The sequence below is a fragment of the Leuciscus leuciscus genome (genome assembly GCF_965113295.1).
Source record: "Leuciscus leuciscus genome assembly, chromosome: 10".
Lineage (NCBI taxonomy): Eukaryota > Metazoa > Chordata > Actinopteri > Cypriniformes > Leuciscidae > Leuciscus > Leuciscus leuciscus.
The window spans coordinates 26,692,864-26,764,952 of record NC_138734.1 but is presented as its reverse complement, the minus strand read 5'-3'; the positions used below and the strand labels follow the sequence as shown (position 1 = coordinate 26,764,952).

At 40.9% G+C, this 72,089-nt stretch overlaps 2 protein-coding genes across 2 annotated transcripts; one reads left to right on the top strand and one right to left on the bottom strand.

The window, feature by feature from the left end:
- Positions 1-24,281: 24,281 nt before the first annotated feature.
- Positions 24,282-27,954, top strand: LOC309508224 (uncharacterized protein; the record flags this gene model as incomplete). The annotated part of the gene is made up of 4 exons (XM_082182742.1): positions 24,282-24,417; positions 24,534-24,617; positions 24,651-25,515; positions 27,897-27,954. The coding sequence occupies 4 exons, from the start codon at positions 24,282-24,284 to the stop codon at positions 27,952-27,954; spliced, it is 1,143 nt and encodes a 380-aa protein (XP_082038868.1).
- A 7,828-nt stretch (positions 27,955-35,782) lies between these two features.
- LOC309508223 (uncharacterized protein) lies at positions 35,783-47,724 on the bottom strand (the record flags this gene model as incomplete). The annotated part of the gene is made up of 6 exons (XM_082182741.1): positions 35,783-35,909; positions 35,991-38,491; positions 39,477-39,537; positions 39,673-39,813; positions 39,926-40,119; positions 47,605-47,724. The coding sequence occupies 6 exons, from the start codon at positions 47,722-47,724 to the stop codon at positions 35,906-35,908; spliced, it is 3,021 nt and encodes a 1,006-aa protein (XP_082038867.1). The 3' UTR covers positions 35,783-35,905.
- Between the last annotated feature and the right edge of the window lie 24,365 nt (positions 47,725-72,089).

The window sequence follows — 72,089 nt, the reverse complement described above, 5'->3', positions numbered from 1 at the left end:
ATTCCAAGACGTAAATCTCATCCTTTATGTACTCAGAAAGTCCGTGTAAAAACATGTCCCATTGTGCTTCGGCATTCCAGCCACACTCTGCAGCCAACGTACGAAATTCAATAGAATAGTCTGTTACCGTACGTTCCCCCTGTCACAGCTCTGCAAGAAGACGTGCCGCGTCTCTGCCAGAAGCAGCGCGGTCAAATACCTTTCTGAGCTCATTAGCTTGAAAGGACGCACAACACAGAAGTCTCCGCTCCCAAACAGTCGTTCCCCAGCTGCCCACTCTTACCGCGAGTAAGGTAATCACAAAGGCCACCTTAGATTCCTCCGTGGGAAACGCGGAAGGTTGAAGCGAGATATATAATGAGCATTTGGCCAAAAAAGGACGACACAACTGGGACTCACCGGAGTAGAATGGGGGAGGCGGAAGGCGGGGTTCAGTGGAGCGAATGGACTGGATCACTGGAGCCGGTGGATCTGCCGCGGTCTGTTGTTGAGAAGCAGCAGCCTCAATTCTTAATTGCTGTACCTGTTTCGTCAGTTCAGAGACTTGGGTGACTAGCGCCTGTACAGCACGACCCATGGCCATAGTCTGTTCCTCCTGTTGCTGGAGACGAACATCGCTCCCGGCAAGTACATTCTGCAATTCTGCCGTGCTTTCTGGATCCATTGATGGTCAGTTCGTTCTGTCAGAATTATTATATAATAATATAACGATTATTATAACCGTAATAATCATTACAGTTATTACGTGTATTCTGTTATCTGAATTTCTGTATTCTGAGAACTGAAATTCAGCAAATGAGCAATATAATCCTTCAGACAAAAAACAACAACAACAAAAAAAACATTTTGCTGTTGCAAAATCACAAACAGTTTTCGTTCAAAAATATAGAATTATGTACCAGCAGCTCTCATACAAACATAATGCTTGTGGACTTACGCATATTCTGAATAATTAGTGACATACAAAGCCACTCTTATACACAACTAAATAATAAAGGAGTTATGACTTGAAATGTTTGCTGTATACCACAATCAAAAACAGCTTATACAAAAAAAGTGAATGAACATCTGCAGAGAGCACAGTCAAAATGTAACTTTTTGTGACTGGCATTGCAGTGATACATACTGTGACTGTGGAGGGCAGTACAGTAAACCTACGTATAACGTACGTATAACAGATCGGTTTACAGCATACTGATATGAAAACTAAACGATACAGAAAGCAGCTCTCATACAAAAAAAACAACTAAATAGGTCACAATGAAATTACCAATTTTCCATACGTTAGCTTTTAACGAAGAGGGTGCCGTTCGAATTTGGTGCTCAGCCATCATGCGTCTCTGTTATGTACACGCCACAGACTGTCCGCGCACTGCACGTCCGCTTTTTTAGAAAAAAAAAACGTCCGTATCGCGATTCATCTAAGAATCGATTTTCCCCCCCACCCCTACAGGATTGGTCAAAAGGACACAGATTATCGTTATGGGGAAGGTGCCAGAGAAGCATAAGTTTCCCCATGAAGGAATGACACGTCAACTGAACAAGTCACAAAGGTCCAGATTGACGCTATGAACTTTGCTCACATTCTACATTGAACAACAGGTAGAATTCCTGAACGCATTCATCCACCTGCTGAACTCAAGCTACATACACCTGAGACCAGGTGTTCTGCAGGTGAACACAGCCCTCTGAAAGCTTCTACAGATGCCAACATCCAAAAGACAATTTTTGAGCTACATCTCAAAGACTACAACAAATGTCTAACAGTGACTCCGCAGGGACTCATCTGAATTTGACCCATGGTGTCAAGGAGGGAGCTGTAAGACTCGAAAAACTGGAAGAGAGGACAACTCTCTGAGGTAACAAAGGAAATTAACATTTGAACTCACTCTTGTGCACCTCAGAATCATCCTAATCTACATCTCTTTCCCTCTTCCCCCATTCCTCTCTCATGCTGAGATCACCAAAATTCATCCAAGAATCTATATGGTTTAATGTGAATAATTATCATACAGTATTACACATGTTTGGTATCATTTGAAATGTCTCAGTGCGACTGGTACACAGGTCTCATTCCCAAAGAAGTAAAACAAAAGGTAATAAAGTTAAGAGTTTAGAGATAACTTGCACACAAAGGAGGGTGGGTCTTCCAGGCAAATTCCCTCCTGCTCTCAAAAGGTGTAAACTCTGAATGCAAATTCCCATTGTTAGCAAATGTTTCCATGTGAAAGGAGTTTCTATCTTGGTCTTGGTATATAATGAATTGCAACAAGAGGCTCGGGGCGATTTGTAGCTCAAATTAGCCTGTGATGCTGAGAGTGGCCAAGACTCTCAGCATCATGTATTTTCTAATGTCAGGTTCGCATCTTTTCACTTTATTCCAGAGCATTTGATGTTTTGTATTTATTATCTTTGAACTGATTATGAAATTGGCATGATATATTTACCTGACATAATAAATTGTTACATTAATTTGATTCTATTCTGACTTGCTCTGAAATTGTTTTCCCAAGTAGATTAAACGGATTTGCATGTTACCTCGAATCTGCGTCAGATTAGTGACGACTAATATTTAGCGCTAATTCAAGTGTACTTGGTTTTGCAAAGACAAGAAGTGAATTTCTGTTTAGGGCAGCAAATACTGTTTGACCAACCTTTGGGTGTGTCTTACCTCTGTTTTATTTTAATATTACTTTAGATAAGTGTACGTGAGAAATCCCAGCATGGCCAATCCAAAGCTATTATAAGAAGTAAAGTTGGTCGACATATATCTGTAGTAGTGGCCATACCTCTACTGAAGTAAACGTTAGGCTACTTTAAATTCAAGTGTATGCAAAAACCATGGGGGCTATACAAAAGTATCTTTGATTGTGTAAGCGTGAATGCAAACATCTCAGGAATATAGCCAATTACCTCTGTTTAGTGACCGAAGCTGGCGAGTTTGTGATCGTGAGACCGGCGTAAAACAGAAGGCGTGAGGACCTCAAAAGCGACAGTTTCCTAATCCGAGCGGGTAAAATATAATTAAAGAGTTAAATAGAACAATCAAATGTATTGCTAAACTATTATATAAATGACCAATAACCAATTGGCAATCTAACTTCGAGTTTGTAATAAAATGGAGTCAGATAAAAGCTTAAATGGAATGAAATTACTCTGCCACACAGAAAGACAGTAACACGCAGAGATCTTCACCCGTCTTACCGGAAACCCCCATTTGGACCGATAAACGGGCTTACACTAATACAAGAGGTGTCATGAGCAAATCAGTAAAGAATTAAAAAACCTTTAGAAACTCACACGATAGTTCAGCATCACACACCATGTTAAACAGAGATTTAAAAATACCCAATTTCTCTCCAAAATGGTACCAGTTTTAATGGTTTGATAAAGAAATGAGAATCACTAATATTATCAGTTTACCTGGACTGAAAAAAAGCTAAGACATTGAGCTAACACTAATTACACTGTAATTCAATGCCATTAAATACGTTACAATTTAAATGCACATTGTTCTAGAAGGGTGGCATCATCACTTACATTTTACACAGCTACATTTACTCAAATTGTAATGCTGATAATATAATTGGTAAGGATCAGTATGTTTCGCGCCAGTTGCACATAGCACTTGTGTTGTTATTTTCTCTGTTCTCAAGGTTAAAGCCTCAGATGTCATATGCTCATAGACGGCAACAATCCATTCACTGCCCCTGATGTGTAAAATGTCTAAAAGGCTGCAACAATATGCCTTTGATGAAGAACTGCATTTGTCAGGTTAGCAGCATCAAATCATTAGACAGTCTATAGCATGCCAGTCTTACATAGAAAGCAGGTGTGTTTACACGGAATAGAATGACAAAAATGTAATTCAATAAAAAAGGCATGCTGCTGGGCGAATAACGCCTAGTTAAACTAGATTTCTGGTGGTGTGTGAATAATCCTGAAGAACTGCACACAGGAACAACCCAGTTAATTAGTAAATTCTTCACTCCACAAAGTCACGCGTAAACGTATCCATATTTAGAACAATATTATTACAATATTCAAGTTATTATTTTTGTATGTTTTATTTTTTAGACTAGCCACACTTTCTCACATCAATAATTTATACTTTAAAGATTCTATTGTTCATTGTTATTTACCTTCCAGTCATAATGCTATGATATATTAATTTGTTTAACTTGAAATGTTTCAAACTGTAAAGGCAGAAATTAATATTAAACCAAGATAAAAAAAATGCTGCTAAATTGTTGCTCATTGTCATTTAATACCTAAATGCATTAATTAATGCATTAACTCAAATTGTAATGCTGATAATATAATTTGTAAGGAAAATTGTGCATTAAATTGGGAAGTATATCAGGGGTAACTTTTACAAATTAAACACACACACACATAAACAAATGCATGTCTCTTTGTAGTCTCGCAAAGCTCTTTTATCGGCAGCATCCACAACAACAACAAAAATGTTGAACTTGAAAAATGTTCAGGCGGATTGTGTGAAATGGATCAATCAAAAAACGTTGTTTTAAAAAGCAGTAGTCACGCACTGAGAGAAACGCAGTTCAAGTTAACGCCATGGGTCACTGCATACTGAATCTGGTCCTCCAATTTCAGTACAGAATGTGGGTTTGAAAGTAGAACAGTATTTAAATGACGATATTAAAGTTTTCGTCTGAGAAAGAATGTGAACACAGTGCTAAAGTGCTAAAGAAAGTGAAAAGAACGTGTGAGTAAATTAGGGAGAAAAGAAAGTTAAAGGAAAGTTGATAGATGGAAGTCGTAAGAAGATTGAAGGTTAAAAGAAGGTTGAAAGATTTAAGTCTTAAGGGAATCCTTTGAAAGAAAGATCTATAATAATATTCTTTTTTTATTTTTTAAAAGTACTGTATTTTATTTTATTTTTCTAAACTGTTTTAATTATTCTTATTTCTTTTCATTATTTTAATTTCTTCTATGTAAAGCACTTTGAATTGCCATTGTGTATGAAATGTGCTATATAAATAAACTTGCCTTGCCTTGCCTACAGAAGGTGTTTTCCCACAGTTTTCGACTGTCCCCAACACACCTTCACAGCGCGCATTGCGTGCTCATACTAAACTCTTAAAGACTCAACGAGCTGCTGACTTCTCCAAGTGATGCTGCATGTAGGGCGCGAGGGACAGACGCAGCAGTGCGCAGATCGCGACGCGCGTCTTTAAATGAAGTAAATGGGAGCGCGAATTCACCCCATTTACGCGCATATTATGAAAGTAGCGCTAGAGGGAGTTTACGCTGTACGAAATACCCCCAACCTCACACCAAAGGTCAGGCCCTGTAGATAGGCCAGCCTATATAAATATCATATTAAGCAGAAATGTACCTTAGCATATTTCAAGAAGACGCTGATATCTCGATTGAATTGATGCTTGAAGAATGCACTTCCACAACAGCCACAATGGGCTAGCGTTAAAGTTTTCTATGCAGAATTTGATTTGACAACAGTCACGAGACCGATTACTCGATCCAATCACGTTTATGGATAAAAAATAAAATTTTAAAACAATTATGTAACGATTAATGACCACAAACGGAAGAAAATAGCGGGGTAAAAGTAGGCTACCGATACATCACTTAAAATATACTCAAGTAAAAGTAAAAAGACAAAAAATTTTAATTACTCAAAAAGTATTAAAGTTCGGGAGGCGCACGTTCAGATAATTAAACATGTGGAGCACATTCAGATAATAAAACCTAATTAGACAGAGTGGAGCACACTTGTTAATCAACCCAATCAACTAGTCAAGTGTATAAAGCAAACTTACCTCCGTTCGTTGACAGTTTAACAGCATCCCTCCACTACCCCATCTCCTCCTTTTACAACAACGGGGAGATCTCTAGGTCCCGGCAAAAATTCCGAGCTCGGAGCCCTCCCCCCCAGACAGCACGCCAAATAAGCATAATCCTTACTTTGTTTAATTGATGTAAGTGAACTCGTGAATAACAGTAACGTGAGTATTTGTAATTCGTTACTTCACAACCCTGGTTGCAAGTTAATGTCTTTGGGAGCATGAATAGCAGTGTGATGGTTCTTTTGTATTTTGACTGCCACAGCCCATTCACCGCCAACCTGATGTGTAAAATAAAAACTGAAACAATGAGTGCTTTTGATAAGGAACTGCATTTGTCAGGTTAGCCGCAGGATCCTAGATCCTTGTACAGTCAATATGCCTGCATGTTTTAAATACATAAAGCAGGTTTATATGCAGAAAAAATGACAATTTAATTTAATGAAAAAAAGGCATACTGGCGATACCAGTGAATGACGCCTAGTTAAACTGGATAATTGGTGGTGAGTGACTAATTCAGAGATAATGCAGTCAGAAACGGTTCAGTTAGGCTATTTCGTAAACTCCTCCACGTTTGCCTGAGGCACCAAGTCAAGTGTGTAAACTTTATTGATATGTAGAACAGTTTATTCTGCTTAATTTTCAGTCATTACTACTTACATTATTCGTTAATTTTTGGTTACACTTTATTTTGATAGTCCACTTAAGACATTCAGAGCAGACCCTGTGATGTACTCAGCTAAACGCTCTACTCTGCAGAGCTTTACAGTCCTTATTAGTGCAGTTCTCATACCGCACCGAAATACATTGAGTTAGTTCGCTTTCTATTGTTGTTCTACTAGCACACCCACCAAACTGTTAGCATTTAATTGCTCTGAAGAAATCTGACACGTAGCATGTATCGATAAACATAAGTTGAACTACAGTGGGTGCCAAGAAATGTCTCCGGAAACTTCTAGAGAGACTAAATCATAAAGTGGAGCCACTTTATTTCAATAGACCACTTTATACATTCTACCAACTATAAGTAACTTTGCAACTACATGTCAACTAACACTCAGAGTATTAGTAGGCTAGACTGTCTGTTTAATATAACACTTTAATTTGATGCTCCCCAACAGACATTCTACTGACAATAAGTAACTTTGCAAGTACATGTAAACTTATTGTCCTAATCCGAAGCCTAACCTAACAGTGTACTAATACTCTAATGAGTGTTAATTGACATGTAGTTGCAAAATTACTTACAGTTGGGAGAATGGTTGGTGGGTGTGCTACATAACAGCGACAATACAAAGCGAACTTACTCAATGTATTTCGGTGCGGTATGGGAACTGCACTAATAAGGATTGTAAAGCTCTGCAGAGAGTAGTGCGTTTAGCTGAGTACATCACAGGGTCTGCTCTCCCCTCTCTGCATGACAACCATCTGAGACGATGCAGAAATAGAGCTTTAAAATCATCAAGGACTCCAACAACCCTGATAACTGTCTGTTTAGCCTGATGCCTGGTAAGCACTTCCGTAGTCTGAGGACAAAAACTGAGAGGCTTATTAGGATCAAAAACTGAGAGGCTTCTTTGCTCATTAGACTCCTTAACCTGGACATGCCTGTAACACTTCTCACAAGTCTCTCGATCAGTATTTGGGTATATATTACGCGTCAGTTGCACACAGCACTTGTGGTGTTATTTTCTCTGTTCTCAAGGTTAAAGCCTCAGATGTCATGTGCTCATAGACTGCAAACAATCCATTCACTGCCCCTGATGTGTAAAATGTCTAAAAAGCTGCAACAATGTGCCTTTGATGAAGAACTGCATTTGTCAGGTTAGCAGCATCAAATCATTAGACAGTCTATAGCATGCCAGTTCTCTTACGAGAGGTCTCTCGTACTGCGTAAGATTATCTTACACTAGGGGAAAATCTTTTTTCAGCGAGATATTGAAGCCAAAAAATTATCCTTAATTTTGTAATAATGCAAAACGCGTTGCGGCAGCATACAGACATAGGCGAGGCAGCTCACGCGCCTATTGGCTGTTCTGCGGCAACTGCAGCAGCCTATCGAGCGAGGCCTGGCGTGACGCCAGACCCAATGAGGGTGCTTCGCGCCCACTGCGTCACATCCCGCCGAAGGCCTATAAATACCACTCTGCGCCCCATTCATGCGTCACTCACCGGCGAAAGGAGAAAGGAGTGTTTTTAGTCCCACCGAGGATGGACTGACCTCAATTCCTCATACATTTCTCAGTTCCCTGATCAGGCGACTGGAAATATCAATATTGCAGCAAACGAGCTTGTTTTAATACAAGCGCGCCTGCAAGCAAACGCCAAAGAAAACATGTTGACGCTCTCTTATATGCTCGTGCATCTGAAAGCCTTTGTGTTCCCCCCCTGTGGCTCAGTGGTGGAATCTTAGGTTTTTCCGCACGAGAGACCGGTGTTCGAATCCCGGTCTAGCGGCAGATAAATTATGCCGCCAATACTTCGCTCTGTCAGTTCCCTGAAAGGCGACTGCAGATGTGCATTTTGCAGCCAACGAGCGCGTTGTACAACCCGCTCGCCTGCACCCAAACACCGTTTCTATGGTTTCCGTGCGTCACTGGCGTAAGGAGAAAAGAGAGTGTTTCTGGTCTCGCTGCGGACGGAGCGACCTCCATTTTCTCATACATTTCTCATTCCCCTCTGAAGTTCGGGCGACTGGAAATGTCAGTATTGCAGTGAGCAAGCCTGTTGTAATACACGCATGCCTGCAAACAAACGCCAGCACATTGACGCTCTCTGATAATACTCGCGCTAACTGAGTGACAATGTGTCTCCCCCTGTGGCCCAGTGGCAGACTCTCAGGTTTTCGCGCGCGAGAGACCCGTGTTCGATCCCGGGTCTACCGGCAGATACAATTATGCCGTCAATGCTCGCTCTGTCAGTTCCCTGAAAAGGCGACTGCAGATGTGTATTTTGCAGCCAACGAGCGCGTTGTACAACCCGCTCGCCTGCACCCAAACACCGTTTCTATGGTTTTCCGTGCGTCACTGGCGTAAGGAGAAAAGAGAGTGTTTCTGGTCCCGCTGCGGACGGACCGACCTCCTTTTCTCATACATTTCTCATTCCCCTCTGAAATTCAGGCGACTGGAAATGTCAATATTGCAGTGAACGAGCCTGTTGTAATGCACGCAGGCCTGCAATAAACGCCAGCATGTTGACGCTCTCTGTTTCTATGGCAACTTCTCGCTCGTTCAGTTCCAGTAAATGTGACTGTTCCAGTGTATTCTGCAGTAAACAAGTCGGCGACGCAGCACGCTTGCCTGCACACAAACGGCGCTTTTACGGCTACCCAGATAAATCCCATAAGAGTGAATTTTCTGGTGTCCCGGCCACGGCCGATGGTGTTTTATGTGTAGAAAGAATGCCCAGTGCCCATCTCTACACACAAGCACAGCCCGTCACACAGGGCTCGCGCACATAAATCGACTCAGATCGATTGCGCATTAAAACGTGGTAAATGTGCCCACTACCCAGTGCCCACAAACACTACGTTATGCATGTCTCACGGTTTCTGTAAAAACGAAACCAACGTGCATTCGCTTCACTCAAGCGGACAATGCTTTCGGTGTGGTAAATGTGCCCGCTATCCCGTGCCCACATCCACGCACAGACATGACAGTTCCTACGGGACTCGCCCAGCCCTCCCCCTCTCGGTTGACCGCCGCAGAGGAGTCGAGCGCGGGCAATCTGCCCGCTGTTATCAGCGCGCCCCTGCCTCAAATGTCACGAGCGCGACGCTTGTGTTAAAGCACACCGAAGCCTCTCCATCGCTGAGCGAACGGAGCACGCTTCGTATTCAACCCCTAGCTATTCATGCAGATGCATGGGCAAAGCTGCCTGGGGTTTCGAAGTGGGTGCTAAACATTATAAAAAGAGGCTATTCGCTGCAGTTTCGCCGACGCCCTCGCCGCTATACGGTGCGCGTCGAGACCACGGTAAAACAGAAGTAGCACATTTACTTCGAGCCGAAGTGGCGAAACTATTGAGCAAAGGGGCCATAGAGCCTCTCTCTCAAGTTCAGAGCGAAGGCGGGCTATACAGCAGATACTTCCTGGTACCGAAAAAAGACGGGGGTCTCAGACCCATACTAGATCTAAGGCAACTGAACAGAGTGCTTGTGAAGCGACAGTTCAGGATGCTAACGACCAGAAAAATCCTCGCGCAGATTCGCCGAGGAGATTGGTTCGTGTCAATAGATCTGAAAGACGCGTACTTTCAAATACAGATAGCGTCACGTCACAGGCGATTTTTGAGATTCGCCTTCGAGGGCCAGGCATATCAGTACATAGTCCTGCCGTTCGGTTTATCACTGGCACCCCGTACATTTACGAAGTGCATGGATGCGGCGCTCGCACCCCTCAGAATGAGGGGCGTGCGAGTACTGAACTATTTGGACGATTGGCTGATTCTAGCGCAATCTCGCTCAGTGCTCATAGAGCACACGACCATTTTACTCGATCACCTCGAGAATTTGGGTCTCAGAGTCAATTGGGCGAAGAGCTCTCTGTCCCCCAGTCAGACGATATCTTTCCTGGGCACAGAGCTGGACTCGCTGTCCATGATAGCGCGACTATCACCACAGCGCGCGGTAGACATTCAGCGTGCAGCAAACTCTTTCCGCTGCGGCGCATCTGTCCCGCTCAAGAAATTTCAGAAGATGCTGGGTCTCATGGCCTCAGCATCATCAGTGCTCCAGCTGGGCCTGCTCCGCATGTGCCCACTGCAGTTCTGGCTGAAAGCGCGAGTCCCACGCCGAGCGTGGACATCCGGTCTGCTTCGTCTCAAGGTCAATCAGAAGTGCGTCACAGCTCTGAAACCTTGGAAAGCGGACGACTGGTACCAATCAGGTGTAAGCCTGGGGACTTCCTCGAGGGTGAGGGTAGTGTCTACGGACGCATCCACCTCGGGATGGGGAGCGCTGCTCGAGGGCAGACCGTTCTTCGGCCAGTGGTCAGAACGGGAGAAGCTTCTGCACATAAACTGCCTCGAAATGTTGGCAGTAGACAACGCGCTGACGCGTTTTTTGTCCCCAAATAAAAGGACGCCACGTCCTGGTCCACTCGGACAACATGTCTGTGGTGTCCTACATAAATCGCCAGGGCGGCCTCAGGTCCAGGAACCTGCACAGGCTAGCAGAACGCCTCCTGGTATGGGCTCAGCGCAACCTGCGCTCGCTGAGAGCCAGGGCTCCTAAACATAGGACCAGACAGACTGTCCAGGAACAATGTTCCGGCAGGTGAATGGTCTCTACACCCACAGACAGTCCAACTGCTGTGGAAGAAATTTGGCAGAGCGGAAGTAGACCTGTTCGCGTCTCAAGAAAACGCTCACTGTCCGGAATTTTTCTCCAAGAGCAGCTGGCTCATGTATGGCCCCGCCGGCCGCTCTATGCTTTTCCCCCCGTCTCTCTCCTGCCTCAGGTGATAGAGCGGATCAGGGAAGAAGGATGCTCAGTACTGCTTGTAGCACCGTTCTGGGAAAACCAACCTTGGTTCCCAGTTGTGATGCAGCTGGCGAGCACTGCCCCATGGCCAGTACCAGTGAGGAGAGACCTCCTCTCTCAGGCCCACGGCTCGATCTGGCATCCTCACCCGGAATTGTGGTCCCTTCATGTCTGGGCCATCAAAGGGTACATGTTGAACTCCCTAAAGGAGTGTTAAACACGATCACGCAGGCTAGAGCTCCGTCTACGAGACGTCTCTACTCCTCGAAATGGTCAGTGTTTTCGGGCTGGTGCACAGCCCGTGGCGTGTCACCCACAGACTGTGGAGTGACGGAGTTGCTTTTCCTTCCTACAAGAGCTGTTGGATAAGGGCAGGACCCCTTCCACGCTCAAAGTTTATGTGGCGGCTATAGCAGCGTTCTCGAGAACAACGCTTGGTCAGTCAATAGGAAGGAACGATTTAGTCATCCGCTTCCTTAGAGGGGCTAAGAGACTGAATCCTCCCAGACCTCCCTCAGTCCCCGTATGGGACCTTTCTACGGTGCTGGAAGCCATGAAAGGTGGACCATTCGAGCCTTTACAGACGATTGATCTGAAACATCTGTCTTTCAAGACTGTGTTTCTGCTGGCTCTCGCTTCAGTGAAGCGCATAGGGGACTTACACGCGCTCTCTGTGAGCGCGACGTGCATGGAATTTGGGCCTAACGACTCAAAGGTTATACTCAAACCTAAGCACGGTTATGTTCCAAAATCCCTCAACACACCGTTTAGGGCGCAGGTTATCTCCCTGTCAGCCCTACCGGTCCCTGATGGGGAAAGAGACGCGAGCCTCCTTTGCCCAGTCAGGGCATTACGAGCTTATGTGTCTCGCTCGTCTGTTTTCAGACAGACAGAGCAGCTCTTTGTTTCGTTCAGCGGGCGTTCTAAGGGACTAGCCGCGTCGAAACAGAGCCTATCCAGATGGATAGTTGATGCTATAGTGCTAGCATACGCCTCCAAGGGCATGCAGTGCCCATTGGGTGTCAGAGCGCACTCCACGAGAGGCATGGCCTGGGCAAACTGTGTAAGACCCACATTTCCCCATCAGTTCAGGCCGTACCCCACCGTCTGTATGATGAAATTTGCGTCTAAGCGACGCTGCCATATGTGGAAGAGTGCGGCTTCGCCCCTCCCTCTTCCCGGACTCCCTGTGAGTTCCCTGGGTGATTGTGCACTATATAAACCCCGGGCTTTCGCCCTTGGGTCTTTGGTGTCAGATCCCAGCATGCACGGCGTTTTGCATTGGGTCCCCTAGCGTAAGATATCTTACGCAGTACGAGAGACCTCTCGTAAGAGAACGTACTCGGTTACTAACGTAACCTCGGTTCTCTCTAGAAGAGGGAACGAGTACTGCGTATCTTGCCGTGCATGCACACACTCTGGTTGCTTCGATGATGAAAAACCAGATAATAGCTGCCTGCGAGCGGTATTTATAGGCCTAGACCACGCCCGTTTCGGCGGGATGTGACGCAGTGGGCGCAAAGCACCCTCATTGGGTCTGGCGTCACGCCAGGCCTCGCTCGATAGGCTGCTGCAGTTGCCGCAGAACAGCCAATAGGCGCGCGAGCTGCCTCGCCTATGTCTGTATGCTGCCACAACGCGTTTTGCATTATTACAAAATTAAGGATAATTTTTTGGCTTCAATATCTCGCGGAAAAAGGATTTTCCCCTAGCGTAAGATATCTTACGCAGTACTCGTTCCCTCTTCTAGAGAGAACCGAGGTTACGTTAGTAACCGAGTACGTTTTACATAGAAAGCAGGTGTGTTTACACAGAATAGAATGACAAAAATGTAATCCAATAAAAAAGGCATGCTGCTGGGCGAATAACGCCTACTTAAACTAGATTTGGTGTGTGAATAATCCTGAAGAATCAACAAGGACTCCAACAACCCTGATAACTGTCTGTTTAGCCTGATGCCTGGCAAGCACTTCCGTAGTCTGAGGACAAAAACTGAGAGGCTTATTAGGAGCTTCTTTGCTCATTAGACTCCTTAACCTGGACATGCCTGTAACACTTATCTCACAAGTCTCTCGATCAGTATATTTGGGTATATATTATGAGTCAGTTGCACATAGCACTTGTGTTGTTGTTATTTTCCCTGTTCTCAAGCCTCAGATGTCATGTGCTCATAGACTGCCACAATCCATTCACTGCCCTTGATGTGTAAAATGTCTAAAAAGCTGCAACAATGTGCCTTTGATGAAGAACTGCATTTGTCAGGTTAGCAGCATCAAATCATTAGACAGTCATGCCAGTTTTACATAGAAAGCAGGTGTGTTTACACGGAATAGAATGACAAAAATGTAATTCAATAAAAAAAGGCATGCTGCTGGGCGAATAACGCCTACTTAAACTAGATTTGGTGTGTGAATAATCCTGAAGAACTGCACAAGGAAACAACCCAGTTAATTAGTAAATTCTTCACTCCACAAAGTCATGCGTAAACTTATCCGAACAATATTATTACAATATTAAAGTTATTATTTTTGTATGTTTTATTTTGAGACTAGCCACACTTTTTTTCTCACATAATAATTTATACTTTAAAGATTCTATTGTTCATGGTTATTTACCTTTCAGTCATAATGCTATGATATATTCATTTGATTAACTTGAAATGTTTCAAACTGTAAAGAAGTTAATATGTAACCAAGATAATAAATGCTGCTAAATAGTTTCTCACTGTCATTTAATACCTAAATGCATTAACTAATGCATTTACTCAAATTGTAATGCTGATATTATAATTTGTAAGGAAAATTGTGCATTAAATTGGGAAGTATATCCGGGGAAACTTTTACAAAAGAAACACGCACATAAACAAATGCATGTCTCTTTGTAGTCTCGCAAAGCTGTTTACAACAAAAATGTTGAACTTGAAAAATGTTTTTGCGCAAGTGCACTTGCTAAATGAAGGCGGATTGTATGGAATGGATCAATCAAAAAACGTTGTTTATTAACGAGCAGTAGTCACGCACTTACAGAAACGCAGTTCAAGTTAACGCCATGGGTCACTGCAATTCATGGGTTTCATTAGGTCCCTTTCCACAGGTGTATAAAATCAAGCACCTAGATTATGAATGCAGACTGCATTGTGCTTGATTAATACACCTGTGGAAAGGGACCTGATGAAATCCATGAATACTGAATCTGGTCCTCCAATTTCAGTACAGAAGGGGTTTTTCCACAGTTTTCGAATGTCCCCAACACACCGTCCCCGTGCTCATAATAAACTCTTAAAAACTCAACGAGCTGCTGACTTCTCCAAGTGATGCTGCATGTAGAGCGCGAGGGACAGACGCAGCAGTGTGCAGATCGCGACGCGCGTCTTTAAATTAAGTAAATGGGAGCGCGCACCCCATTTACGCGCACATTATGAACGTAGCGCTAGAGGGAGTTTACGCTGTACGAAATACCCCAACCTCAGACCAAAGGTCAGGCCCTGTAGATAGGCCAGCCTATATCATATTAAGCAGAAATGTACCTTAGCATATTTCAAGAAGAAGCTGATATCTCGATTGAATTGATGCTTGAAGAATGCACTTCCACAACAGCCACGCTATCGGTTAAAGTTTTCTATGCAGAATTTGATTTGACAACAGTCACGAGACCGATTACTCGATCCAATCACGTTGATGGATAAAAAATAAAAATTTAAAACAATTATGCAACGATTAACACTAGAAGTGCCATGGCGGTCATTTTGACCGTTTTGAATTTTATATCTGCAATAACTTTGTTGAAAAAATAAATAAAATCCTGCCAGTACCTGACTTTTCCTAAAAGTGTCTGTATTTTCATTTAAAATGTTTTTCATATAAATTGCACATAAGGCAAAAAAACAAATGAACATATTTACCTATTTCGGCCATAGACGGTCATATTGACCGCACTGAATTTCGCGGTATTATTATAGGCTATACCAATATACACAACAATAAAATGTGGTAAAAATACACAAAACATATTCAACAACAAATAATTTAAATGTAATGATATTCAGAACAGAACAAGAATGAAAAAATAACTATAAACAAGCCAAAATGAAATACTTTATAAGCGAAAGTGAAAGTAAGCAGCGTTAGGCTCACGTAATTCTCTAATAAGAATCAAAATGTTTCAACATTTGCGATGTATTTGGATGGTAAACTATTTTAAACTAAACTACTTTATTATAGGCTTTGTACTTCACTCACGTTCCAATATCGACGGAAAAAATCATCCTCTTCACACGTGCAAAATGGTACGAATTGTACGAGGCTATACTGACTATATAAACAGAGCAGTGGAATTTTTATATGTTAGGTTGACTATTTTATTATGGCTATAATGAACAGGCTGCAATGTCAAGACTGCAATGCTGTAATGTGTGTGTGTGTGTGTGTGTGTGTGTGTCGGCGGGCGCGATCGAACAGTGGAAACATGAAAACATAGGCTACTCCGTTATTTTGTTCAGGACATCTACAGATATTATTTATAAATGTATAATTAAACTTGTTTAAATGTACAGTTTGGTGTTGTTTTGTTTTTAAAATATATCCTAATGCATTAATCTCTCAATTGGGTATCATTAAAGAGATAGAGTTTGGAATCTAGCGGTCAAAATGACCGCTCGCGGCAGTTCTAGTAGTTATGGAATTCTGGCACTTCTAGTGTTAATGACCACAAACGGAAGGAAAATAGCGGCGTAAAAGTACCGAAACATCACTTCAAATATACTCAAGTAAAATTACACAATTTTTAAACTACTCAAAAAAGTAGGCTAGCCTACCATTTCAAAAAAAAAAAAAAAAAAAAAAAAAAAAAAAAAAAAAATATATATATAAAAAAAAAACTAGTCTACTTAAATGATGTTTTATTAACAAAGTTCGGGAGGAGCCACGTTCAGAATTAAACCTAATTAAACATGTGGAGCACATTCAGATAATCAAACCTAATTAGACAGTGGAGCACACTCTGTTAATCAACCCAATCAACGAGTCAAGAGGTGTGGTTTGATGGAAAACTGACATGGAAAGTTCATCTGGATAAAATGAACAGTGTTGTAGTCGAGACCAGCTCACTCGAGTCCGAGTCGAGACCGAGACCAGAGAGGGTCGAGTCCGAGTCGAGACCGAGACCAAAGAGAGTCGAGTCCGAGTCGAGTCGACACCAGGGAGGTTGGATAACCTAAGGTTGGGTCTAAAAACCAGACCTAAAGATATCTATATAAGGCAGACATTTTCAATAGCCTACATAGTTGAGCTAGAGGCTCCACATCACATCTGACCAGGCTCCTGCTGCATTTGCGTGGCGCGAACGTTAGTCTCAAGTCATGCGCAGTTGCGCACAAGAAAGTGAATCAGCAATCATTAGACGTTTCAATCACACAACAATTTAAAGAAATATTAACATACAGTAACAACCATGAAATATTTTGAATGGGACTCGAGTGGACTCGGGAATAAGTCCGAGTCCTAATATGTTCGAGTCGAGTCAATTCCGAGTCAAAATGCACACGAGTCCATGACAAGACCGAGACCATTAAAATATGGTCTCGAGACCGAGTCCGAGTCTCGAGTACACAACACTGAAAATTAACGACAAAAGTAAAAAGGTCATCAACATACTTCGTTGATTATCGGAGGCCCGTTCTTTGTACGTCGCTAACTCAGTTAGCTGGATTTGATTGTTGGCGATTTGGCTTGATCTTGGATTGTTTGGTTCTTCGACGCTCATCCTGGACTTGCTGTCATAGCAACAGGTGCGCAATCAACCTGCTCGCGAGCAGGCTTATTTCATGTTAACAGGATTAGATCCCGGCTTTATAAGCGGAGGTGATATGGGAAGTCTTTCGCAGCCATGTCTTGTCCGTTTTTACGTCAGGAACCTGTTGCTGAAGGTGCCAGAATAATTCGAAGAGCATTTCGAATTAATCGCGTTTTGCGAGATCGACGACAGGATCCTTTAGCGCAGCGCGATAATCTAGATATCGTTTTTCTCGGGAGGGTGTCATCTACATTATCAACTTGTTGGAGCCACACGTTAAATGTTCGACTCGTCGGAGTCGGGCTTTAACAACTGCAAAAACAGATAGCTTTGCGATTCTTTGCGAGTGGCACTTTCCTTTACACTATTGGAGATGCAGAAAACTTGTGTAAAAGTGCTGTATGTCGTGCCATTCGCAAAGTTTATCTGGCACTCAAACAGTTTTGAGGGGGCTTTGTGGTATTTCCAAGCCACTTAAGACCACAGGCTGTGAAGCAGAATTTTTTGGACATTGCAGGTACATTATAATTGTTAATGAAGATCATGTAACCATGATCATGCCAAAAAGTAGCCTAGGACTTACAGTATTTGTTCATCAGGCTTCCCTAACGTGATTGGTGCCATAGACTGCACACACGTCCCCATCAAAGCCCCACCTGGCCCCAATGAAGGGGATTTTGCGAAAGGGATTTCACAGTGTAAATGTGCAGGTAAATTACTATTACAATTCTTAATATTCCAGATTAGAAATGTATAAAAAAAATAATAAAAGTATGCATTTGACTGATTACAAATATTTTAGATGGTGTGTGACTCCATGTTCCACATCACAAATGTGGAAGCCAAATGGCCTGGTTCTGTGCATGACTCCAGGATTTTCAGAGAGTCACATTTATGCACATTATTTGAACTGGTAAGGAAAAAATTAATTTCAAACTCACTGTATTACATAATTTTATTCTGAGCCTAACAAAACTGCATTTTTCCAGGTGCTTAAGATGGGATCCTGCTTGGTGACCGGGGCTATGCCTGCAGGCAGTACTTCATGACGCCATTCCCTGACCCAAACCCGTTTCAATACAGCTCTAGCCAGGACAAGGCGACACATTGAAATGACCTTTGGGCAACTAAAGGGAAGATTTCAGTGTCTGAAGGGTCTGAGGGTTGCACCTGACAGGGCCTGTGACATTATTGTTGCATGTGCCATCCTCCACAATATTGCCACCATCTGAAAGGAGAGGACCCCTGTGGTGGAGGTGCAGCCTGATGACCTCCAGCCAGTGCACTTGGACCAACCTAGTGGCTGAGATGCAATTGTGGAACACCATCTTTTTTTCTTTTTTTTAATTAACACACAAACCTTCATTAAATTAATAATAGAAGACAAGACAACATGCTTAGTTCATTGAGTTTTATTTCAATTATTGTTTCTCAAGAAAAGCCAGTGATGGTAATCTTTTGCCTGCAATAAGATATATTGTTATCCGAGGTCAGCAATAGTACTCTTGTGAAAAATAGTGTATTTAGCACTTACTCTGAAGGTCCTTTTGAAGCAACTCAATCTCTAGTGCCAGTTTTTTCTTCTTTAAGGTGTCAAGTTCTATTTCTCCCCTTAATTTTTGTTTAAGATCAAAATACTAAATTTTCTGTTGAAGATTATTTTTATATAGGGTACGGATATCACCCTGTGCCATAAAAAAAAAAAAAAAAGACTTAAAGGTTTAAAAACACAAGCCTCATGCAACAGAAATAAAAAGGAAAAGTAGACTGCCCACCTCACTTTGTGCTGTAGGCCTGTCTGTAGGCATTTCCTCCTGCAACTCATATTGCAGTCAGAAATAATATGTACACACCTATAAATGAAAGTTATTTATGCACTTACAAGTACTTCCTCCAAAAGACATTAGCAAGTGCACTTGCGCAAAAACAGTTTTCAGGTTCAACATTTTTGTTGTAAACAGCTTTGCGAGACTACAAAGAGACATGCATTTGTTTATGTGCGTGTTTCTTTTGTAAAAGTTTCCCCGGATATACTTCCCAATTTAATGCACAAAGTGTTGCACTTTCTTTCCATTTGATGTAAAGTTAGAAAAAGTCCACTTACTGCACAGCCACCACTTTCTTGGGAACAGGTAAAAGTGTTGGTGTATTATGGAGAACTACACAAAAGAGTAGAACTCAATGGCATTACAATGAACTACACTAGGAAAAAACATGATCAATAACATATTGCAAAATATTTTTACATTAAGTTATGCAGTTTTCACCTTCACAAGTCAAAGCAATTGACTCATTATTTATCTGTTGAAATGACTGTACCAGCCATTTGGATTATAGACATAATTTAATGCAGCAACAAATTATTTATAGTGTAGCAAGATGATTTAAAAATCATTTACCTGTAATTAAGGTGTTCCTGTCGGTGTTTGGTGTTTTATGCCCCCAACGGCGCCTTCCAGGCAGCGAGGGGATGGGTAGGTTTAAGGTTGAGGGTAGGGTTAGCTGCCTCTAAGGAGCCATTGGGGGCTTAAAACACCATCGAGCGTTGCTGTCACTGGCTTTAGGTCTAAGGAAGAGCTGCCCCCAGGGATGCCCTCCACAATGGGTCGGTTCTCATTTAGCCCAAGGGCCAGCTCTTCTGCCGGGGTATAATGTGGGGGTGCAGGACCACCACCTGTTTTTTTCTGCTCCGCCTTTTTCTTGATTGCTGTTATAAACAGACAAACACATCATTTAAAATGTTTTTGGTAAAAGAGACTAAACAGTAGAAGTAGAAAAGATTACCAGTTTGAAGAATATTCGTGTACTTCACTTTTACTTGTTTCCATGTTCTAGTGGGTCCTGAGCTGGCTCTGACATTAAGCAATCATGAAATTATTAAAATACAAGAATATATACTGTAATAAGTGATATAACCATAACATGGAACACTTACACATTTAATTTGTCTGCTACTTTTTGCCAGCCCTCTCTCCTGGCTTTTGCACACTTTGAGGTGTTCCCTGGCGTTTTAATTATTTTTTTCAAACTCATACCCTTCCAGTAATAATTATTGCTCTGCTGTGTTGAAAAACTGAGTGCGCTCTTTGGCCATGGTGAGCAGCCAATAGCAGCGTTGCTGATCAATGTTTCTATTATCGATACATATCCCCTTTTAAACAAGCGCATGAACGCGCAATTATCTCACTAACTCAATCCAGCTATCATAACCGGCAGTTGTGTTCGAAGAACCTAATTAGCCAGATCATGATTAGCACGATGATATCATCTTGGATGTCTCGTTTGATCTCGGATGTTTTAAGCAACGTACGAAGAACGGGCCCCAGGAAGGGAATGGGGAGCAAGTAGATCATCTCTGCAAAATATATACTGGGCACCCATGAGATCTGTTTTTGATTATGGATGTATTGCTTGCATGTCAGCAGCAGAATCAAACCTCAAGAGATTAGATGTTTTGCAAGCTCAGGCTCTGAGAATCTGCAGTGGATCCTTTAAAACATCTCCTGTATCATCGATGCAGGTGGAAATGGGAGAAATGCCTTCAAGAATCAGAAGATTGAAATGAATGGTGGCATACTGGGTTAATCTCCAGGGACATAATGAGTTGCATCCTGTCAAAAGTGTATTAACAGAATGTTGGGAACATAATGAAACAAATTATACTAGTTTTGGATGGATAGGTAATGCAAAGGCAAGAAATATAGGATTACACCAATTACAGTACAGTAATACAGTTTCAATTTCTTCCATTCCTCCTTGGTTATTCCCTTTGCCAAATGTTGACCTCAACATACAGCAGGAATTGAAAGATAATTTGGTACAACTTCCAACATGGTTTATACTGTAGTCCAGAATTATTTTAAGGAACATTATCCAGAATAAGTGTTTTTATTTACAGATGGATCCAAAGATCCTGAAACAGGATTTGCAGGTGCAGCAGTATATATTCCAATGAGAGATTGTTTTATTAAGAAAAGAGTGACCAATCATTTGTCAGTATATGCAACAGAACTGTTGGCAATATTACTGGCCCTGCAGTGGATAGAGGAGAAGAAAATAAAAAAACACTGTCATTGCATCAGATACTCATCACTTGAAAGTTTACGATCTGGCAGGTCATTAGTTAGGATGGATATTATCAATGAGATATTCTGTAAGATGTATAATATGAAAGTTATGGGTATTTCTACACGTTTCATTTGGGTCCCTGCTCATGTTGGTGTGGAAGGAAATGAGAAGGTGGATATTCTGGCTAAACAAACTCTAAGAATAAAGCAAATAGATTTTCAGGTCCCATTAAGTAAAGCAGAAGCTAAAGTACTCATAAGAACATATGCACAATCAGTATGGCAGGTATATTGGGATGATAATGAAACAGGTAGACATTTATACAATATACAAAAACAAGTTGGTGCTGGGAGGAGGGAGAGCAGGAATCGAAGAGAAGGAAGTATTATAACTCGGATGAGAATAGGTCATACTGGACTTAACAGTACACAATATAAAATTGGAAAACACCCAACTGGGGAATGCATACACTGTAGCCAACAAGAAACAGTTGAGCATGTATTAATCCATTGTAGGAAATATAACAATAAGAGATGTCACCTTATTCAATCATTGAAGAAAGTAAAACATCATGACCTTACTTTATCAGGTCTATTAAGGGTAGATCATAAGTTGTATGATGAAATTATTAAATTTGTGAAAGAAAGTAAATTATATAAAAGAATATAGCGGGTTTTTTGTTTTTTTGTTTATTTATTCTGTTTTATTTTCCAGTTTGTTTATTTGTTTTGCTTGGTTTTTATGTTTATTTATATTTTGTATAAAAGTAAATAACCTGGGGCCTGTTTCAGAAAGGAGGTTAAGTGAAAACTCTGAGTATGTTAACCCTGAAATGAGGGAAACTCTGGGTTTTCTGTTTCAGAATGGGAGGTATGTTAAACCTGAGAAAGCAGAGTAAGTCAAGCCCGTTTCTGAAAGAGAGGTAACTTATACTCAGAGTCAGTTACCATGGTAACTTACTCTGTGAACCTAACCTGGTCAGGAGCAGGTTTTCTTCAGTAAACCCAGAGTTTCTATCGGTCTCCTCCCCTTTTTTAAAGAGGAAGTGGTGTTTAAACACCTCATTCATTCTTTCAGTACATTTTTATTAATAAAATTGATCTTTTATTAATAAATAAAATATTGCTATTTTTTTCCCCAATTTTTTTTTATAAGATGAAGTCTATATAACTCCTTAACTGGCAACTGAAAATACAGTAGTAGATTAGAGTTACATAATGTAGTTCTAAACAAATTCTACAGAATTAAACTGTGGCATTTACTGAGAATCACTGAACTGTGGTTCATCTGTGCACCCGAAGTTGATGGACCCTCCTCCTGCTGTTCTTCCACACTCTGGGGGCGGGGGAGAGATAAGAATACCCGTTTATACTTAGATTTAAACTTTGATTCTATAGGCTACTCCACATAAAAATTTGAAATAATCCGAATGTGTAGATTGTTTGATGTGTAGACACATAATATTAACATTACCTCTGTAGGCCTCTCTGTGGCAGCAGAAACTCTTTATCCCCATCGTCCTGTGAAGATGAGCATTTGGTTGAGTACACTTTATAACACTATTTGTCATCATTTCTGGTGTATTGAGTAGGCTACTTACAACTGCCTGGGGTTCTGTTGGGACAGGAGGCTCCAAAAGACAGATATTACCATCAGAATCTTTTGGGACCAACAAAAAACCCAACCCAAAGTAAAATAAATGGAAATATCAAAAATAACACGTATGTAAACCTCTACATTTTATGAGGCCTCTACAAGTCCCTCAGCCAAAAATGCTGCTGCACTGCTAGACACTGGATGCTTTAGTTATTTAATATGTCAAATGTTTGTAAAGTCAGGTAGCCTACACCCATGTACACTCAAGCCTTACTTGATTGAATTATGTTTTTATATTTAATTTTCAGCTGCTGCCATGTTCTTTTAATACCTGCAGGATTGCCCCTACATGAAAATTAAAATTAGGTTGAATAACATACTGTTCTTCCAGTTTCACCTCTGATATTATAACAGTTGGGTAAGTTACTTGTATTACTAACTACAAATGACATCTTCAACAGTGTAATTAGATTAATGCAATAATGACTATCTTTAGAAAGTATTGGTCTACTTATTACTAAATCCCATATCAACCTCAACCATTTGAACAATACAAGGAGAGACAAGAAACTGCACTTTTAATGCTTTCAAATAAACAATATACAATTGCATGAATTATTCTTGAATTGACCAAAGTGTGTAGAGGGAGAATGTTACATTAAAAATATACCTTTTAAAAATGTATGTTAAATATACAGAACTGTTCTATAGTCTAATATAATTACATCAGATTTTACTTTAAATTACAGAAGAATTAAGAGTAATCCCTTTAATTAAATTACAGTATTAATGTTCTAATACTGTAAAATTACAGTAATAATGTTCGTACTGGTGAGAAATATGAAGACCTCTTTTTGTCTGGCGCTGTTGCCATGGTGACTCATAATATCTGTGCTCCATTGATAATGGCTTTTTATAGTTGTGGTGCACGCGCTTAACTCAGAGTAGGTCAACTCAGAGTTGATTGAACTAACTAATTTCAGCTGTTCTGTAACCGAAAACTCAGAGTTTCCCATCTCAGGGTAAGTCAACTCAGAGTTCAAGTTTTAACTCAGAGTTGGTTGAACCTCCTTTCTGAAACAGGTCCCTGATCCATATTCCATTCCAGTTGGTGGCAGTAATGCACCAATTGTCACAGTGTCTGGTTTGTGTTCCCTGGGTAACCACTAGAGGTCCTCTTCCCCCACGGTGTCTTTCACTCATAACTACATTTCCCATCATCCTGTTCTGTCACTCATTGATCATTGCACTCAGCTGTTTCCCGTCACCTTGTTAGTATCTGTGTGTATATATACCCTGTCTGTTTAGTCATTGTCATGGAGTCCTTTTATATTGTCACACCACTTCTGGTAGTCTGTTTTTGCCTGTTCTTGTTTTGGATTGACTCATTGGATTTTGACCCTGGCCTGGACTGGATTGTGAGTACGGAATACCCTATTAAAATACTGCAATTGGATCTCCCTTTTCCCGTGTGTGTTTCGTGACAGAAGGACTCCATCATGTCAAGATCCAGCGGTATGGGTTTTCGTGACTCTTCCTCAACCACCAAGAGGGAGAGGAGGCAGCAGAGTGGGATTTTGCGAGCCGAAGAGGAGGAGCCTCGCATGACTTTATTTGACTGTTTTGCTCTATGTGCTCGCATCAGGGAGGAGAGTGCTGCGCTCCCGGTGAATTCCGGGGAGAGAGCAGCATCCAGTCGCTTGCGGACACGACGGAGGAAGAGGAAGACTTCCCGTCTCCCTAATGTCCTGGAGACCGTCCCCGTGCAGCCTGCTGTTGTCCCGGAGGTCGTCCCCGTGCAGCCCGCTGTCGTCCCGGAGGTCGTCCCCGTGCAGCCCGCTGTCGTCCCGGAGGTCGTCCCCGTGCAGCCCGCTGTTGTCCCGGAGGTCGTCCCCGTGCAGCCCGCTGTCGTCCCGGAGGTCGTTCCCGTACAGCCCGCTGTCGTCCCGGAGGTTGTCCCCAGCGCCTCACCCTGCGGGCGCCGCCCCAGCGTCTCGCCCTGCCGGCGCCGCTCCGGCGTCTCGCCCTGCAGGCACCACTCCAGCGGCTTGCCCTGCCGGCACCGCCCCAGCGCCTCGCTCTGCCAGCGCCGTCCCAGTGTCTCGCCCTACCAGTTCCACCGATGCAACCTGCCGATCCAGAGACTGTTCAGGTCACGTCTGCAGATCCAGAGACTGTTCAGGTCACGTCTGCTGAGCCAGTGTCTCCGGACAAGATGGCCGCCACCGAGCCGGTGTCTCCAGACAAGATGGCAGAGCCTGTGTCTTTGGACAAGATGGCCGCCGCCGAGCCTGTGTCTCCGGACAAGATGGCCACCGACGAGCCTGTGTCTGTTTCTGAGCTGGTGTCTGTTCCTATTCATAAGCCAGTGTCTCCGGACAAGATGGCCGCCACCGAGCCAGTGTCTCCGGACAAGATGGCCACCGACGAGCCTGTGGCTGTTCCTGAGCCGATGTCTGTTCCTGTTCCTGAGCCGATGCCTGTTCCGGTGTCTGTTCCTGAGCCGGTGCCTGTTCCGGTGTCTGTTCCTGTGCCTGAGCCGGTGTCTGTTCCTGAGCCTGTTTCTGTGCCCTGGCCTCCTGAAGGGTCGTCTCCGCCCTGGCCGCCCGAGGGAAAGTCTCCGCCCTGGCCGCCCGAGGGAAAGTCTCCGCCCTGGCCGCCCGAAGGAAAGTCTCCGCCCTGGCCGCCCGAGGGAAAGTCTCCGCCCTGGCCGCCCGAGGGAAAGTCTCCGCCCTGGCCGCCCGAGGGAAAGTCTCCGCCCTGGCCGCCCGAGGGAAAGTCTCCGCCCTGGCCGCCCGAGGGAAAGTCTCCGCCCTGGCCGCCCGAGGGAAAGTCTCCGCCCTGGCCGCCCGAGGGAAAGTCTCCGCCCTGGCCGCCCGAGGGAAAGTCGTCTTCACTCTGGCCGCCCGATGGACGCCCGAGGGACTGTCGTCTTCACTCTGGCCGCCCGATGGACGCCCGAGGGACTGTCGTCTTCTTCATGGCCGCCCGATGGGTCGTCTGCTTCGCCCTGGCCACCCGATGGGTCGTCTGCTTCGCCCTGGCCGCCCGATGGACTGTCGTCTCCTTCATGGCCGCCCGAGGGGTCGTCTGCTTCGCCCTGGCCGCCCGAGGGGTCGTCTGCTTCGCCCTGGCCGCCCGATGGACTGTCTGCTTCACCCTGGCCGCCGGCTAAGCCGTCACCCAGTTTCTGTTCCCCTTCATGGACCTGGCCCCCCATCCCTCCCCCTGATCCTCCACCATTCCACCTCCCTCCTGGACTTTTGTTTTGTTTTATAGTTATGTCTTGGAGCGTCTGGTAGCCGCTCCGTAGAGGGGGGGTTATGTCACAGTGTCTGGTTTGTGTTCCCTGGGTAACCACTAGAGGTCCTCTTCCCCCACGGTGTCTTTCACTCATAACTACATTTCCCATCATCCTGTTCTGTCACTCATTGATCATTGCACTCAGCTGTTTCCCGTCACCTTGTTAGTATCTGTGTGGATATATACCCTGTCTGTTTAGTCATTGTCATGGAGTCCTTGTATATTGTCACACCACTTCTGGTAGTCTGTTTTTGCCTGTTCTTGTTTGTTTTCTTGTTTTGGATTGACTCATTGGATTTTGACCCTGGCCTGGACTGGATTGTGAGTACGGAATACCCTATTAAAATACTGCAATTGGATCTCCCTTTTCCCGTGTGTGTTTCGTGACACCAATAAGCTAGGTTGCCAACCGCCAATAAACACCAAAAAGAAGAAGAGTCAAGAGGTGTGTAAAGCAAACTTACCTCCCTTCGTTGACAGTTTAACAGCATCCCTGCATAAATACATAGAAAGCAGGTTTATATGCAGAAAAAATGACAATAATTTAATGAAAAAAAGGCATACTGCAGGGCGATACCAGTGAATAACGCCTAGTTAAACTGGATAATTGGTGGTGAGTGACTAATTCAGAGATAATGCAGTCAGAAACGGTTCAGTTAGGCTATTTCGTAAACTCCTCCACGTTTGCCTGAAGCACCAAGTCAAGTGTGTAAATTTTATTGATATGTAGAACAGTTTATTTCGCTAAATTTTCAGTCATTACTACTTTATTTCACTCACATATTCATACATTTTTGGTTACACTTTATTTTGATAGTCCACTTTAGACATTAAGAGCAGACCCTGTGATGTACTCAGCTAAACGCACTACTCTGCTGCAGAGCTTTACAGTCCTTATTAGTGCAGTTCTCATACCGCACCGAAATACATTGAGTTAGTTCGCTTTCTGTTGTTCTACTAGCACACCCACCAAACTGTTAGCATTTAATTGCTCTGAAGAAATCTGACACGTAGCATGTATTGACAAACATATTTGTTGAATTACAGTGGGTGCCAAGAAATGTCTCTGGAAACTTCTAGAGAGACTAAATCATAAAGTGGAACCACACTTTATTTCAATAGACCACTTTATACATTCTACCAACTATAAGTAACTTTGCAACTACATGTCAACTAACACTCAGAGTATTAGTAGGCTAGACTGTCTGTTTAATATAACACTTTAATTTGATGCTCCCCAACAGACATTCTACTGACTATAAGTAACTTTGCAAGTACATGTAAACTTATTCTCCTGATCCGAAGCCTAACCTAACAGTGTACTAATACTCTAATGTGTGTTAGTTGACATGTAGTTGCAAAATTACTTACAGTTGGGAGAATGGTTGGTGGGTGTGCTACATACTAGTAGAACAGTGACAATACAAAGCGAACTTACTCAATGTATTTCAGTGCGGTATGGGAACTGCACTAATAAGGATTGTAAAGCTCTGCAGAGAGTAGTGCGTTTAGCTGAGTACATCACAGGGTCTGCTCTCCCCTCTCTGCATGACAACCATCTGAGACGATGCAGAAATAGAGCTTTAAAATCATCAAGGACTCCAACAACCCTGATAACTGTCTGTTTAGCCTGATGCCTGGCAAGCACTTCCATAGTCTGAGGACAAAAACTGAGAGGCTTATTAGGAGCTTCTTTGCTCATTAGACTCCTTAACCTGGACATGCCTGTAACACTTATCTCACAAGTCTCTCGATCAGTATATTTGGGTATATATTACGAGTCAGTTGCACATAGCACTTGTGTTGTTGTTATTTTCCCTGTTCTCAAGGTTAAAGCCTCAGATGTCATGTGCTCATAGACTGCCACAATCCATTCACTGCCCCTGATGTGTAAAATGTCTAAAAAGCTGCAACAATGTGCCTTTGATGAAGAACTGCATTTGTCAGGTTAGCAGCATCAAATCATTAGACAGTCATGCCAGTTTTACATAGAAAGCAGGTGTGTTTACACGGAATAGAATGACAAAAATGTAATTCAATAAAAAAAGGCATGCTGCTGGGTGAATAACGCCTAGTTAAACTAGATTTATGGTGGTGTGTGAATAATCATGAAGAACTGCACAAGGAAACAACCCAGTTAATTAGTAAATTCTTCACTTCACGAAGTCACGCATAAACGTATCCATATTTAGAACAATATTATTACAATATTAAAATTATTATTTTTGTATGTTTTATTTTGAGACTAGCCACACTTTTTTTTCATAATTTATACTTTAAAGATTCTATTGTTCATTGTTATTTACCTTTCAGTCATAATGCTATGATATATAAATTTGTTTAACTTGAAATGTTTCAAACTGTAAAGGCAGAAATTAATATTAACCAAGATAATAAATGCTGCAAAATTGTAGCTCATTGTCATTTATGATACCTAAATGCATTAACTAATGTTAAGAAATTAAACCTTATTGTAAATTGTTACTTAAATACCAATGCAGAAAACTTGCATAAAACACCACTTTATGATTTGTTCTCTCTAGTGGAACTCAAAATTAAGATTCCGTGGAAATTTCACAGCAAACCACTGTAATTCAATAAATACAGTATGTTGTTGATACCTGCTACTGTACATGTCAGATTTATTCAGCACAATGAATGCTTTTGACAGTTTTTGTAATTTTTAAATTACATGCAATGTAGAGTAAAAAATATTTTTTCAAATATAGTGTATGTGCATCCGCATCCTTTATTGCTGTCAGGATAAACCAGACTTGAAGACAGATTAACGGATACAAACAGTTTATTGCAGATGGGAACAATGCAGGCAAATAAATGGCAGATACATTTTTTTGATGGTGGATAACTCTTTCCAGTATCTTATTGAAAACATATTCAATTTTAATAATTCAGTGCTTGCAAAACTCGTTACTTCCTTTTTTATTACTTTTAACAAAAACAGGTTTCTTTATAGTATTGTTAGTCAACTCTGTTACATTCAATTTTGTTACATACTGTCAGCATTGTTACTCTACCTTGGTAACAGAGTTTGATGGTAACATAATTGACCGTTTTCAACTTTTTAGCCAAAAACTCCACTTGCTACAGTCACGCTTTGACTGTTTTGTTGACTTATCAAAAATATATTTCGGTGAATGTTGTGAGCAGTTATTTATAAATCAGTTTTCTTACTGTTTTTGTATATATATATTTATATGAAAACATATTTCATTTGACTCAACATTTTCTCTTTGGAAAGCTATTGTGCGTTATTTAGAAGGCAGATCAGAATATATGTATGGATGTGTGGTAGACAAACTCATGCCCTTGGAAGTCTTCTTGTGTTTGGGTCTACGTGGTTATTTTGACGTTGTCTCTATAACCTTTCATTGACACTTGCACTATTATTTGAATCAAGTGATTATTTATTGCAAGTCTGACAATGTGAGACTTGTCTTGGTCGCTGTGTTAGTGCACTTATTAGAGGCGTTTGCCTATAATATTATAGCAGGGCAATATAGCCAAAACATTATAATTATCAAACTATTTACAAGATGTTTGCTCTGAAATTGCTTAAAGGGTGAATCAGAATAACCACCATTTCAACAAAACAGCCATGATGAATCAGAATTTTTAATGCAGGAAGTATAATGCAGTACAGTCAAGTTAAAAAGAATTTCACAGTTTTCATGAAGAATTACGCCATTTATATCCACTAACATAATACATAGAAATGAAAAGCATTATATATCAACATATAAAACTAAAACATTTGAATTCTTTACAAATAAACCCGTATAGAATTCTGTGAGCACTTTCAGTTATGAATTGGTTGAGAATTAGACAGCTGGGACTAAATCACAGAAAAGAATCAAAAGCTAATATGCCAGTACTTGATTGGCCAGTAAGCAACCAACTTAAAGGGATATTTCACAATGTAATTGTAAATGTAATTCTGTCATAATTTTCTCACCCTCATGTCATTCCAAACTGGACTGACTTTCATCTTGTATAGAAAAAGAAAAAGAAAAAGAAGAAGAAAAAAAAAAGTGATACGGATATGAAATGACATGAGTAAATGATAAAAAAAAATTTAAACCACCACAGAATACCACTGAAAAAAACCCTGGCAACCATATTGTGACATAGAAACCACCACAACTCTAGTTCTGTTTACACATTTGCTTTGCTCCTTCTGCAATATATGACTATATAAACCAATGAACAACATTTGGTTCAAGCTGATGTATTCCCAATCTGATTTAAAGTCACATTACTTTCACATAACTAAAATTAATGAAAGAAAAGCCCTTTTACCAAACATTTTCATCACAGATTTTTGTTAGTGCACCAACAATCTTGTAAGTTCTCAGTGTTCACATGAAAACTGGAGCATCAAATAATAAAAAAATAAATTAAAAAAACAGCGGACAAGCTCAAAACTCATGTGATGACACGGTCATGTGTTGGCGTCTGCTGCTTGTCCCCCTGGATCTGTAGGCAATCAATCCACACGCCAAGGCAACTGCTGCCAAGAGACAGCTAGCGACAATAACAAGGTTTAGATTCAGACCTTGGCTCATGGTGACCTCTGAAATGTGAGTAAAGGTTGTAACAATTAACACCATTTCTTTAGTATACAATCATCTGATGCACAAGTTGCATGTAGATGCACTGCTTACTTGATGCACTGCTCCTCTTCAGCCGCAGGGGGCCCTGGGAAATGAAGTAGCTGTCGGTCTGAATGGGAGCCTCTCTTTTGTGAGGCTGGTGGGAAGGTGGAGCGACTGTGCTGTTGACGCAACCCTGAGAGCAGCGGGTCTGGGGATTGTTCACCTCGCATATGATGATTGAGCAGCTGATGTACACCTATAGAAGAGCAAGAAAAGAGGAAGACAAAAAGGCAAGAGACAGTGACAGAGACAGAAAAAAAAAAAAAGAGTTAAATATTTCTATTTTATGTCACTTGTCCATATGAGTCCATTTTCTCTTGCTCCAAAATCGCTTAAAAAACATGTAAAGGGCCCATAATGCAACTGCATGACTTCAAGAATTCACTGTTACTAGATCATTAACTGTCACAATTAAAGATGAAAAATGAAACATATATTTAAAAAATCAACCAAAAAATGTTTCTTTGAAAATGAACGACAATGAATGCAAGCTTGAGGGTTAAAAGGTATATTCCATTCACAAAATCTCTCCCTCTATTCAAAATTTCTAAAAGTTACTAATCGCCCTTGCAATTGTATGGAATATATTGTGCCCAGATGTTAATGAATGAATGAATCTACAATTGAAAAAATTTGGCCTCAGCAATATATCTATTTTTAAGAGATACTTTTATTCAGCAAGGATGCATTAAATTGATCAAAAGTGACAGTATAAAGACATTTATAATGTACAAAAATTAATTTTATATATAATTATATATTATATATATAAATACATACTGTAAAAAAAGTTGGATCTACTTGGATATGTAAGTCATTTCAACTTAAATTGCATTAAACTGACTATAGAAGTCAGTATATATCAGTATAAACTGTAAAAAAAAAGTTGCTGCCTTAAATTCCACTTAAATTTCACAAATATCAACTTGTCTATTTAAGTCATTTCAACTTAAATTTCATTCATTTCGCTCACATACATATTCTGGACTAAATGCCATTCTTACCTGGTCATGGAGCCCGATGAATTTGAACGCCTCCATTTCAAACTGGACATATGGTTTGTGGCTTGAGATAATCTGGACCGTTTCATCTACGATGCATCTGAAATAATAAAAAGCACTTAATTCATTTGTGTGACAAACTGAAAAGAGAAGCATATTGTGTAACATATGGATAGAATGTGTAAATGTTCAGGAGTTTGTAGAATCTCACCCATTGGTGATGATGGGATAAGAGATGGGGTAATTGTTATTATCGTAAGGTGTAGCCACACACGACTTGAGGAAGACCTCAGTGTTTTGGACTGGAGTGACAGGTTCAATCTGCATGTATATCTTATCTCCCACACTGTACTCAAGCGGGTAGGATTTTGGATCCCTTCTCATGCTGAAATTGCCTGAAGTATAAAACTCAAACTGATAGCTGAATGTGCCAAAACCCCTTTCTGAGATGATGCGTGTCGATCTGTGAGTATCAAACTCCATTGTAAGGTTTGTCCTTTTCTGGTACTTGCACAGGATTTCAATTTCTAGCTGATTCTTCCTGGTTATAAGTTTCCTGGGATCATCGAATGTACTGATTTTATTCCTGAAGATGAGTTCATTATTGTTCTCCTTCAAAGAAACAGACATTTTGAAATAGTTTAGCTCTGGAATTCACAAGATCTGATTGTAAATGTTGATTTGCTAGGGCGTCTCACCTCAAACTGTGTGCCACATTCATTTAGGAGTGTGCTGGCGAAAATGTAAGAACCATTGGAGTAAACCTGACAAGACGGATCTATCAGTCTCAAATGGCCATCATTGAGTCTTTCGATGGAGGATTTCTCAATTGTCACTGACATTGAGTTTTGTGTGCAGGTTACATGTGCCACGGGTCCTAAAAATAACATTAATAATCATAGGCATGCATAAACATTTCTTCAGAAAAGGACATTTCTATGGAAAATTAACAACTTTTTGAAGTGGGTGGGGACAAATATGTAGTGCAAGATGAGTTATAAATACTAGTGTTCTGCTTTTCCAGATAAATAATGTACATTTTAAATGTACAATATAATATACAGTAAATCTGCTTAAGGTTAATTTTGTCCACCTTTAAGAGCACACCAGCATATAGATGCTTTAAAGCCAATAGACATGGACTAAAAGCCCCAAAATGCAATGAATGAAATGATTTTACTGAAATCAAAACAAACTACATTTTAATTCATGTCATTCATCCCAGCGGAATTATCATTTGGGTCTGCTTTATACCTTCAGAATCCACCTTTGCAACAACGCACCTCATCTCAGAGTGGTAAATATTGGACCTTAAAACAAAGATTTTTTTTTTATCAACAATCACAACATTATGTTAAAATGCGGTTAAAAAAATGTAAAGTACTTTTGCTCAATAAAACATACCCATTTTGTCCTTCTGCAATGAAGCAAAATGGAAAGTGTTGGCCATAGTTCTCTGCAGTTGGTGTCCAGTTAATCACATATTCCCCAGTTGTAGTTTCATACTTTGTGCTGTTCAGAGGTCCACTAATGATGACATCAGTGATTCTGGATAGCAAAAACCACAAAAAAAAACATTGCAAGACAAACAACTTTAGAAGTGCACAACCATATTTCAAAATTTCTTCACAATTCTACACTGACTAATCATCATAGAGTTTGTCCGTGTACATCTAAAACTACATCTACCTCTAATACTACCAATTTGAACAAGAAATGGCTACAACAGACTGTTGGTGTGCCCCTTTTCTGCCCTCCAGGACTTCTATATCTGGTAAAAAAAAAAAGAGGCAGTCGGGGACATTAAACGTCATCACAGAGGTGAGACGCGAGGAGGAGGAAACGAGGATGCACAAATAAGAAATGAGAAGAATAATGAAAGTATAAATCCTTTAGTTTAAAAATGCTCATGCGAATAGCCTTTATATAGGCCTACAGTAATTCTGTTGTGTTTGTTTGTTCTGAGGACATGACTTTGTTTTCCTCACTGGAATTCCAAAACTTGCAACATTCAGAGGCAATAAATACATTAAGGCGATTCTAAGATGGCATTCAATGCGTTTGTCATGTGTACCAAATTCTGTCAATCATCGTTAGAGCGCCAAATTTACTGCCAGGAACTACAGCTGTTCCCTACTATCAATAATAATAGTAGGCGAAAAAGATTATGTGGCAAAAAAAAAAGTATGTTAGAATTCACAGCACTTATAAAAGAGTAGCCGGATGACCTACTACTTCCGACGAAATTCAGAAGCGTGCATATGATGGACACTATCCCATAAGGCCATGGGATAGGATTTGGTACTGGCAGTGGTGGACGAAGTACACATACCATGTACTTGAGTTAAAGTAAAGATACTCAAGGTAAAATATTACTCAAGTAAAAGTAGAAGTGCTGCCTTTAAACATTCACTTGAGTAAAAGTACAAAAGTATTTGCCTTCAAATGTACTTAAGTATCCAAGTACTATGATTTTTTTATTACTATAATGTCCTATTATAATTTTTGTCACAAGACTCTTGCTTAACTCAGTCTACGTGAAGACTCTGTCACTCTTGGCACATCAATCTATTAATAAAATGACATTAATTACATAATTAGTCTATATATATATATATATATATATTTGAATTGAATACATTTTTTGTGTGTTTAATTTTGGACGGAAGGGGACTGATCCCATAAGGTATAATACATTTACAGTATTTACTGTACATATTTTTCACAAGCGTCTATGGTCATAATTATAAACATCCTAATGATATGATACATTCACATAAACCTGCACAATGCCATTGAATATACACACTACATTATGGGAGCAGCCAATTTCCCTACAAAATTAAACACCAAAACGTATTAATGCAGTGTTTCTGCTACTCCTCAGAAAAAAAAATGCTATTATATGCAAGTAATTTTAGTGTCAAGGTAATAAGCAATGTTCATTATGCGTCAGTATTTACCGATAATTGCTGCAATAATAGCTGCTGCTCTCTGCCCCGCTTAAAATTATTGGCAACACAAATTGTTTGGAACTATTGAGAGCTACACGAATCACGTGACCGCGCGGCGGCGAGATCACAGTAGGCTTGCTCGACTTGAAACGGCACACTGCACAGACCAATCGGTGAATGACATTAAAATACCGCAAGAGCGGAGAGTAGACGGCTCTGTATGCTTTTCAATCGCTCTCGCGATTTCGCTCTATACTTTGATGTCATAAACTGATCGGTCTGTGCAGCGCCGGTTCAAGTCGAACAAGCCGTGTGTGTCGCAACCTCTTATATACTGTCTATGGTCGCAACTCTCATATTTAACGGCTCTGGTTCGCGCTTAGTAGATACCACCAAGGCAAGTTCAAAACAAAGCGCGCACGTTGTAGGCTACTGTGATAGGTGGCTCGTTTGACCAGTTAAGTTTTTATCCACTCATAAATAAAAAGGAACGACTGATTTTGAAAATGTAGTAGAGTAAAAAGTAAGATATTTGACTTTGAAATGTAGTGGAGTTAAAGTAAAAGTCTTCCCAAATTTAAATACTTCAGTAAAGTACAGATACGCAAAAAAGCTACTTAAGTACAGTAACGAATTACATTTACTTCGTTACTGTCCACCACTGGGTACTGGCAGTGAAGCGACATAACTGACACTGGTAGGTCACATGATTATGACAGCATGGCGGATGTAGTAGGCTATGTCTGAATTACATTCATTTTAGTACACACATTCATACTATCTAGAACGTACTTTTTAGTAGTCGTGAAGTAGTTACTTATTCAAAATAAGTACCTACTCAATAGAGTATGTGATGGTATGCCCATGGCTGAATTTGATATAGAATACTAGCCTACTAGTCTTAATATTTCTGCCATACCTTTATATCTGGCAGAAACAGTGTAAGTATGGCAGAAATATGTAGGGGTAGTATGCTTAAATGCCATTCCAAATTCAGTTAAGTTCCAAATTCCAAAAACAGTGCATAACTTTTATTTAAAGTATGAATATTTAAATAAAAAAATCTTAATACCTTGAAAAATAAGCAAAAGCTTTCACTCTGATCTCAAGCTCATGATTTACATGAGCCTGCAGGTGTTCTCCATGATGAGGCGTTGGGTGGAGGAACCGTGGTAGATATTCACCCTCAATGCAAGATGGTGCTGGACTATCAACTGAAATGTATGTACAGCATTAATTTAATCAAACATAACAGAATAGTTTTGAAGCATACTTTACAAAAGTTCAAAACATACCTTGAAGAGAAAACTGAAGAGGTATTTTGCTCAGTGGTAAAGTTTGTGGTGTAGGGGTTGTTATTGCAGATGTCATTGTTGTTTTTGAAGTAGTGGTTATTGTGGTTGTAGTAGTGGTTGTTGTAGGTGTCGTCGTGGTTGTCATAGATGTCGTTGTGGTTGTTTCCGGTGTCGTTGTGGTTGTTTCTGGTGTCGTGGTTGTTTCTGGTGTTGTGGTTGTTTCTGGTGTCGTTGTGGTTTCCGGAGTCATGGGTGTTTCCGGTGTCGTGGTTGTTTCCAGTGTCGTTGTGGTTGTTTCTGGTGTTGTGGTTGTTTCCGGTGTCATGGGTGTTTCCGGTGTTGTTGTGGTTGTTTCCGGTGTCATGGTTGTTTCTGGTGTCGTGGTTGTTTCCGGTGTTGTGGTTGTTCCCGGTGTCGTGGTTGTTTCCGGTGTCATGGTTGTTTCCGGTGTCGTTGTGGTTGTTTCCAGTGTAATGATTGTTTCCGGTGTTGTTGTGGTTGTTTCCGGTGTCGTGGTTGTTTCCAGTGTAATGATTGTTTCCGGTGTTGTTGTGGTTGTTTCCGGTGTCGTGGTTGTTTCCAGTGTAATGATTGTTTCCGGTGTTGTTGTGGTTGTTTCCGGTGTCATGGTTGTTTCTGGTGTCGTTGTGGTTGTTTCCAGTGTAATGATTGTTTCCGGTGTTGTTGTGGTTGTTTCCGGTGTCATGGTTGTTTCTGGTGTCGTGGTTGTTTCCGGTGTCGTTGTGGTTGTTTCCAGTGTAATGATTGTTTCCGGTGTTGTTGTGGTTGTTTCCGGTGTCGTGGTTGTTTCCGGTGTCGTGGTTGTTTCCAGTGTAATGATTGTTTCCGGTGTTGTTGTGGTTGTTTCTGGTGTTGTTGTGGTTGTTTCCGGTGTCATGGTTGTTTCTGGTGTCGTTGTGGTTGTTTCCAGTGTAATGATTGTTTCCGGTGTTGTTGTGGTTGTTTCCGGTGTCATGGTTGTTTCTGGTGTCGTGGTTGTTTCCGGTGTCGTTGTGGTTGTTTCCAGTGTAATGATTGTTTCCGGTGTTGTTGTGGTTGTTTCCGGTGTCGTGGTTGTTTCCGGTGTCGTGGTTGTTTCCAGTGTAATGATTGTTTCCGGTGTTGTTGTGGTTGTTTCTGGTGTTGTTGTGGTTGTTTCCGGTGTCATGGTTGTTTCTGGTGTCGTTGTGGTGGTTTCCGGTGTCGTTGTGGTTGTTTCCAGTGTAATGATTGTTTCCGGTGTTGTTGTGGTTGTTTCCGGTGTCGTGGTTGTTTCCGGTGTCGTGGTTGTTTCCAGTGTAATGATTGTTTCCGGTGTTGTTGTGGTTGTTTCCGGTGTTGTTGTGGTTGTTTCCGGTGTCATGGTTGTTTCTGGTGTCGTTGTGGTGGTTTCCGGTGTCGTTGTGGTTGTTTCCAGTGTAATGATTGTTTCCGGTGTTGTTGTGGTTGTTTCCGGTGTTGTTGTGGTTGTTTCTGGTGTCGTTGTGGTTGTTTCCAGTGTAATGATTGTTTCCGGTGTTGTTGTGGTTGTTTCCGGTGTTGTTGTGGTAGTTTCTGGTGTTGTTGTTTCCAGTGTAATGATTGTTTCCGGTGTTGTTGTGGTAGTTTCTAGTGTTGTTGTTTCCAGTGTCGTTGTGGTTGTTTCTAGTGTTGTTGTGGTTGTTTCCAGTGTTGTTGTGGTAGTTTCCGGTGTTGTTGTGGTTGTTTCCGGTGTTGTTGTTTCCAGTGTTGTTGTGGTAGTTTCCGGTGTTGTTGTGGTTGTTTCCGGTGTTGTTGTGGTTGTTTCCAGTGTTGTTGTAGTTGTTTCCAGTGTTGCTGTGGTTGTTTCCGGTGTCGTTGTGGTTGTTTCTGGTGTTGTCGTGGTTGTTTCCGGTGTTGTCGTGGTTGTTTCCAGTGTTGTTGTGGTTGTTTCCAGTGTTGTTGTGGTTGTTTCCAGTGTTGTTGTGGTAGTTTCTGGTGTTGTCGTGGTTGTTGTTGGTGTTGTCGTGGTGGTTGTTGTTGGTGTTGTTGTGGTTGTTGTTGGTGTTGTTGTGGTAGTTTCTGGTGTTGTTGTGGTTGTTTCCACTGTTGTTGTGGTTGTTTCCGGTGCTGTTGTGGTTGTTTCCACTGTTGTTGTTGTAGTTTCTGGTGTTGTCATGGTTTCTGGTGTTGTCATTGTGGTTGTCGGTGACACAGTGGTGGTCGTAGGAGTCGTTGTGGTAGTTGTCGGTGTCGTTGTGGTAGTTGTCAGCGTTGTTGTGGTTGGCGTTGTTGTCGGTGTAGTTGTGGTACTTGTCGGTGTAGTTGTTGTACTTGTCGGTGAGACAGTGGTGGTCGTAGGTGTTGTTGTGGTAGTTGTCGGTGTCGGTGTCGTTGTGGTAGTTGTCGGCGTTGTGGTTGGTGTAGTTGTGGTACTTGTCGGTGTTGTCGTTGTAGTTGTCGGTGTTGTCGTGGTAGTTGTCGGTGTTGTAGTTGTGGTTGTCATACGTGTTGTTGTGGTAGTTGTAGTTGTTATGGTTGTCCTAGGTGTTGTTCGTGTTGTAGACAAACTGGGTGGAAAAGCTCCAGTTCCCTGATTATTCCTATTACCATTACGATTACCATTACCATTACCAGCGCGTCGGTTTCTGATGACAGTGATTGGAGATCTATACTCTGAAGATTGGTTGGTGTAGGACAGAGTAATCTTGTGAATGGGGAAATCCTCAAGCACCAGCTCAAATGAATAAACTCCAAGCTTCCATGTTTGCCAATATGACAGAGAGCAGTTATGCTGCATTTTAAAGAAAATAAAAATGGTGAGAATTAACTGAAATACTGATTAAAGTAAAAAACTGACCAGTGGCATACTATTTGCTTACAACATATACTAGAATGTTTTGGAATGTAATAACTTCAGTTGGGCATAGAACTGTGCATTTCATTGGTCAAATGTTTATGCATTTTTATGTAAATTCAGACGTTAGACGCCACTGGTCGTGCGCTTAAGAGGTGAAATAGTGGCTCAGTGTTTCTTACACTTTTAGTGTCTAATACCTGAGCAAAAAAAAAAAATTGGTCGGATGATTATGAACATCTGATAATACTCACTGTTGTGTATAAAAAATGGGTACATTGAAGAAGTCTGTTAGCTGAAATGTTGTTATTATTTTTCCCTTGTTGTGATTTCTTAAAACATTTGCTGAAGGACATTCTTTAGAGTGCAGACCATTTTTTTGTAACAATAAGTTTAAAAAGGCAGTAAAGAGGTTTCCTCTTCAGGGTTTTTGAACAGAATCCTAAACCTGTTCAGGTTATTATTCGATCTATTGGTGTAAGATTTAATAGTTTTGCAGCTGAAAATTACTCTCTGTTCTGAATGTGCTATAACTATTTTTAAAAAATACTTGAAAAATCAGTCACAAATATAAAATATCTTATATTCTTCACCTGATCCAATGTAAAACCATCAGGTTGGTTGCAGATTCCACACTCATTGTTTTGTTTAAGTCCATATCTGCATCTGACCTGGTCACCATCAGGATCAAAGGCTAAAAGATTGTACCTTCTGGGACAGTTCTGAGGAACTCTGCATCACAAAACAATACAGTAACATTAATGTAGTGCAGAATTGTACTTTATTATGTTGAATTCACATCATGATTAAAAAATATAATAACAGACACTATAAGCTTCCATTAATTCTGTTAAAAAGCTGTTTTACCTAATAAAGGGTAGGGTGGTGGTGATTGGAGATCTGTTGGGCACTGAGGTGTCTGATCTCACTCCGAGGTCAATGTAAGTGAGAAGACTCCAGTCTCCAGAATTTGTGATTGTGTTGTTGATCCAGCAGCAACTACTTTTGCTGTTGAAATATGTTGACATGTCATATATACATTTTGTTCATACAGTGTCTATATTTAGTGAATGAATTTAGTGAATGAATCTGTTCTTCTAAATAAAATAAAATTACTTACAGGAGCTCAAACGGGCTGTTGGTGGAAACCATCTTTGTTATGACACCTTCAGACTGACACCAGTTTTTGCCATTGGAACTCGAATCTACTTGACCAATCACAGTACTGACATCATTTCCACAATCTCCAGATTTGCATGGCCAGTAATCATAAGTGTTACAGGAATTGTAGGTCGACTTGAAGCGAAGTTCCACCTGAAATAATCAATGGTTTATGAATGAATGAATGAGGCATTACAGAGCGCTTTACTACTGTACACCCAAAGGTCTCTCCTCAACCACCACCAGTGTGCAGCATCCACTTGGATGATGTGACGGCAGCCACTGTGCAATGGTGCCAGTGTCTTCACCACACACCAGATGAGACAAGAGTGATAGAGCAAATTCTAAAGTTGGGGCCCATGGAGGGAATTTGGTCCTAGTCAGGACCTCATCCAACAGTGCTTATTTACAGTATGCTTTCCCCATCACTATACTGGGGCGCAAGAACCCACACAGATCATAGGGTGAGCATCCCCTACTGGCCTCACTAACACCTCCTCCAGCAGCAACTTGGTTTTCCCAGGAGGTCTCCCTTCCAGGGTAACAGGGTACAGGGTAATATGGCTGTGGCATTTATAAAAATTTTCCAATTCAGCCCATTGCAGTGTCCGCCAGTAGTGGGCACTCGTGCAACGTAAGCAATGACGTACATCCGAGTGAACGAGACGGAGGGAAGTTAGCGAGTGAAGGGCATGACAATTTTGGACTGGAACGCAGCACCCGTCTTTGTCATGTTTCATGTCTGTCATGTGATCCCCTGTTCAAAGTCATGTGATACTGCCATGTGTTCCCTCGTCTGATGTGTCATGTTGTCATTGGTTCATTGTTCACAGGTGTCCCTTCTCAGGTCATTAGTCTTGTGTATTTAAGCCCTCATGTTTGCCATGTGTTTTGTAAAGTGTTGTTTCCTGTAGACCACTGTTTGTAAGTCTATTGCCATGCCATGCCATGCCATGCCATGCCATGATATGCCATGATATGCCATGATATGCCATGATATGCCATGATATGCCATGATATGCCATGATATGATATGATATGATATGATGTTTGATCTTGTTTGTAATAAACTGCACTTGGGTTCTCAATAAGCTTGCCTCCAGTGGTTCCCTTAACAGAATTATTTAATTGTGAATCTGGTCAAAGCAAATCGCGATGGCTCCATGTATAGTGTTGGCTGGCCGTCGCTTTGTGTTGTCTATTTTATTGTTTTTGTTTTTATTTGTATGTTTTATTAGCCCTATCTACTCTCTTCGGACTTTTGGGTTTTCTGTTTATTTCTGAAACCTGGCTTAATGTCGGCGAAATGCATCCCCTGATTGAACTTTCTCCAGATGACTGTTCTTTTTTTTTTTCTTTTCTTTTTTTAGCACCCCTAGGGCTTCTGGCTTGTCTTAAGTGGAGATTTAAATGCTGTCTTTTGTCAACGGTGAATTATCAGAGCTTTGAGGCCCAAGTTATGATGTGTGATGCTTGGAAAGTTGTTTTGTGTGTTCTGGTATATAGACCACCGAGGTACAACAAGGATTTGTTTTTATCTCTTTGTGTCATGTTGTGATATTTTAATTCTTGGGGATTTTAATATTCATGTGTGCTGTCCCAAAAAGCCTATGGTTTCTGAGTTTTTACAGTTGGTGGACTCTTTTAATTTCATGCAGTCTGTTTCAAGTCCTACCCATGAACAAAGCCATATTTTGGATTTGGTCTTGTCTCTGGGCCCTCGGATGTTGATGTTTGTAATGATGTTTTGTCTGATCATATGCCTGTTATTTTTAATGCTTGTTTACCATGCAAACCAATTTTGCCTCAGACAGATGTGATTTGTCTGATCACATTACGTCATCAACGGCTGTATATCAACAGATGAGCTGTTGATATGGTTTAATTCTGTTTGCTCAGATATTTTGGATGTAGTGGCCCCATATAACGTTAGGAAACCAAAGTTTAAGTCAATACCGTGGCTTAATAATTATACTCGTTCTTTGAGGCAGAAAGGCTGAGCGAAAATGGAGAAAGGATAAGCTACAGGTTTCTCTTCAAATAATGAGGCAGTGTTTTTCAGACTATCAGGTTGCTGTGAGAACTGCGAGGCAAAATTATTTCTCTAGTGTCATTGCACAGAAATGTAATGCCCCTGCAGCCCTTTTAGCAACAATTAATAGACTTCTAAAACCAATTGGCTGTTCTGTTTTGACTCACTCGTTGGAAACATGTGAAATGTTTCAGACAATTATGGAAAAAGTGGAGAAGATTAGATCTAGTCTTCCTAAATTGCCGGTTGAGACTGTTGTTGACAACTAGTGTCAAGAGTTTTGAGCTCTTTGAGCAGGTGTCAGTGGCGCAAGTTAAGGACATCATTATTCGTTTGAAGCCTACATCTGATGATTGTAATGTGACTCCTTTACGCCTTCTCAAGGAATTGGTGGATGTTATTGGGCCAAGTATTGCATCTATTTTTAACAGCAGTCTTCATAATGGGATTGTTCCAACGGCCCGCAAGCAAGCGGTTATTCAGCCGCTTCTTAAAAAACATAACAGCCCATTTAAATTAAAGAATTACCAGCCCATCTCAAAACTTCCATGCCTATCAAAGGTTTTAGAGAAGGTGGTTAATGCACAGCTGATGTCATTTAAGTAAACATGAGATCTTAGATAAATTTCAGTCCGGTTTTAGGGCAGGTTATAGTACAGAATCTGCACTCTTGAGACTTGTTAATGACCTTCGTTTAATTTGAGATGAAGGTATTGCTGCAGCTCTGATTTTATTGGACTTGAGTGTGGCTTTTGATCAAATAGACCAGTGTTACTCATTGCGCGGCTCGCGAGCCTCATGCGGCTTGCCAAGCTTTAATTTGTGGCTCGCATGGCGGTAAATAATACGTTGATATGATAATGCATTCACTAGAGATATTTCATAAAAACATTAATAACAAGTAGGGCTTATATAACCCGTTAAAAACTCAAAGTGTCAGCTCTATTACAAATAATTTCGATCGGATTGAAAGGGGTGGTTTATCGAGAGAACGTGAAAAAACTTGATCGACTGAAACCGAAACTGAAAGGACGAAGTATGACGCGCTGAACGAGCTGTTCTCCTGATGAATAAAGTGTCATATAAATGAGTATCCTCTCATTCTATAATTCTCCTTTCACTCAGCATCTGTGAAGTGAAGCAGGACAACGGCTCACCAGTCCTTGTTTCAGATTATCATACAGACGACTGGTTTGGGGCATTTTTACTGCGTGATAAATACAAACAGCACGGCACAACGGTTCATATGTTCATATTCCGATTTTGAATCTTTTGACTTATAAACACGCACATCAACCCGATGTATCACATCACGATGTTTAGCGTTCATGTAAACTACAATACATTCAGATTCATCAATCGGAATGAATTCAGTCCGACTGAAACAAAAGTTGTGCATGTAAATATCCAGTCTCTGCGGAGTTGCCAGTGGCGGTCTTGTGACGCTGCATGTGCTCTTGGATGGTTAGATAGGCCTACAAGATGGGCTAATGTAGAAAAAAAATAACTTAAGGTCATTCTGGGATGAATATTTTCTGGAAATCCCCATTTTTTTTATTTTTTTTATTTTTTTTTATTAAAGGAAATCATCTTGTCTCAGTTACAAATTTGACTGATAAATCATAAATAATGTTTTTTTTTTCACCCTTTTGTATTTATTGCATTGCATATTGTATGTTCAGGGGTGACAGATTGATAGGCAGACATGGTATTTATGACTGGATTTAACTTTTTATACTTTGCGGTAAAATGGCTCTCCTACTGACTTTGTCCAATCAGTGCGGCTCTCATGAAAAAAATAGTGAAGAGAAGACCACTGAAATATACCATGTGATTCTCATAAAGCGGTTATCCCAATTGGTTGGAATACGTGGGACAGTTTTAAAGTGGTTCAAGTCTTATCTTACTGATAGAGCATTCTCAGTGAAGTATGGTAACTTTGTTTCAACAATAGTGCCTGTCACTTGTGTGGTTCCTCAGGGTTCTGTTATTGGCCCAATTTTATTTTCTTTGTACATGTTGCCCCTGGGTTCGATTTTTAAAAAATATGGCATGTCTTACCATTTGTACGCTGACGATACACACATTTATCTCCCTTTGAAATCAGGAGAGAATTGTGGTTTTAACTCACTGTTGGCATGTCTGGAGGAGGTTAAGAGCTGGATGACCCATAATTTGGTTCAGTTAAACCAAATTAAAACTGAGATTATGCTTTTTGGTCCTGCCAGAGGATGCTTCGACATTGCAACATATTGTGGTACATGGTCAGACTATTGCCATGACCAAGTAAATAATGTGGGTGTTGTGTTTGACCCAGGGCTGAAATTTGATGAGCAGATTACTGCTGTGGTTAAGAGTTGCTTTTTCCAGATTAGGACTATTACACGTTTAAGGCCTATTCTGTTGAGAAAAGATTTAGAAAAGGTTATTAATGCCTTTGTTCTGTCCTGCCTTGACTATTGTAATGTTTTGTATGTAGGGTCCAGTCAGACCCCTATATCACGCTTGCAATTAGTTCAGAATGCAGCGGCACGGCTGCTGGTGGCTGCTAAGAAAAGTCATCACATTTCTCTAATTTTAGCTTCTCTCAGGTGACTACTAGTGGATTTCAGGATAAAATATAAAACTCTGCTGTATGTTTTTAAAGCAGTTCATGGGATAGCTCCTGCTTATGTAGCTGAGCTTATTGCTCTTCATCAAGCACCTAGGTCTTTAAGATCAAATAATAAGTCATTGCTTTCTGTCCCTCGCTCTCATTTAAAGCAACACTAAGGAATATTTTTTTTACCTTAAAATAATGTTTCCAAAATCGTATCAGTGGTTCATCAAGTCGTAACGGGGTGAAAGGCACTTCTGGATTCGCTTTGCAGCCCTATATCTGCTATAACCACACTATGCAAGTTTGCCAAACCGGGTCGCGTTTCTGTTGTTCGAATGGGACATAAGAAAACTACAAATTTGACTTGCTTTACGTCAAGCGCTACAATAGTCATTATTTCGTTTTTCTTCATTTCTGATGTCGCGATACATCATACTTTCATGAAATCATGCAACATACTCTACCTTCCCTGTGGACATCATTCATTCCAAAGCTGGTGCTAGATAAACAGTGAGTGTGCGTGCGACAGTAGGCTGGGCGGCGAAATTATTTGACAGCGGTAATGGACAATTCCGCTTCCAACCTGTAGGGTGACCGAAGAGGAAAAGTTCCTTAGTGTTGCTTTAAAGTTAAAAGGTGATCAGGCCTTTGCTGTTGCGAGTCCGAGGCTTTGGAATAGTCTGCCTCTTGAACTAAGAGAGATAACTTCTTTAGCCTTTGAGAGTTTGGGCTATCTGTATTTGTAAGTTGCATGTTGTTTTTATGTGTTTGTTTTAGGGCTGGGGGAATTAACGCGCTAATCTTTGCAATTAATTTGAGATGTTTAACGCATTTAAAAAAAAATAACGCAATTGACGCAGCACAATTTTTTGTGCCTCATTTAGGCATTTTCGGGTTTTGGCTGAAAGAGAAAAAATGCCGCCCCGCCCCTTAATGTTCGGCGATCAGGTTTCATTCTCGCGCAGCTTGTTTAGTAATTTAACAAGCGCTCTTTTCCACTCCGTGTGTGCGCCGCGCTCTGCGCGTTCTGCTCTGTCGTTCACGCTCCAATCATGTAGCCTACCGATCACTCACTGGAAAAGCAAAGTCCGCTCAAATAACGTGAAATTTCTCATAGCAGACTTCTGTTTGCAATAGCCCCTACTGAGCTGTTATAGCCATGCTGGGAAACAGTGGTAAAATGACCTGCTCTGATCACATGCTCTGATGATAATAATAGCTTGTAGGACTATCCTTTATTTTGATAATTAGTCAAAAAATTAATCTGTTAGCACTGTGGAAGAGGGACTGAGAGAAATCATTCAAATTGAGTCGGGAGACACATAATCTACTCTGGAGAAGAACGATTAGCCTATGTCGATTTATGTAACTTTTTTTAATTTAACTGGCACTTTAAAAGTTATTATTATATTTTTTTACATTGTTGGTACATAAATAGAAATTATATTTGGCCAATTGGCTTAAGTTCTAAACTAATCTAGACTTTTTGATGACCTTGATGGTTTTAATATTCAACTTTGTTTATAATGTTGCCTCACGCATTTTATTTGATGGGAACAACTAGGCTACTCTGTGGTTCTGAGGAGAGTCTGTTTACAGTTCACAAGATGTCTTTAAAATATTATTTAAAATATAGTCTACTTCCTTTGTGTTGTTTCACGAGTTCACACTTACATATAATTTGAAGGGGTAAGTTTAATGCGTATTTGGCGTGCTGTCCGGAGGGAGGGCTCCGAGCTCGGAGTTCGGCCCGAACCCAGAGTGCTCCCCCCGTATGTAAGTGTTTTTAGGACTAGAAGTGTGGAGAAGGGGTGGTGGAGGGATGCTGCAAAAACTGTCAATGGAATGAGGTGAGACTGTGGAGTATATATGCACCTCTTACCATTGATTGCTGAGTGCTTTCCACTTGTGTTAATTATCTGAACGTGCTCCTCCCGAACCTTGTTAATAAAACATCATTTAATTTAATTAGGTGATTCTACGTTTAAATATTGATGATTACAAGCTTGTGGGAAAATGCAATTAATTGCGATTAATCATAGCAAATTGTGCGATTAATTAGTTAATTTTTTAAAAATCGATTCCCAGCCCTAGTTTGTTTTTATGCTGCTGATTGTACAGCACTTTGGTCTGCAGGTGCAGTTGTAAATGCTTTATAAAAAAAAAAACAAAAAAAAAACCAAATAAAGTAAAGCCTGGGGACATGAGATTTATTGTTTCAAAAAGTTTTGTTTAAAATCACTGTTAGGGTGATTAGTATTCCTTTTAGTGAAGTTTCTTCGGTTTTGTTGATTGCATTTGACTAACTGTCAGTCATGTTCAAGTTTAATCCAAATAGCTAGTACTTGAGAAGTTGACAGTTGGCTTTAGTAGAAATTGTTTATCAAACCACATATAAATGCATGTTGAACAAAACAGGTTTATTGAATATAGCCTACAAACTAAAAATGCAATGATGACTCAACATTCAACAAGAAAAAAAACTGAAGAAAAAAAACTGCAAAGCGTATTGAGTAACAAAACTTGTTGGAACACATGCATTTTTTCCATTTCTTAAAGTCGTAGTTCACTCACCTTTAACTTTTAACAATATAAAGACTATTCACTGTGAATTTTGGTGCTTTCTTCACATATAAATGTGAAATCGCCACCTTGGAATTATGAGGTTCTATCTGCGTTCTGAGCAGTTTTGAGATATTGAGCTTTAAAGTTTTTGCATTCCATTCGACTGTGTAGAAAGAACCTTTTTTTTTTCTAAATAATAAGTTCCAAAATGTACACAACTTAAAAAACAACATCACATAATGTAAAGAAGTGGTCACAGAATAAGAATATGTGTATAACAAAATTTTGACAAAAATGTCAGATAGAACCTTATAAGGGGACGAAATGCAAATAAATGCACAAATGCAAAAATGTTGACAACTTCTTTTACAGTGTATTAATTCACCCAACAAAGAATATGGCTGCTTTTTATATAATTAAAATATATTCAATGAGTTCTCACCTTGTACGATCCATCAGAGTTCTTTATTGAGTTAAAAGTCATTGAGCCTCCATAGAACTGTGAGCCTGTTACTATAGTGACCAGCAGAAGCTCGGCCAAGAGCAGCGCAGTGAAAGACATGTTGATCAGAACTGAGGTCTCATCATCTGAGAACGGCTTTTTGTTCTAACGTAGGCCTACATGATGGAGGAAATGAAATCTATGATCTGTCAAGATACCAGAAAAGGGAAAGACATATCATAGTCTTAGTAACTGCTAAGGAATGATCGGCATTTAAATTAGTTCCTATTTGCCGTTGAACATACAGCGCTACTGTGGACACACTTCAAAGGCATTTACAAAAGGATGTAACCACAAACTGACATCTGACTCATGTTATGAGAGATATCTGTTTTAAATTAAATATATATTTTTAAGCTTTTTTTCTTCTTCTTAAGATTTACGAATTTCAGTTGTGTAGTAAAATTCCATCAAATTTGATTGAATAATCCTTACATATTATTCCCTTGTTCCATTAAGAATTATACGAAATGTTTTATTAAGCTTGTTTTTATTTTATTTTTTATTCTTAATTGATAATATGAATTCAATTAATTCAATTAATTCAATTTGGTGGAATTGTACTAATTGAAATTCGTAAATCATAAAAAAGGCTTATTTAATTTTTTGAGGTTAGTCTTGAGTTTAAAACAAGGCATACTGCTAACACATGACACCCTGAAAAGAAAATGAACCAGTTGAGCTAGATATGCAAATGAAATAACGTATAACTAGTCACTGATGCTGAACTTCCCTTTAATGGATCTGCAGCTCATGTAGTTTGGAATTTGAACTGTGATTAAAATGTCAATCATCAGCTTCACGTGAGAGTGAATACAATATTTCCAGTTCTTAAATTAATCAACATATCTACTCATACCCAAAACGTCACTTTTTCGTCACTTTCAACCATGCTTCACCGAAGCGTCACATATGGACGCTAAAGGGTGCTTTGTGCGTCGGATATTGAAGCATGGTTGAAAGTGACGAAAAAGTGACGATTTGGGGTGAGAATGTGTTGCAAATTATCATGCAAGGGACATAGTAGGATTTCAGTAAAATAAACATTTAGATTTTAGTTTTTTAAAGAAAGGGTTTGTTTTATTTCTCATAAGCCTATCGTTTTAGATAACTGGTATAAATTTCAGACAGGTTTATTAAAGGTATAGCGGAGGATGTTTTACTTCCTGGTGGGTAGTCTAAACTATTGGTCCTCCTAATTGTCAATCATTCTGGTGAATCAATCAAACTTTTCAAAAAGTGGAGAGGGCGGGTCTTATCTAAAATTTGGAAAGATCCTCCGCTATACCTTTAAGTAGTTTGCCAGGTTTGCTTAGTTAAACGGAAAACCCACTTAAAGAGGTTGTTCCACAATCCACGTTATTAAGCAAGTCTCAAAGTTCTCATGCAACATGGGGAGGAAGAAAGATCTTTCTGGAGATAAAAAAGCATAAAATGGTGCAATGTCTTGCATGAAAAGTCACGAAAACAACTAATCTTGTTTGAAAAGTGAATGGAAATTATCGAACTATCAAAAGCTTTGGTTAGAGGTGGCTGAAATGCAACTTCACACACAACTGCCAGACTGGATGGAGAGGTTAACGTTAACGTTGCCATACATTAAAACATATGTGAAAACTAAATGGAGATTATCGAACTATCAAAAGATTTGTGAGTGATTAATAGCATAGAAGAACTTGGTCAGATAAAAGCTTTTTAAGGAAAGTTTGTGTAAAACAAATTAATTGTATTAAAAAAGCCACTGAACAGCAAACAGGTATTTGAAACTGCTGGTGTCTCTGGAGTCTCAAGAACCTCTCCATCCAGTCTGGCAGTTGTGTGTAAAGTTGCATGGAAGTGTGTAAAGTTGCGTGGAAGAACTCTTATATAAGGCACCTAACCCTAACCCTAACTTTGGGTGCCTCCAGTGCTTCTCCTGCTTCTTCTTCTTCATATTATTGTTATTGTTGTTGTTGTTGTTTAAGGTTTAAATTAATCAATAAAATAGGCCTATACTAAATAAAAATAAGCCTATGTGTACTGAATCAAACTTAGGCTAAGTATAATAATAATAATAGGATAATAGGTGGACGATGATGCAATTTTCTTCTAGAAACAAACTTTATTGTATTATTTTCATGTTATCACTGTGAAGCTGCTTTGATACAATCTGTATTGTAAAAAGCGCTATATAAATAAAGGTGACTTGGCTTGAATAATAATCTTATTCTGGCCTCACAGAATCATTGGGTTCCTCCAGATGCTGGCTTTAACATAAGAGATCTTCCTGGAACCACTTAAATGTTAAAAGATCTTACAATGACCCTTTTATAGAATTCTGGTTCCTCTAATTTCCCCCAAAGCACTTCGAGGTCTCATGGTAATGAAAAGGTGACTCCAGAACCTCTGAACTGAATACAAAGTGCTTAAAGGATCCCATAAGTTCCAGCAAGAACCGCAAAGATTGTCAATGCTCCACCAGTAACCCTACTATAGGAGAAAGAGCGTTGAGGCACCTAAATGACATTTTGAAGTTCCTTATATCTGACAGGATATTTGAGGCACCTTTAGTTTTTACAGTGTACTTTACAGTGTACTTAAACCTAGCGATACTAGTAAATCTAAAAAGATAGGCCAAACACTTTCTTTGAAAAACTATAATCTGAATGTTTATTGTACTGAAAAATCCTACTTGACATGTCACTTGCATAATAATTTGAAACACAGTGTTGCCTATATAAATCTTTTTTTTTTTTTTTACATATAAGTACATATAAATCTATAAATATGGTTTGGAAGTACCCTGGAAATCCAGAGTTCTCGCGAGAGCACAATTTGAATTTGCTCAGCAAGTCACTCTGGCCTTGAGTAATGATGCTCATTAACTATGCCCTTGTAGCAGAGCTGCACCAATCACATCGGTGTATCTGATATAGGCGGGCCAGAGGCGAGCTTGATCGTCGAAGTCATTAGTAAACATTGCAAGATGGCTATGGATGAACACCAGTTGTTTGAAACGGCTTTGGCCACTACAATGAAAGATTTATATGGAAGTAGAATAATGTCAAATGTTTTTGAAATAAAAAGCCTGTTGAATTGCACTACTTGAAAAAAAATAGGCATTGCATTAACCATGCTTGCATTTTAATGCATTGTATTTTTAGTGCTTACATTTTTATGGGCTGAAATTCAACATGGTTGAATATTTAAGCTGTGAATATTTCAATTAAAAACTTTTTAAACACCTTTTCATTATTAAAAATTCAATAATCCATATTCACCTTTCATATTTCACTTCCAAAATATTCAAACTGTTTAAAAATACAACCAATAATATTCAACAGGCAATTTTCAGTCCATTTTATTTCGCTTTGCAAATTCGCTTCCACAAATTCAGTGGTTCAACTTCAAATTCGACAGTAAATTCAACATTGACGTCCAGGAACTGCAGGAAAAGCAGTAGATTGCCGAGCATACTCTCCATCTGCTGTTAGTCGACCTCACCATCAGATGGTGCAAAAGCGCTTGTTGTTGACGAAGACATTCATTCATAAAATGAAAATGATTATCTGTGTCAGTATATGCGGAAAAGATGATAAACACACAAAAGCTGTGTTTATGTTTCATTCAATAACTTCATTGTTACTTTCCCTGTGTATTCTACATGTCATCAGCTTTCTCTACCATGAACAGGATTATAATCGATTTCCCTCAATACCTCATACTCAAGGATTTCCCTTCCGTTAATACAGTGATATGAAAGACCAATCTTGCACCTTATTAGGGAAGTAGGCTGTAGGCTATTATATAGGCTACAGGCAAGAAGATGGACTCAGAATATGAGCTTAACGCGCAAAGTTTCATGCTGAGCGTTTCGTGATTGTCAAGTTTTGTGTGTTTTCTGATTGACCACAGCTCTGCCCAAACTTGAAAACTGCTTTATCTCTGATGAACGCAAAGGACAACTCAAATCTGTTCACTTTATGATTTTTTATTTTCTTCAAGATGGTTTGATAGATTTTGGATGAAACAGAATAGGTTGATAACCTTTCAGACACACAAACAAAACATGAATTAGTTACAAAATAAATCTCAATAACACTTTCTCAAAGTAATAATACAAAAATGGTACTGAATCCTCAAACCAAACAAAGTAATTTAGATTAACCTAGGATAGTTAATAATTAAAATACTAATCCCATAATTAAACTTATATAATAATATAATAATTAAACAATACACATGATCCCATAATTAAACTTATATACAAAAAGTCATATACTGTAGAAGCATGAACTCAACACATTCAAACACATTCAATCCTACCAGTTGCGTCTTTGGATGATCAGGAGCTGTGGTCACAGTATCTTTCTTCAGGAACAGGTGAGAGAGCCAACAGAGCTCTTACCAAACATTTCAAATGCCATGCCCTCTCTGTGGGTGCGCAGGTAAATATGGTCCCAAGAGCACTTCCTAGAAGTTGGTTCCACCAACTCTGGTTGCATGGTTGCCCCCTGCAGTTTGGGAGTGCTCAGTACAACTTGTAACCATGAATTGACCGGAGGAGTGAATTGACGTAACCATGAATTGACACAACACCTCCCACTTGACCTCCTGGTTCTTCAACCCAAGGAGGTCACACCAGTACTGTGATGTGTTAGATTTAGTTACTCCATTTTTGATCCTGTTGTTGCTGCTGCTCTTCAACTGGAAGCAGGACAACTATCCGTCTGACATCCCTGTGAAGAACTGTTGCAGGTATCTTGGTTGAATGTTTTTTCATCTTTTTGGTGGGCTTCACAGTTGCGACTGGGTAGCTGGGGAAGGATCGGAGATATACATCACTTACAATTCCCTTCCTGTCAGTGTTAACGTCAATGACTCTGGCAAGCCTGAATTGACCTCTCAAGGCGTTCTGGTCAGCCAGCCAGATGACATCTCCAATTGCCACATTCCTGTGAGCTGTGTGCCACTTGGTCCGGACAAACAGGTTTGGTCCGGCTAACTGGCTCCATTTCCTCCAGAACCGGTCAACTTCTGTTTGGATGGTTCTTAATCTCTTGTAAGAGTATCCTTCAAAGTCAAAGGTCCCTGGATCTCCTCTGGGTCCAGTTCTTCCAAGCAGAAGTGAATTTGGGCTAATGTATTCTACACAGTCCTCCCGGCTCTGAGTCCTGGCATCAATAGGTCGTTCATTTGCGAGGTTGGAAGCCATATAAAGGAAAGTTTGAAACTCACCCCATGTGAAGACTCCGTTACCCCCCAGATTGTGCAAAGCCCGCTTCACAGTCCGGACAGCAGCTTCAGCAGCTCCGTTTCTGTGAGGGGAGTCTGCTGGATGGATCTTCCAGCTCCATTCTGTGCCATGCTTGGAGACTTCATCTTCAAGCTTTGATTTCTCCAGTCGGTCCAGAAACATGTAGAGCTCTTCGAGGGCAGGTCTGGCTCCGACAAAGTTCTTTCCAGGATCCGACCACAATTTCTTTGGATGTCCTCTCAGTGCCGTAAATCTTTGGTAGGCTAACAGGAAGCCTTCAGCTGACTGGTCACTGACAAGGTCTGTGTGCATAGCTCTGGACGCCATGCAACAGAAGACAATTCCCCACACTTTGAGTTTCACCTTCTTTCTCACCTCATCCTTCACTTCGTAAGGTCCAAATAAGTCCACTGTCGTGTACTCAAATGGATTAGCTGGTGTTATTCGCTCCAATGGAAGGTCACTCATGATCTGTTGGCATCTTCGGGCCTTAAGTCTCCTGCATGTCACACAGTTATCAACGATCTTCTGAGCTAGTTTCCGGCCTCTTACCACCCATGCTTTCCTTCTCATCCGGAGGAGTGTGCCTGCGATTTCTTCATGATTTGCCTTGTGGGCTTCTTGAGCTAGAAGAGTGGATACCCATGATGTGCAGGGCAAGATTGGTAATGCAGTTTTGTCTTTATTAAAGATTTGGAATCTTCCTCCACAGAGCAAAAGTCCAGTGCTTTCCTCTCTGACCACAGCAAGCCTGCTGAGTGTGGTGTCTGGCAAGGTTACCTCCTTTTGAGCCGCAAGGAAGAGATCCCTGAGTGCATCTTCACACTCCATGATGGTAAGTGTAGCTTCCTTGACTCTGGACTTGATCTCAAGAGCTGAAGGAATCTCCTTCCTCTTTGGCTTGCTTGTGGTTGAGGTCTTGGTCAGCATTTCTTTCCACTTTGTGGCAGCTCTCCACACCCAGGCAATGACTCTTATCAACCTGGTTAAACTGCTGAACTTATTGATGTTAAGGATTTTCCTCACTGAAGAACCAGAAGGTGGCCTCCGGACTTGGATTTGGTGCCCTTTTCCTCTAGGGCTGCTTTGCAGGTCCTTGTTTTGGTCAGAGGTTGGAGACATTGGCATTGCAGTTGCAGGTGGAGCATGTTGGTTTTTTTCCAACTGTGCTCGGGTCAGTGCTGCTGTAAAACATTTCCTTTGGAGCTTGTTTATACCTTCTTTGGCATCTGCAGCGACATCTTTGGCTGACTTTGTCGGCCACTCCTCCACAGGTCGTTTCAGAAACTCTGGGCCATTTTGCCACACAGAGTTCTCTTTGAGGTCTTCCGGGGTTGCTCCTCTTGTTGTGAGGTCAGCAATGTTCTGCTCACCTGGAATCCATCTCCAGTCTTCAACTGATGTGGACTTCTGGATCTCTCCCACTCTGTTTGCAAAAAAGGTCTGGTACCCATAACTGTCCCTTTGGATTGCACCCAGCACAGTTTGACTGTCCAGCAGATGAAACCACCGTTCGACTTGCATCCGACTGTGCTTTTCAATGTATTTCCTGAGTCTTGCAGCAAACACAGCACCACAGACCTCAGCCTTCACTGGTTCTCCCTTTTGGTCAAGTGGTGTGAGCTTGGCTTTAGACTCAACAAGCCGGACCAGGATACCTTGCTCGGTCTCCCACCTGAAGTATGCAACAGCTCCATAGCTCTGGTCGCTCCCATCTGAGAATGTTATTCCCCAGGGTTCTCCAATCATTTTGACTGGTGTGAGGCTTCTATTGAAGGTAATTTGGTTGAGGCGTATGTATTCCTCAAACAGGTGGATGGCTTCTTCTCTAAGTCTTTCAGACAGAGGTGTGTCCCATGTGTCTCGTGTTAGAGTTTTGCCTCCAGCTTCTTGAAATGCTTTTCTGACTAGAATGGCTCCTTTCTGTTTGGCAGGTGTTGCAAGCCCTATTGGGTCATACAAACTAGCTACTTGGCTAAGCAGTTGTCTTCTAGTCAGTGGATTTGGAGTTTTTCCTCTCACCTCTTCTCCGACGAGATTTTGGCTGATTCTCATCTTCTTTTTTCTCTTTGAGAAGTTTATCGAGGTCATGAGGTACAGTTTGTCTGGTTCGACCAGGTAACCAACTCCCAGGGCTTTGTTGTCTCCTTCTCTCATTTGGTTGGGGAGAATGAAGACTTCATCTGATGATGCTGGATGTTCTGATGTAGACGTCTGCCTCCCACTTTGGCCTGATCGGACCCACGGCTTGAGAAAGAATCCACCTGCCTTCAGAATTTCTTCGACTTTTTTGGTGGTTTCGTCTAGCTTTTCCAGGTCATTATGGGATGTCAGGATGTCGTCTACATAGGAATCCTCTTCAAGGACTCTCCGTTCCTCCTCCAGATGAGTGACCATGGGCAGCTTTGCTGTCTCTCTCATGGCCAGTTGTGCGATGCACCCTGCTGGTCGATCGCCAATGTTGACCCTGGTTATAGCATATTCCTCAATTTCTTCATCTTCACTGTTCCTCCAGAGAAATCTATGGAGGTGCATCTCCATATCCTCAAGCCACACAGAATTGTACATCTTTTTGATGTCGCCGAGGGCAGCATGGACTCCTTTCCTGAACCGTAGTAGCACTGCTCGGATGGGATTAAGTACATCAGGCCCTTTCAGGAGAAGGTCATTCATGCTGATTCCTCTAAACTTCTGGCTGCTGTTCCATACCAGACGGACAGGTGTTGTTACAGAGTGTGGGTTTGGCGCCACCAAGTGACTGACGTACCATACTGGTCCTTTCCAGTCAGCAATGGTCTCTCTAGTGAGTTTCTTTGCTGCCTTCCTTTCCACCATCTCATGGACTTGAGTTGTGTATGCTGCACACCACTCTGGTTCTTTCTTGAGCTGTTTCTCCGTCCTCAGAAACGTGGCTTCCACTGCTCTTCTGTTGTTGGGCAGGGAACTTGGATCTTCAATCCAGGGGTATTTTGTGTCCCAGTGAGGCTCCTGACTATGTGCATCTGACTTCACATATCTGAGGCCTTGCCTGATCATCTCAAGCTCTCTTTCTTCACTCAGAGTCATGTCTTTGCCTCCTGGTTGACAGTTACCACACCGGCATCCTCCACACATGGGTTCGCAGGCCGCACCAATGCTGTCCCACTTCCACCAGTCCAAGAACTCTCTGCCAATAACAGTGGTTTTGGTTTCAGCTCTAGATTCTTGCATCTCAGCAATTTCTTGATACTTCACTGCTGTGATTCTCATCGATCGTGCAAAGTGAGTCTCAGAATTGTGCAGGGCCATGTCCACTACTTCACAGAGGTCTGGATGTGCTCCGCCAACGGTCTTTCCTAAAGGGCTTTCCCACAGGACAAGATCTCCTACTACCTTTATTCTCTGTGGAGCAAGTCTTCCTTCACGGTGGCTTATGAGAAGCTCAACATGTTCTGGTCTGTGAAGATCTTCCAGGTTGGTGTCGGGGAAGAACTTCTTGAGTTGCTGTGCTTTGATTACTCTGTGAACTTTTGCAATTTCATCCAACCCATAACAGATCAGCTCATGAGCTCTCTCCGTGCCTCTAGGGGTTTTGACTCTTACCTTGAGTAAGTATCTTTTGGTCTTTACCTTCATGGCCATGCCTCCAACTCCATGGACGACAAGCGTGATCTTTTCACTTTGAAGCTTCAGTCTCCTGGCAGCTATATGAGTGATGTAGTTGGTATCTGATGCTAAGTCAATGAGAGTTCCAATTTTCTGTCCTGCGTTGGTGGTTACTTCGAGAAGCATAAGAATAACTGGTAACTCACGTGTGCTTGAGTCCATCACTCCAGGAAGGCTTCTTCCAGTGCAGTGTGATTTTGCAGCCATGTTGGTGAAGGCTCTCCTGAATTTCTCTGCCATGTCCGGGGTAAGCTCAGATATTAATTTATCTTGCTCCTCTGTGAATGTTTGCCTCCTGGTGCTGGGTTTTCCCACTTTCACAGATTCTTTCCCCTTGAATCCTCCTTTCAGGCAGAGAAAGAAATGGTGATCTGAAGAGCTTCCTCTTCTGCAGTCTCTATTCCTGCACAGGTAAGTGTCCGTACATTCATCATCCTCTGCATGACATCTGAGGCATCTCCTGCATGCTCCCAGCCTTTCGACAGCATTCAGCTTCTCACCAGGCTTCAGTTCTTTGAATTGCTTACAAAAGAAGATCTTCTCACGGTGCTTTTCATCTCCACAGACAACACATCCTCCTTTTCTCGTGGACTTTGTGGAGGCATACCTCTTCTCCAGGTACATAGCTTTCTTTTCAGGTTTTTCACTTACACCCAGTTGGTCTAGTTTCTCTAGAATGTCCTCTTGTGTCTTTAAGAATGTTAGAAGGATGTCGAAGTGATTGTCAGGTGTGACTCCATTTCTTGGATTGACCATGAATGTCAGCCAGTCCCTCTTTATATTATCTGGCAGCTTGCTCTCTATGGATCTGATCACAAGGGGATTCTTTATGGCTCCAGTGCTTTCGAGCTCCGTAAGGTCATTCAGGGCCTTTTCCACAGCTTGAATTAGGTCAATTACCTTCCTTGGCTGGTGTGACTTTAAAGGAGGGATCCTCTCTAGGTCCTCAATTATTTCCAAGGCAATTGTTGACTTGTTTCCATACCTGTTTTGAAGTACTCTAAATATGTCTTCAGCACTGTTGTATGTTGACAGGCTCAGGTCTCTACATATTCTCTCGTCCACACTGTCAAGGAGTTGGAACTTCTTCACTTCCACTGAGCCAGTCGGCTCTCCCTGCTTTTGCAGACTTTCCCAGTCTCTCCTCCATCTATGGAAATTCCTCCTAAACCCAGTGAATTTAGGTAGACTGGTTGGTTTTATTCTTACCACTGGTTGTGGAACTGCTGTTGGTTGAGGCTCTGGACCTCTTCTTTCCTCTTCTGCAATTTTTTGTGCGGTGAGGAATTCTGCTCTTCTGGCCTCGAGGTTGCTGCCGAATGTTTTCAGGTCTTTTAATCTGCCTTTCAGGTGTGCTGTCTGATCATGTGGGATCCATTTTTCCCAGTCCTTCAGGCTTACAGTTGCATCATGGATTAGCCTCCTCGCTCTTTCCAGCTGCAGTTCATATCCGTCTCTATTGATAGCAGTGATGGGGCTTGCTTGGGCTCTGTCACAGGATTTTTCCGCTTCTTGGATTGCAAAGTCTACCTCCTCTTTACCATATCTTGGCCAGAGGTTGGATTGGACTGCCTCACGGATGTCCCCCAGTCTCATGTCGCACTCTTCCATTGTCCTTTCAAGCTCAGCCTGCTGGTGCTTGTCGAGCTTGACTTCTTCATCCTCCTCAGTTTCCGCTTCAGCCAGTAGGCCAGCCCTGTAGTCATCATTTGCGTCGCTAACATACCTTGCCAGGGAACTGAGCTTGCTGAACTCCTCTTGTAGTTCATGCTTAATCATACCATCTGCAGCTTTGCTCAGGTAGTTTGCTTGCTTGGTGAAAGCAGATTTAGCTAAGGTCCGCTCTTGCTTCAGTTGCTTGACTGTTTTCCCAAGAGTTTCCTTTGCCATGGTGAAGAGTTTCCAGTCAATTCTTCCTTTGCGTCGACAGCTTGACTTCAGGCCTTTGATCCTTGTTCTCACTGCCACGCTGGTTATCAACTGTCAAGTTTTGTGTGTTTTCTGATTGACCACAGCTCTGCCCAAACTTGAAAAATGTTTTATCTCTGATGAACGCAAAGGACAACTCAAATCTGTTCACTTTATGATTTTTTATTTTCTTCAAGATGGTTTGATAGATTTTGGATGAAACAGAATAGGTTGATAACCTTTCAGACACACAAACAAAACATGAATTAGTTACAAAATAAATCTCAATAACACTTTCTCAAAGTAATAATACAAAAATGGTACTGAATCCTCAAACCAAACAAAGTAATTTAGATTAACCTAGGATAGTTAATAATTAAAATACCAATCCTATAATTAAACTTATATAATAATATAATAATTAAACAATACACATGATCCCATAATTAAACTTATATACAAAAAGTCATATACTGTAGAAGCATGAACTAAACACATTCAATCCTACCAGTTGCGTCTTTGGATGATCAGGAGCTGTGGTCACAGTATCTTTCTTCAGGAACAGGTGAGAGAGCCAACAGAGCTCTTACCAAACATTTCAAATGCCATGCCCTCTCTGTGGGTGCGCAGGTAAATATGGTCCCAAGAGCACTTCCTAGAAGTTGGTTCCACCAACTCTGGTTGCATGGTTGCCCCCTGCAGTTTGGGAGTGCTCAGTACAACTTGTAACCATGAATTGACCGGAGGAGTGAATTGACGTAACCATGAATTGACACAACAGTGATATACTGGCATAAAATCAACACATATATAGTATGCATACGTGTATTGCATTAGCTTAAACTGTCACAGCACTTGCATATTGTCCTCCTATTGTTAGTTTAACTGTAAATCGTTTTGGATAAAAGCGTCTGCTAAATGACTAAATGTAAAAATTGGCTTGATATTGGACATTAGCACATTTAGGGACCGTCTCTAAAGTTGCATAAAACATTGGCATACACGTTTCTAACTTCAATAGCAAACTTACATTTATTTGAATAAATATAAAAAATCCAAAGGGTGCGCATTATGCCTGACACTAAATGAACACTTTACAGTTGGTTTTATGACTGTAAGTCGTTCTTTTCAAATGCTATCGGAGTTAGAAACGTGTATACCAAAGTCGTATACACGGTCCCTAAATGTGCGAATGTCCAACATCAAGCCATCTGTATGCCAATCTATCACTGGGAAACGCTCAGCATTAAGCTTTGCGCGTTATTCTGAGTCCATCTGCTTGCCTGCGAGTTTGGTCTTTTACATCACTGTAGTCCATTAAGCTACGTTAAGCTTTGTATATGTCCAGCAGGGGAATCCTTAAGTATTGAGGGAAACCCTAATAGCCTGCATGCAGCACATTGCCACAATATAAAGTTAAGGCAACTAAACAACCAAGAGAAATATATGTCAACCTAAAAAATTTATCATTGGATCTGTATATCCGCATCGGGGAATAACATTATAATCTCGTTCACGGTAGAGAAAGATGCATGTAGGCTACACAGGTAAAGTAACCGTGAAGACACTGAATTTAACATAAAACAGCCGTCATAATAATCACAAATACACTTAACATTGCTGTAAATTAGTTTTATGAATGAATGACTTGTTCTAACTGTTGCTGGTCTTCAACACGCGCTTTTGCACCATCTGATGGTGAGGTAGACTAACAGCAGATGGAGAGTATGCTCGGCAATCTACTGCTTTTCCTGCAGTTCCTGGACGTCAATGTTGAATTTACTGTCGAATTTGAACCACTGAATTTGTGGAAGCGAATTTGCAAAGCGAAATAAAATGGACCGAAAATTGCCTGTTGAATATTATTGGTTGTATTTTTAAACAGTTTGAATATTTTGGAAGTGAAATATGAAAGGTGAATATGGATTATTGAATTTTTAATAATGAAAAGGTGTTTGAAATGTTTTTAATTGAAATATTCACAGCTTAAATATTCAACCATGTTGAATTTCAGCCCATAAAAATGTAATCACTAAAAATACAATGCATTAAAATGCAAGCATGGTTAATGCAATGCCTATTTTTTTTCAAGTAGTGCAATTCAACAGGCTTTTTATTTCAAAAACATTTGACATTATTCTACTTCCATAGATTTAGACTTTTTCTCTAAAAGAGGAACAGAAGACGGCGCTCAAATCGTTCCTTTGCAAGAAGGGCGTTTTTGCTGTTTTGCCGACCGGATACGGTAAGAGTCTAATCTACCAGTTAGCTCCGCTGGTAGCTAAGCGATAACTTGTTGTGATTGGTCGTAGTGTTATCCAATTGTGTGCAGTGAGATTTTCAAATGCATGCTTGGTGCCGCCCTTCGAGCTTGCCGATTTTCATTAGTCGACGCCAGACCATTAATCTTTTAGATTTAGGTCTGGATTTCCAGGCTACCAGTTTCAGAAATAAACAGAAAATCCAAATCATGTTGTGTAAAAAAAAAGTCATTTAAAACAAACGTTTTATTTGAGAGTGATCTTGCATTAACCAATGCCATTTTAACTGTACCAGTCTCCAACGGGAGCAGTACGAAGTTCCATCCGAGACCACAGCCGACTCGACATAACGCAGATTGTTACTATTAACTCCTATCGAACGCTGCTGAGACACAATCCATGAGGATGGTATCCAAGAAACCGGACAAACTGAATGCAAACAGGAAAGTGTGTCGATCGAATTCTCCCGAAGTTATGCCTTTCAAACTTCCACAGCGATTTCCGCCCGTCTCCCACGCTTTCGCCGGCGATTGTTCGGAGTCCGCCGGTACCCAGAAATTATGCCAGTCCAAGGTCAACAGACGGCATGAAACGCGAGTGAAAACAAAATTTTCCACTCTAAGTGAGATCTGCCATCACTGCGTGAATGTGAAGCAAAGTTTTGCAGTCATCAGTCCGAAGAGAGTAGATAGGGCTAATAAAACACACAAATAAAAACAAAAACAATAAAATAGACAACACAAAGCGACGGCCAGCCAACACTATACAGGCGCCATCGTGATTTGCTTTGACCAAAATCACAATTAAATAATTCTGTAAGGGATCCACTGGAGGCAAGCTTATTGAGAACCCAAGTGCAGTTTATTACAAACAAGATCAAACATCATGGCATGGCATGGCATGGACTTACAAACAGTGGTCTACAGGAAACAACACTTGACAAAACACATGGCAAACATGAGGGCTTAAATACACAAGACTAATGACCTGAGAAGGGACACCTGTGAACAATGAACCAATGACAACATGACACATCAGACGAGGGAACACATAGCAGTATCACATGACTTAGAACAGGGGATCACATGACAGACATGAAACATGACAAAGACGGGTGCTGCGTTCCAGTCCAAAATTGTCATGCCCTTCACTCGCTAACTTCCCTCCGTCTCGTTCACTCGGATGTACGTCACTGCTTACGTTGCACGAGTGCCCACTACTGGCGGACACTGCAATGGGCTGAATTAGAACGTCCTAAGCCCTTGATCACTTGGAATCAGCTGTGGAGTTGATTTATTTATTTATTTTTCCCTTTAAGAATTTGTTTAATGCAGCATCCAAATGTTTACACTGTAAAAAATGTGGCTGCGATAAGTTATAACAACTTAAAATTTGTTGAGATAACTTAAATATCCAACTTAACTAAAGTTAACTAAACTTAATATTTTAAGTCAAGCATGAACACAAACTTTTTAAAGTTGAAACAATGTTGGATTTTAAGTTGTGATAAATAATCGCAGCAATTTTTTTTACAGTGTAGGTGTGTTTGGGTTGTTTAAAAAAAATAAAATAGAATTAATATATCATAGAGTTGTTTGTTGTGGTGGTGATTAGACGAGATCTGTGGGGACGTCACAATCGTACTGCATTGTGGGACATATAGGTGCCTGAAGTGTACATATGAAGTAGACTCGCTCCCTCTGTCAAAATTGAGGGAACGAGGGTCTGTCCATATAAACTTCCCTCGTCCACTTCACGAAGTAAAACGCATTTCAAAATGGCGGCAGGGATTCCCCCGAGGGGAAGTGCGCAAGTACATGTCTAAAAGTGGACTGCACGCAGCCATGAAAGTGACCAAGACAGACCAAATCGTGACACATGTGCTAGGTATTTAAAAAAAAAAGAAAATTGCTAAATAGCTTAGTTTGCTTATCACACTGCAAAGGCTGTAATCTAATTAAATGAGGCTGGTTTTAGAGCGAAGCGCATTGTTCACGCAAGCAGCTCATGTTGGGTATTGGTTGGGTTTTATCCGATACCAGTACCTACTCAGTATTTTTCAAACGGTTCCGGTGCTTAAACGGTTTTTAAACCGGTACTTAAGAAAACGAAACCGCACACACTTTATCAAAAAATAATACCTGTGTGTGTTTTCTGAAAAAGATTTTCTGATTTCTGATTAAATTAAAAATTGTGCCGTTTAAAAGGCTACTGATGTAGCCGAAAACACTTACATTAAGTTAAGATCAAAATGTTGTCTTCTCATATATATATTATATATTATATGTATTATATATTATAGACTTTATATTATAGATATATTATAGAATTTCTAAAACAGAGAAATATCTGACACTGAGCAGAAATATTTAACACACATAGTATAGCCTCATATAAATATACTTGATATACTTCATACTTGATATGCAAGATTTGCAGTTGCCATTAAAATACTAGACTTACCCGAAGAGGAACACTGCAGCTGAACTTGAACTTTAGTCAAGAGTGTCAGAGGTTTTGGGTTCTAATCCGCATTCGTAGTTTTTTGTTTGTTTGTTTGTTGTTGTTTTTTTAAACCGATTATGCTCATCAGTGGTTGTATATCAAGCAGGGACACTTTGTGTGCATTAGGCTATATTTTTTGGATTTCACCAGAACTAATAGATATGAGGCGCCGTCTAGGGCTTAAATCGAACTTCATTCACGGACACATTAAACGCTTGCATACACATATACTAAGTAGTCACACATACATGTATACTGCAGAATGCTCCAACTATATGAAATGCACAACGTCACATCTAAGTCGCTCACGCACACACACACAAACTCTACACACACGAGACGCGCGGAACTCTCCGCAGTCGCGTACTTGATCTGAGACGCGAGCACACACACACACACACACACACACACACACACACACACACACACACACACACACACACACACACACACACACACACACACACACACACACACACACACACTCATCTGAGACGCGAGCACACACACACACACACACACACACACACACACACACACAAACTCACGCACATACTCATCTGAGACGCGAGCACACACACACACAAACTCGCGCACATACTCATCTGAGATGCGAGCACGCACACACAAACTCTCCGCGCACATACTCATATAGACGACGCCTCATAAATAGATCGATCTCAGATTCTCTGCAAGTATTGAAGCGCGCGTCCGAGTGAAGAAAGTGCGGTGTGCGCGAGCCACAAGAGAAAACACTGTATCCGCGCCACTGATCGCAGCGGCAACGAGCACTTTGATCATTTAAAAAAACACAGTTCAGCGCTAGATCGTCTCTTATTTAACAAACGAACTAAATGAATGCTCTGCTGGTTAACTGGATATGTTTTGTTATTAGATCATTCTGCCGCGAGATGTTTTATAGGGGGCGGTGAAAAAAGTCAGGCACCGAAATCAGGCACCGAAAGTTGCGTTCTTATTGTATTGTTATTGTATTATTTTAATTTAATACTGTGAAGCTGCTTTGATACAATCTGTATTGTGAAAAGCGCTATACAAATAAACTTGACTTGACTTATTCGGTCTCGATACTACCGTTTACGTCGGAACCGGTTCTCTATTGGAACCGGGTTTCGGTACCCAACCCATGAGTCATGATTCACATCTCTGTTCACAGTATATGCTGCGAGCTCCATCACTACATGTGCTGTGAGTTTAATGTGCATTTGTGACTATTCCTGTGTATCCAGTTTTGTTCTAGCGTTGATGTTACATTTGTAGCAATTTTGCACTTTGAGAGTCAGTAGATTATATTTGTATATATTTTTGAGTATTGTATGTATCTTTGGATAATTTACTAAATACAATAGTCTACTCTTTGAAATAGCTAATTGTATTTACATATACACATTTGGCAGACGCTTTTATCCAAAGCGACTTACATTGCATTTCAAGGTACACATTTACATTCTTATCAGTTCTTGCTTTCCCTGGGAATCGAACCCATGACCTTGGTGTTGCAAGCACCAACACTCAACTGTTTGAGCTACTGTAATGCTTTCTGTTTTGTTTAAATATATTTTACTTATAACATTTTTCATGAAATGGCATTGTTTAAATAAAAAAAAATAAAAAAATAATAATCAGCTAGCTATAGCCAGCTTCTATTGGACAGTAACTTCAGTGTAGCTCAAAAGGGTAGCTTGACTGTATATTATAACTTATGAGTAGCTTGTAGCTTGTAATTTGTCAAACTACAGTTTCAGAATATAGCTTCCTCCCCAACGCTGAATGCTTGTTTAATGGTATAGAGCAGTGATTCCCAAACCTGTCCTGGGGCCTGTACCATGATGGTAGCTGAACAAACTCGGGGTTACAGGATTAGTTTTGAGTTGACAAAACCAAACCGATGCAATCAGGCTTTATTGGTACCATGATGCAGCTCATCAACTTTCTCTGTCAACTCAGGCTTTGATCCTTAAGCTATGATTACTCCACGCGCGCGTGCACATAAAAGAGTGACTGTTACGTTTTCCTGATTGGTCTAGGGGAGGAATGAAACAGTAAAAATGGATGGTGGTGAAATGAATGTGCAACAGCATGAAGCCACCCCGTCTCCAGACCCAGAGTTGTTTCACAATAACCACATAGTGATCTCATTCAAGAAGGTAGTTTTATTTACAAATTAGGCAAAAGAAAAAGAGAGGTATCAAATTCAGAAGGGGGTATAGCCAAAACAACAAACATAATCAATCTTACTCCTCATTAATCAAACTACCTAAACTAAAAGAAAAGAAAACAAAAGTACAGCAAAATAAGCTAACTCCCTTGCTAGCATAAACAGGAGAAAAAAGAATGATTCAAAATAAATGGCACCCACCTCCCTACTAACCCCAGAAAATAAAGAAATAAATGATTAAGTAACGAGCTTCAAATAAACCAAAAGAAAATGATACATTAAGTCAATCAATGATTAACCATTAAAGGTAACACTCACTTCTGCCTTTAAAGTCTCAATCAGGAAGTGCAACAGAAAAAGACTAAAAAGAGAAAACTACTTCACTAAGTAGTACACACAATATGAGGTAGAGATACACTGTTCACTACTGGCTTCAACAAAGTCTCATGTCTGGGGTTGAAGATGGGACCTCATTATTGCTGCTGCTGCACAGTCAAGCCACCACCAACACAGCTCTGATGGTGTTTGCAGTTTAAATACTCCCAGCATCCAATCACAGCAGGCCACTGATTATCTGTACCAGGTGGAACCATTTCTCCCATTAACAGAGACAGGGATAGAGAAAAAAAAGAAAACAGCACAGCTGAGCACACACAAACAGAACCTTACGGCTCTGGACGTAACACCCCCGCCACCAAAGACTATAACCGCCCACTGGTTATAAGTCAACATACTAATTCACCAATCATCAAAACATTAACTGTCTAAAGAATGAACTCTGGACAGGGCATCGGCAATGATGTTGTCACTTCCTTTCTTGTGCTGGATGTCAAGATGGTATTCCTGCACAATTAAAGACCACCGCATTAAACGTTGATTAGTGTTAGACATGCGAGTTAAGAACACCAATGGATTATGGTCTATATAAACCAAAATAGGGCCATCACTTCCACCCAGATAAACTTCAAAATTTTGAAGGGCTAGTAACAAAGCTAGCGCTTCCTTCTCAATTACACTGTAATTTCGCTGACAGTTAGTGAATTTCTTTGAGAAAAAAGATACAGGATGGTCAATTCCTGCTCCATCCTCCTGAATCAGGACTGCTCCGGCTCCTGCAGCGCTGGCATCCACCTGTAGTTTGAAAGGCCGTGAGAAATTAGGAGCAGAGAGAACAGGTGCAGTACAGAGGAGATCTTTGGCAGCATTGAATGCATCCATGCACTCTGAAGTCCACACAAACTTCCTGGATGCACTCAAAAGATCAGTGAGAGGAGAAACAATAGCAGCAAAATTCTTGCAAAAGCTTCGATAGTAGCCACTCATTCCTAAAAAACGGCGCAACTCACGTTTATTAGTGGGCTTGGGAAACTCAACAATGGCAGCTATCTTGGCTTCTATAGGTCTTACTTGTCCTTGGCCAACACATTTACCAAGATAAGTAACGGTTGCTTTGGCAAATTCGCATTTAGCCAAATTCAGAGTCAGAGATGCTCTCCTCAACCGTCCAAAAACCACATTTAACTTTTCAAGGTGTTCCTCCCAAGTGTCAGAGTATATCACAACATCATCCAAATATACCTCAACATTGGTCACTTCTGACAAAACTCTGTTCATGAGCCGCTGGAACGTAGCCGGTGCATTTCGCATCCCGAAAGCCATGACCGAGTATTGTAGAAAAGAATCAGGTGTGACAAATGCAGATATTTCAGAGGCACGAGAAGTCAGCGGGACCTGCCAGTACCCTTTTAGTAGATCTAATTTAGTAACATAATGAGCAGCACCAACTTTGTCAACACAATCTTCCATTCTTGGAAGAGGAAAAGAGTCTGGTCTGGTCACAGCATTAACTTTACGATAGTCAGTGCAGAATCTGAATGTAGAGTCAGGCTTCGGCACTAGAATGCATGGTGAACTCCATGGACTTTGACTGCGAGTTGCCAAACCATTCTCTAACAAATATGTTACCTCAGATTTCATGACGACTCGTTTCTTTGGATTTATTCTATATGGATGTTGTTTAATGGGCTGGCTATCTCCTACATCAATGTCGTGACACAGTAAGGTAGTCTGGGAAGGAACATCAGAGAAAAGGTCAGAATAGGTAACAATTAAGTTACTAACTGCTTTACTCTGTTTTTCTGCTAAGTAGGAGAGATAGGATTGCAGATCACTCAGAATAACTGAATTCTGCAAGCGGGCACACAAAGTTTGAGCATCTTTGGCTATCAATCCATCCTCCTCCAAACAATCAATAGGTAACAGAACTGCTGCAGACACAGGTTTAACAGGAACATCTGGATTTGCATTTCTTATGGTGTATGTTTTCAACATGTTTACATGACACACTCTGCTCTTACGTCGCCGCTCAGGAGTGCAAACAACATAGTTGGTATCACTAAGTTTTCTCTCAATGATGTAAGGACCAGAGAACTTAGCTTGCAAGGCTGTTCCAGACACAGGAAGTAGGGCCAGAACGGATTCACCTGGCTGAAACTCACGCCTCACACTTTTGTGGTCAAAACGAGTTTTCATCTTCTCTTGAGACTCCACCAGATGAGTCCGAGCTAACTGACAAGCTTGGTGAAGACGTTCCTTGAAAGAAGTCACATACTCCAGTACAGAGACAGGTGCAGAAGTCTGTGCAAGCAACTGTTCACTCAGTAACCTTAGTGGGCCTCTCACGGTATGGCCAAACACCAATTCTGCAGGACTGAATCCGAGTGATTCCTGAACACTTTCTCTTATTGCAAACATCATTAAAGGTAGACCTTCCACCCAATCTCTACCAGTCTCTGTGCAAAATCTTCGGAGCATAGCTTTAAGAGTCTGGTGAAATCTCTCCAATGCACCCTGAGACTCTGGATGGTATGCACTCGCTAATTGATGTTTAACTCCCAATTCACTCAGCATCTGTGAAAAAACTTTTGATGTGAAATTCGAACCCTGATCAGATTGAATAATCTTAGGCAAACCAAAGAGAGAACAGAAGCGAATTATCTCTTTAACCACAGATTTAGCTTTTATCGTGCGGAGAGGAATTGCTTCTGGATAGCGAGTCGCGGTGCACATGATGGTTAAAATATACTGATGCCCAGATTTAGACTTAGGTAAGGGACCTACACAATCTACAAGCAGCCTTTCAAATGGTTCATGAAGAACAGGAATCGGTTTTAGAGGAGCTACTGGAATGGTCTGATTTGGTTTCCCCACTAACTGGCATACATGACATGAACGGACAAATGTAGAAACTGCAGACTTCAACCCAGGCCAAAAAAAGTATTTAGTGATTCGATGGAATGTTTTCGTTACTCCTAAATGTCCTGCTAGAACATTCTCATGAGCTAGCTCTAGTACATGGTGTCGATAATCAGTTGGTAACACAATCTGGCGAACCTCTTGCCACTTTGCATCACAATGCAGAGGTTTCCACTTACGCATCAGAATTCCATCTTCCCAAAAGTACGCAATTCTAGCTTTAGGTATTTGACTGCAATCTACTACAGCATCTCTACAAGTAGCCAGGGAAGGATCAGTAATCTGTGCAGCAGCTAACTCCACCTTACCTATTTTCAATGTGATTTTTGGTAACTCAGGGGATTCAATGTTTTCTAACTCAACCTTAGATGTAACTTTTGTCACCCTCTCTATATCCTCAGGTTGAGAAAACAACACAGTATCTGAAAGATCTGAAACATCACCAAATTTCAGTGACTGAGCTCGTGTTACAGCACAGGCAGGGAATACAGATCGATACTGAGTCGCAAGTTCAGATACTTCAGTAGTAATAGGTTCATGAGTAACAATAGGACGAGGAAAGACTTTGCCACCGGCAAGATCATTTCCTAGAATGAAATCAACCCCATCTACAGGTAACTGTGAACATACCCCCAGCGTCACTAAACCAGTAACAAGTTCCGATTTCAAATACACTTGATGAAGAGGAACATTGACACAAACCATTCCAAAACCACGAACTAGCACATCAGTACCCGTATAAGACTCAGCAGAAAAAGGAAGCCTATCTTCTAAAATAAAAGACTGTGCAGCCCCAGTATCCCTTAGAATCCTTAACTGTCTTTCCTCTGACTCAGATGAAAGAGAGACAGTACCAGTACAAATAAATGGCTGATAAGTGGTAGCATTCACATCATATGTGTTTGGAAACGATTGCACAAGCGCCACACTTTTGGACTTGGAAGCAGAATTTTTTTGCTTCCACGCCTTACATTCCGAAATTAAGTGATTGGGGTCAAGGCAAAAAAAACATGCTCGCCCATCACCTGCACGTTTAGGACTCAATTTACGTTGTGAACTATAGTCTTGACCGGTGTTAGTATTACGACGAGGTGATCGGAAACCTTCAGAGCTTCCCCCCATGGAAGGCTGGCTTTTGTACGACCGGGTTCCTGAAAACACATTTCGATGCATTAACACAAATTCATCGGCTGCAATAGCAGCGTCAGCTAGAACCTGCACTTTTTGTTCGTTAAGATATACAACAACGTTTTCTGGTGCACACGTTTTAAAGTCTTCCAGCAGGATCAACTCCTGAAGCTGGTCAAAGGTTGTGATCCCACTGGAAAGACACCACTTATCAAATAGTGTTTTCTTCTCTCTGGCAAATTCAACATATGTCTGTCTGGCTGATTTCACATGCGATCGGAATTTCTGACGATACGCCTCAGGCACTAATTCATATGCTCTCAAAACCGCCGTCTTAACTACATCGTAATCGAGAGCTTGCTCGATTGGCAATGCAGCCGAGACCTCTTGTGCCTTACCTACAAAATTACTTTGCAAAAGTAGCACCCACATGTCTTTAGGCCATCTCAGTTTGGCAGCTATACGCTCAAATGCTGTAAAATACGAGTCTACTTCAGTTTCTCTGAACGATGGTACCAAACGAATGAATTTACCTACATCAAAATCAGGAGGGGAGTCAAACGGAGAATCAGAGGAGTTACACCTTGAGTTTTGAACAGAATCCACTTCTGGCATTTTCACTAATGACACAGAAGGTAATCTGGATTGAGGCAATGGAATGGGCCTACGCAGCTTTAAAGCTTCTATCTCTAACCTACGCAGTTCGATATCACGATCTCCTTTCACTTCTACCATACGCAACTTAATACGCTCTGCCTCACATTCTTCCTGTTTTAGCTTCAATTCAATCTCCTTTAATTTAATGGCTAGTAATGGCTCAGAACAAGCATCTTTGGGCTCCATATTAGGATTAGAATCAGAAACTGCAGACCCCACCACAGCATCGGACTCTACCCCAACGATACCCTCCTCATCTGGTGGTACTAGAACGCCAGTTTTAACTAGCTCTCCAAATAACTCCTCCTTGATTACCTGTTTACTCGCTTCTTTTGGAATATTAATATGAAAGAAATCTGCTATTTCAATTAAATCCTTCTTTCGGCAACGATCATATACTTCCCAAGAAGGATATAATGTGAATGAAACTAGATCAAATTCCATATCCTACACAGACGACTCCTCCCTCATCAAAAGTGAATCAGCCAGGCAAACAAATGTGAACAATGCAAAAAGAATGAACACTTACCTCAAAGAGTTGTCACACACAAAGTAGACAAGTTTGCGATACTACAAGTCAACAAAGGGACGAGCCCCCATTTACTGTTACGTTTTCCTGATTGGTCTAGGGGAGGAATGAAACAGTAAAAATGGATGGTGGTGAAATGAATGTGCAACAGCATGAAGCCACCCCGTCTCCAGACCCAGAGTTGTTTCACAATAACCACATAGTGATCTCATTCAAGAAGGTAGTTTTATTTACAAATTAGGCAAAAGAAAAAGAGAGGTATCAAATTCAGAAGGGGGTATAGCCAAAACAACAAACATAATCAATCTTACTCCTCATTAATCAAACTACCTAAACTAAAAGAAAAGAAAACAAAAGTACAGCAAAATAAGCTAACTCCCTTGCTAGCATAAACAGGAGAAAAAAGAATGATTCAAAATAAATGGCACCCACCTCCCTACTAACCCCAGAAAATAAAGAAATAAATGATTAAGTAACGAGCTTCAAATAAACCAAAAGAAAATGATACATTAAGTCAATCAATGATTAACCATTAAAGGTAACACTCACTTCTGCCTTTAAAGTCTCAATCAGGAAGTGCAACAGAAAAAGACTAAAAAGAGAAAACTACTTCACTAAGTAGTACACACAATATGAGGTAGAGATACACTGTTCACTACTGGCTTCAACAAAGTCTCATGTCTGGGGTTGAAGATGGGACCTCATTATTGCTGCTGCTGCACAGTCAAGCCACCACCAACACAGCTCTGATGGTGTTTGCAGTTTAAATACTCCCAGCATCCAATCACAGCAGGCCACTGATTATCTGTACCAGGTGGAACCATTTCTCCCATTAACAGAGACAGGGATAGAGAAAAAAAAGAAAACAGCACAGCTGAGCACACACAAACAGAACCTTACGGCTCTGGACGTAACAGTGACGTCGACACTGAACAACCAATCGCGGGTAGAGCGTGAGCGATATATTTTCCCGCGGAGGAGCAAGAGATAATCATTCAGAATTACGATGAATTTAAATATGTATTTCAAGCTCGAAACAATACGGTCTCTGCTGCCAAAGCAAGAGAAGACTGTTGGAGAAAGATTGCTGATTGTTAATGTGTAAGTTGAATACGTTCTATATTT